Genomic DNA, 72,089 nt, shown 5'->3' with positions numbered 1-72,089 from the left:
AACGTAGGGCCTCTTCACCGTGTTTCCCAATCACACACAGTCCCAGCAAACCTCCCAGCCGCCCACCTTGGCTACATCTGTCCCCACGGCTCTGGCTGGTGCCCCGTTGCCACAGTTGGACCGTGTTCCTAAGGGAGGAAGCCATCTCGCTAACGCGGCTCCTGCACCGCTTCACTCTCCCCTGCACACCGGGCGGGTGGGGGGGGGGGTCTCTTCGGGACCCGGCCATCCTGTGCACCTGCAGCTGTTTCTCCCGGCGCACGGGGAGCAATCACTTCCCATCCACCACCACCTGTCTTGCCTTCCTGCATCCTAGCGTTGCATGTGTCGGCGCCTGCAGACCTTCCGTCCATCAGCTGAGTCTGAGAGGGCTTCCTCTCCCACTTGTCCCTAGTTTTCCTCTCATGAATGATCGACACGTCACTGAGGCTCACGCTGAAGTCTCAACCTCCAGTTCGCGGGCTCCGTGGCACCATTTTACAGACACACAGAATTGCTCCCTTTCTTTAAAACTTCCTTCCTCCCCCGTCCCACCGCCCGGGCCGCTGCTCACCAGTGTCTGTGTTGGTCTGTCCTCATCTTCTTCCCACCTCCCATCCACTTTCTGCCCGTCCTTCCTCTGGGGTGATCTCAGCCAGCCTCAGGCTTCTATCTACCAGCAGCCGGGGCCTTCGAGTCTTTATGCTCTGCCCCCAGCTCTTCATGTCTCCAGACGCCTGACTCCAATTGCGCACCACACAGGTGCTACCCTCCCCAGCCTCTGCTACCTCCCTGTAGGCATCTCCTCTTCCCCTCCCCTTGTTTACTGGGCTGCGGCCACACTGGCCCCCTCCCTGCTCCCTGAGCATGTCAGGCACACACACACATTCCTGCTTCAGGTCTTTGCGCTTGCTTTGCCTCTCTCTGTCCGGAATGTTCTCCCACATGCCCACATGACCTACTCCCTTATTTCTGTCTTATCTTTGCTCTGACGTCACCTGCTCAGTGGGGTCTCTGCTGGCTCTCTATCTAAAACGGAAAACTGCTCCTTCTCCGGCCCGAACACCCGATCCACCTTCCCTGCATTCTTTTTCTTTCCGGCCCTTGGCATCATCTGTTTTTCTTACTTGCTTGCTGTCTGTCGCCTGCTGCAGTCCCTGCCAGAATGTCGGCTCCATGGGATCAGAAGACCAAACCAGCTTTGTTTAGGGCTGTTTCCTTAGGGCCCTAGAACAGTGCCTAACTCCTACAAAGGCTCAAACACCATTCACTGAGTAAGTGTTGGGATTTTCTATTAGTTTGCTGGGCCTGCCATCTCAAAGTACCACAGACTGGGTGGCTTAAGCAACAGAAGTTGATTTATTTATTTTCTCACACTTTAGATCAAGGTGTGGGCAGGGCAGGTCTCCTCTCTCCGTGACTGGTGGACAACCTCCTTCCCACTGTCTTCACGTGGCCTTCCTTCTGTGTGTGTAGGTGCCCACTCTCTTCTTATAGGACACCAGTTATCAGATTAGGGTCCCTCCCCCCAAATGAGCTCATTCAACCTTCACTTTACCTTTCAAGATCTGGTAGCCAAGTACAGTCCCATGGGTAGTTAGGACTTCAACGTATGGATCTGGAGGGCAAATCCATTCCATAACAGGTTTCTGTCTGTAGTACCTAGTCACTACTCACATGAGTTTTTTTTTCTGTATGCCCTTGTCCCCATTATTTGCTCACCCAGTGCTAATCCCAGTTTGCCCTTAGTCCAAGTTGTAACTCTGTTTATTTACTTGTATAGGCTTGCATCTACCCTCTACCTCTATACTCCAAGTTTCTGGCTGGCACTGGAATTACATCCTTAGTGTGCACATCATAACCTCTAGGTGAGGTAAGTGTGATTACTCTCATTTCGAAAATCTACAGTCTGAGGCTCAAAAGAGAGTAGGTCATGTTTCTGAGACCACAGTACTAGTAAGTCCTGTCGTTTTGATAATTTCATTCTCATGGGCTCCAAAGCCCACTTTCTTTCATCTACCACACTGTCCCCAAGATGAATCGGGAAAAGCCATACTTCAGCCTCATACATTATAAGCAATGGTACCTGTAAAGCTGGTGTCGCATTTCAAGAAGTGGGATTAAGTACCCCTTTTTTTTGTTTTCTACTGCTGCAATTTCTCTTACCTTTAATGATTATCTAAATGTATTCTTCCCTTGGCAAAATTTAGCCACTAAGAATACTAAGAGAGTTTGTTTCCTTTGTAAGAGGTTAGAATTATACAATGAATTCATAATGTCAAGGCAAGAGCTGTTATTTTATCCTAAAATATAGAGTAAAAGGTCATTGCCTTTGTTATAAGAGTTTACCATGTGTTCTTGATAACATGCCTGAGCTGTATTGGTAAAAAACCATCAGAGACTTTGAAAGTTATTTATAGTTAGGAGAGTATCGTTCTCTCTTTGGGTGCAGCTGATGGTTTAAAATAGAACTTAGGATTTTTCACCATCGATTTTATATTTTAGGGTGAGCTTTGCTTTAAACAGTATGTTGTACCTGCATTCATGTGAGTTGCGCAATCATTAAATTGACAGGAAAGCAGCTGATAATAGTTGTCATTTGGACATGTAGATGGAAATACTATAGGTCATGGTGTGACGCCTTCCACCTGTTGAGCTCCGGTTTTATTTGGCATTTCCAAACCATTGTCCTGAGCTTATGGATGTTGGTCAAGTGGCCATGTGATGGTTGTTTTCAATTGGCATCAGGGGTGTAGAGATGGTTCTTAAGTTGTGTATGAGGAAGCTCTTGGTTCTCTGCTTCTATGTCTGTGTAGCTCCTAAAAATAGAAAACTAGAGCATCGTATTGAAATAAGTGTTGTTCAAAGTAAATGCACTTTGTGAATGAGCTAAAGGCTGAGATAATAATCGATACTTTTGGAGTCTGATATTACTTTGCGAATTTAAAATAGGTCTAGGGGCATCTGGGTGGCTCAGCTTGTTAAGCATCTGACTTAGGCTCAGGTCATGATTTCACTGCTCATGACTTCGAGCCCCATGTCAGAATTAATTTGAAGTCTCTTTTATTTGGGTATTCAGGATTAAGATAAGTAACCCGAGGCAAATGAATTAAAACCATTTTAGAACTGAGTTGGACTTAAAAAGCCAGATCCTGGAGTCATGATAAAGATAGTTTGAACATTCCATTTCATCAGTAAAAAAAAAAAAAAAAAAAAAAAATTACAGCTCCTGGATGACAATCATCATGTTGGAGGAGAGTTTCTGGGGTTCCCTCCACAAATGGTATGTGATTTTGAGTCAAGGATACAGCCTCACTGGCTGTACTTTCACTGAAATGATGGTTCAGATATCAACAATGTTGTCTGTTGGAACTGTCTTTTGCAAAATTGATATCCTTTCAGTTTTCGGCATGACTAATTTAAAGAGAAACAATGTTTCCCTCTTTCTGAACCATAATCACACTTGCATTTAGAGTTATCATTGAAAATAGTATTTCTAAAAATGGTTAATAAATTAGAAGTCAACATAAATTTGCTTGTGAAGTTATCAAATGGAAAACTGTTCTCAAAGCAGTTATTTTACGTTTTACAGGAAAACTAATCTTTTATGTCCTTACTGCATTTATGTTATATTCTATTCACTTTTGTTTCATGCTGTGTGTGTGTGTGTGTGTGTGTGTGTGTGTGTGTGTGCATGTGTGAAATGTTCAAAATTTGGTCATTTAAAAAGCTTCACTAATTTAGGCAAAGTCAGCCAGAAACAAATGCAATACATTATGCCCAAAGTAATCATGCAGATTTTCCATCATGCAAAATAGTTGGTTTACCTCAAATGACTTTTCTTTCCTCTTTTCTCTCCTTTTAACAAGCTAAGTCATAGGAGGATATTTTCTTTCTGCTAACCCTGAAGCAGGGCAAGAGCATATTTGTGTCAGAGCACCTGGTCCGTATTTATGAGACACTAGGGAAATTAAGAAAGCCACTTAGTTACAAAGCTTAGTGGGAACTCATGACTGGGAGATTTCAACAATGTTCTGTTGGGAAATCTTTTATTTACTTGGTTAGTTTTTTTTTAATTTTTACTTAATTTTTTTTTTAAATTTACATCCAAGTTAGTTAGCATAATGTGCAACAATGATTTCTTCAGGAGTAGATTTCCTAATGCCCCTTACCCATTTAGCACACCATCCCTCCCACAGTCCCTCCAGTAACCCTCTGTTTGTTTTCCACATTTAAGAGTTTCTTATGTTTTTGTCCCCCTCCCTGTTTTTTATTATTTTTGCTTCCCTTCCCTTATGTTCATCTGTTTTGTATCTTAAAGTCCTCATATGAGTGAAGTCCTATGATATTTGTCTTTCTCTGACTAATTTCCCTTAGCATAATACCTTCTAGTTCCATCCACATAGTTGCAAATGGCATGATTTCATTCTTTTTGATTGCTGAGTAATACTCCACTCTGTGTGTGTGTGTGTGTGTGTGTGTGTGTGTATGCATACATAAACACATACATACATACATACATACATACATACATACACACACATACCATATCTTATTTATCCATTCTTCCATCGATGGACATTTGGGCTTTTTCCATACTTTAGTTATTGTTGATAGTGCTGCTATAAACATTGGGGTGCACGTGCCCCTTCGAAACAGCATACCTGTATCCCTTGGATAAATACCTAGTACTGCACTTTCTGGGTTGTAGGGTAGTTCTCTTTTTAATTTTTTGAGGAACCTCCAAACTATTTTCCAGAGTGACTGCACCAGTTTGCATTCCCACCAGCAGTGCAAAAGAGTTCCTCTTTCTCCACACTGTCGCCAACATCTGTTGTTGCCTGAGTTGTTAATGTTAGCCATTCTGACAGGTGTAAGGGGTATCTCATTGTGGTTTTAATTTGTATTTCCCTGATGATGAGTGATGTTGAGCATTTTTTCATGTGTCGGTTGGCCATCTGGATGTCTTTCCTAGAGAAGTGTCTATTCAGGTTTTTGCCCATTTCTTCACTGGATTATTTGTTTTTTGGGTGTTGAGTTTGAGAAGTTCTTTGTAGATTTTGGATAGTAATCCTTTATCTAATATGTCGTTTGCAAATATCTTCTCCCATTCCATCGGTTGCCTTTTAGTTTTGCTGATTGTTTCCTTCGCTGTGCAGAAGCTTTTTATTTTGATGAGGTCCCAGTAGTTCATTTTTGCTTTTGTTTCCCTTGCCTCCGGAGACGTGTTGAGTAAGCGGTTGCTGAGGCCAACGTCAAAGAGGTTTTTGCCTGCTTTCTCCTTGAAGATTTTGATGGCTTCCTATCTTACATTTAGATCTTTCATCCATTTTGAGTGTCTTTTTTGTGTATGGTGTGAGCAAGTGGTCCGGGCTCATTCTTCTGCATGTCGCTGTCCAGTTTTCCCAGCACCACTTGCTGAGGAGACTGTCTTTATTCCATTGGATATTCTTTCCTGCTTTGTGAATGGTTAGTTGGCCATACTTTGTGGGTCCATTTTTGGGTTGTCTATTCTGTTCCATTGACCTGAGTGTCTGTTCTTGTGCCAGTACCTTACTGTCTTGATGATTACAGCTTTGTAATACAGCTTGAAGTCTGGGATTGTGATGCCTCCTGCTTTAGTTTTCTTTTTCAAGATTACTTTGGCTATTCGGGGTCTTTTTGGTTCCATACACATTGTAGGATTGTTTGTTCCAGCTCTGTGAAGAATGCTGGTGTTATTTTGATAGGTATTGCATTGAATATATAGACTGCTTTGGGTACTATTGACATTTTAACAATATTGGTTCTTCCTCTCCAGGAGCATGGAATATTTTTCTTTTTTGTGGGTGTCATCTTCAATTTCTTTCATAAGCTTTCCATAGTTTTCAGTGCATAGATTTTTCACCTCTGGTTAGATTTATTCCCAGGTATCTTATGGTTTTGGGGGTTTATGGTTATGGTTTTATGGTAAGTGGGATCAATTCTGTGATTCCTCTTTTTGTTGCTTCATTGTTGGTGTGTAGGAATGCAACTGATTTCTGTGCACTGATTTTATATCCTGCCACTTTGCTGAATTCATGGATCAGTTCTAGCAGTTTTTTAGTGCAATCTTTTGGGTTTTCCAGATAGGGTTTCATGCCATCTGTGAAGAATGAAAGTTTGACCTCCTCCTGGCCAATTTGGATGCCTTTTATTTTTTGTGTTGTCTGATTGCTAAGGCTAAGACTTCCAATACTATGTTGAATAACAATGGCGAGAGTGGACATCCCTGTCTTGTTCCTGACCTTAGGGGGAAATCTGTCAGTTTTTCCCCATTGAGGATGATATTAGCGTTGGGGCTTTCATATATAGCTTTTATGATCTCGAGGTATGATCCTTCTATCCCTACTTTCTTGAGGGTTTTTATCAAGAAAGGATGTTATATTTGTCAAATGCTTTTTCTGCATCTATTGAGAGGAACGTGTAGTTCTTTTCCTTTCTTTTATTGATGTGATGAATCACAACGATTGTTTTGTGGATATTGAACCAGCCCTGCATCCCAGGTATAAATCCCATTTGGTCGTGGTGAATAAGTTTTTCAATGTATTGTTGGATGTGGTTGGCTAATATCTTGTGGAAGATTTTTGTGTCCATGTTCATCAGGGAAATTGGTCTATACTTCTCCTCTTTAGTGGGGTCTCTGTTTGGTTATGGAATCAAGGTAATGCTGGCCTCATAGAAAGAGTTTGGAAGTTTTCCTTCCATTTCTATATTTTGGGAGACCTTCAAGAGAATAGGTGTTAAGTCTTCCTTAAATGTTTGGTAGAATTCCTCCTGGGAAGCCATTTGGCCCTGGGCTCTTGGTTTTTGGGAGATTTTTTATTACTAAATTGATTTTGTGACTGGTTATGGGTCTGTTCAAATTTTCTATTTCTTCCTGTTTCAGTCTTGGTAGTTTATAAATTTCTAGGCATTTGTCCATTTCATCCAGATTGCCTATTTTATAGGTGTATAATTGCTCATAATATTCTCTTATTATTGTTTTATTTTTGCTGTGTTGGTTGGTCTTTCATTCTTGATTTTATTTACTTGGGTCCTTTCCTTTTTCTTTTTGATCCAACTGGCTAGTGGTTTATCAATTTTGTTAATTATTTCAAAGAATTGCTTCTGGTTTCATTGATCTACTCTTTTTTTGTTTTTAGTTTGTGTGTGTGTGTGTGTGTGTGTGTGTGTGTGTATGTGTGTGTTTTGGATTCAATAGCATTGATTTTTGCTCTAATCTTTATCATTTCTTGTCTTCTGCTGGTTTGGGGTTTTCTTTGCTGTTCTTTTTCCAGCTCTTTAAGGTGTAAGGTTATGTTGTGTATCTGAGACCTTTTTCCTTCTTTAGGAAGACCTGCATCGCTATATATGTTTTCTCCTATGACTACTTTTGCTGCTTTGCAGAGGTTTTGGCTGTGGTGTTATCATTTTCATTGGCTTCCATGTACTTTTTCATTTCCTCTTTAACTTCTTGATTAGCCAATTCATTCTTTAGTAGGATGTTCTTTAGTCTCCGAGTACTTGTTATCTTTCCAATTTTTTTCTTGTGCTTGATTTTGAGTTTCATAGCGTTATGGTCTGAAAATATGCATGGTATAAACTCGATCTTTTTATACTTGTTGAGGGATGATTTGTGTCCCAGTGTGTGATCTATTCTGCAAAACATTCCATGTACACTTGAGAAGAAAGTATATTCTGCTGCTTTAGGATGAAATGTTCTGAATATATCTGTTGAATCCATTTGGTCCAGTGTGTCATTCAAAGCCATTGTTTCCTTGTTGATTTTCTGTTTCAATGATATTTCCATTGCTATAAGTAATCTGTTGAAATCTCCTACTATTATGATATTGTTATCGATGAGTTTCTGTATATTTGTGATTAAGTGATTTATATATTTGGGTGCTCTCACATTTGGAGCATAGAAGTTTACAATTGTTCAGCCTTCTTGGTGGATAGACCCCCTTCATTATGATATAATGCCTTTATTAATCTTTTGTTACAGTCTTTATTTTAAAGTCTAGATTTTCTGATATGAGTATGGCTACTCCAGCTTTCTTTTGGTGACCATTAGCATGTTAGATGATTCTCCATCCCCTTACTTTCAATCTGAAGGTGTCTTTAGGTCTAATGTGGGTCTCTTGTAATCAGCATATAGATGGATCTTGTTTTCTTTTCCATTCAATTACCCTACGTCTTTTGATTGGAGCATTTAGTCCATTGATGTTTAGAGTGAGTACTGAAAGATATGAGTTTATTGCCATTATGTTTCTTGTAGAGTTGGACTTTCTGGTGGTGTTTTCTGGTGCTTTCCAACTTTGTTGCTTTTGGTCTTTTTCTTTTTCTTTTATTTGTCTTTTCTCCCCTCAGAGAGTCCTCATGAAAATTTCTTGAGGGCTCGTTTAGTGTCACGAACTCCTTTAAGTTTTGTTTGGGAAACTTTTAATCTCTCCTTCTATTTTGAATGACAGCCGTGCTGGATAAGGAATTCTTGGCTACATACTTTTCTGATTCAGCACATTGAATGTATCTTGCCACTCCTTTCTGGCCTGCCAAATTTCTGTGGATAGGTCTGCTGCAAACCTGTTCCGCCTTCCCTTGTAGATTAAGGACTTTGTTTCCCTTGCTGCTTTCATGATTCTTTTCTTGCCTGAGTATTTTCTGAATTTGACTACGATATGCCTTGTTGATGGTCAGTTTCTGTTGAATCTCATGGGAGTCCTCTGTGCTTCCTGGATTTTGATGTCTGCGTCTTTCCCCAGGTTAGTTAAGTTATCTGCTATGATTTGCTCACAGAACCCTTCTACCTCTTTTCTCTCTCTTCATCTCCTGGGACCACCATGATTCTGATGTTGTTCCTTTTAATGAGTCACTGATTTCTCTAATTCTTAAATTGTGCTCTTTTGCCTTAATCTCCCTCTTTTTTTCTGCTTCAGTATTCTCCATAAGTTTGTCCTCTCTATCACTGATTTCCTGCTCTGCCTTATCCATCCTTGCCTCCGTGGCATCCATTTAAGATTGCAGCTCTGTTATAGCATTTTTTATTTCATCCTGACTAGCTTTGACTTCTTTTATCTCTGCAGAGAAGGATTCTAACCTATTTTCAACCCCAGCTAGTATTCTTATTATCGTGATTCTGAACTCTGGTTCAGACATCTTGCTTGTATCTGTGTTGATTATGTCCCTGACTGTCATTTGTTCCTGCTGTTTCTTTTGAGGTGAATTCCTGTTTCATCAATTTTAAGGAAGAAAAGGAATTACTAAGGTAAAAAAACTAAAACCAAAAAAAGGAAAACAACACACATATCAGATAAATGATGCCAGATCCTGGTGTGTTTTGGTCTGGCTATTGAAAGGAGCTTGATCAGATAAAAAGCAGGGAAAAAAGGAAAACGTTTGGAAATTTGAGAAAATGAATACAATGAAATAGAATAAAATGAAATGACGGAAGTAAAATAGAATTTGAAAAAATTACCAAAGAAGTACAAAATACGGCAAAAAAATAAAGAAAAATATCTTTAATAAAAATTGGCAATAGAAATAAAATTTTCTCTTTCTTTATTCAAGAAACAAAAAGAAATAAAAAAAGAAAACTGCATAGATGGACCCGCGAACAAACTGAAATACGATTGAAATTACATCGCTTTCCCCTAGAAGTCAAACTATGAAGCACTTTGTAGTCCACAAACTAAGCAGGCAGAGAGATTTGTGGTGTTCCTGAAGAGTGAGTTTGGTCCAGTTGGGCGGGGCTTAGTGTAACGGCTCTGTTCTCCACTAGATGGCACTGCTTAGCTTACTGGGGTTGAATGTTGTGGCGCTTGTAGGTGTGTATGCACATGCACGGGAATGGTGAAAATGGCATCACCCAGCTACGAAGTCTCTAGTATCGGACCTCTGTGCTCTCCCCGACCAGCAATCACACACCGATCTTTTGTCTCTGGTTTCTGTCCATTCCCTGCTTTACCACAGTCCATGACCAGGTGGTCAAGTTGCCAGGCGCCACCTCCCTCTTGAGTTTTACCTCAGATGTGGCTGTGTTTCCCGACCTCTCAATTCTGAGGGACTGTGGCTTTGACCTGCTCAGATCCTCTGGGGGAGGGTCTCACTAAGCGATGGCCGGGTGCCAGCCACACCCAGGACCATGCTGCTGCTGATGCCCAGAGACTGCAGCTGGGTGCCACAGAAAAAATTCACACAATTCTGTAGGAGCAGCATTTCGGGGATTATGGAAAATCACAACCCACATCTGGCATCAGACTTCACCCTCAATGACCCTGTTCCAGTACCAGTGACTGTGGTTGTTCACTGGGGTCTGCTGGGACCAGGCGGCCATACAGCCTCTACCAAATTTCCTTCCAGCAGTGGAACCGCTCCTCCTTGGGTGGCCCGAGGACCTCCGGGACCCCAGAGTGATTCACCCTTCCCACCAGAGCACCTCCAGGTATTGAGCTGTGGAGTTTCAGACTCTGCACTCCCCCTGTTTATAGAGTCTTAATGGAATTTAAACCCTCTCCTTTCTCCTTTCCCCCTGCGACTGTGTCCACTTTTCCACTTTTTCTCCAGCTGCTTTTGAGAGGGCTGCTTTTCCCATATTCCCTCCCCCCCCATCTCCGTCCTCTCTGCAAGCAAAAACGGCTCCCAGCCCTTTGCAGCTTCTCTCTTCCCCGTTCACCTCTCTGCGCTGTGTACCTGCTGAGTTCTGTGGTTCAGGTTGTGCAGATCGTTGTGTTAATCCTCAAATAAGGTTTCTAGGTATACAGGATGGTTTAGTGTTGATCTGGCTGTATTTCATGGATTCGAGACACACACAAAAAACTTCCATGCTGTTCAGCCATCTTGGAACATCGCCTACTAGGTTAGTTTTATAGAGCAAACGGTATGTATGTATATATATGTATATATATATTTGTATATATGCACACATACACACACATATTGGTTATAAGAAGGAGTTTTAGATACCACAAAGCCCATATCTCCACTAAAAACATTTAGCCCATTATGTTTTTGTTGACCAGAATATTCTCTCTGGCACACCCCATTAAATTATGCCATTGCCCTGCCTGACAAGCAAGATTAGCTTCCTTTTATCTTGTAGGTTGGAGTGTAAAATCCTTAATCTGGTTTTTATACTGTTTACCAAACCCTCCAACTCTTCACCCTCGCCTCTTCCATCTCCACCTTTTCCAGCTGCTTGGTCTCATTGAAATTCCTAAGTGCTAATATTAAACAGGTGTTGGTGCCACCCTGCCATCCAACTGTTTTTCTCTGGTCCACTCACCTACATGACTGCTCCATAGCTTTTCTTCACTCCTCCAATCTCTAACACATCAGTCTTTTTTAAAAAAATTTTTAGTGTTTATTCATTATTTTTGAGAGAGAAAGAGAGAGAGAGACAGAGAGAGATAGAGAAAGCAGGAGAGGTGGCAGAGAGAGAGCAAGACACTGAATTTGAAGCAGGCTCCAGGCTCTGAGCTGTCAGCACAGAGCCCAACACAGGACTCAGACCCATGGACTGTGAGATCATGACCTGAGCTGAAGTTGGATGGTTAACAGACTGAGCCACCCAGGCGCCCCTCTAATCCATCAGTCTTGATCATTCATCTCAGCTGATTCCTTTGTTCTCTATTCCACCGAAAAAGCAGAATTAGTTATGAGATATATCTTGCTGCTCCTAGAGAGGAATTGTTCATGCTCCTGCCCAAGGACAGCCCCTCCAGCCTTACATTAGATCCCATTAGATTCACTACATTCAATTCCTTCCCCCTTACTTAGAATGTTGGCAACTCTCACCTCCTTGGCATGTCAATTTCCCACTCTTGAGTGCATCATCCCCCAAAGCATATAAGCATGTTATTGCTTTTCCCCTAAGAAAAATATTCCTCTCCTGATCCCATTGGTCATTGATAGATACCATTTTATGTTTCTGTTCCCCATTTCTGCCAAAACTGGAGATACCTGCATTTTTTCCAGTTTCTCTCATCCATGACCTCTAGAAGATTGTTTTTTCAAGGTCACCAAAGACCTCCATATTGCTAAGTCCCTTGGGCAATACTAGACTTCTTTCTTCATTCTTAGTCTTCATCTTACTTGACCTATCAATAATATTTAGATCCATGCAGATGTTCACTGTTAGGGACTGAATGTTTATGTCCTACCCTAAATATATGTTAAAACTCTACTCCCCTGTATGATGATGTTAGGAGGTGGGACGTTCGGGAAGTAGTTTTAGATTCAGTCATGAGGATGATGTCCTTAGGGATGGGATTAGTGCCCTTGTAATGAGTCATGAGCGAGCCTGCCTCCTTTCTCTGCTTCTGCCACATGAGAATACAAAAAGAAACCTGCACCCCAGAAGAGAGCTGTCACCAGAACCTGACCATGATGCTCCTTGATCTTGGACTTCTAGACTCCAGAACTTTGAGAAATACATTTGTATTGTGTATAAGCCACCCATGTGTGATATTCTATTATATTAATCAGAACTAACTAAAACACTCTCCTTGGTACAACTTCACTACTTGGCTTGCAATATACCACACCGGTCAAGTCTCTTCTTCCTCAGTGTTTTCTTTGCTGGTTCCTGTTGTGTCCCCAAACCCTAAATATTGGAGGCTCCACGTCTCCATCCTTACATCTCTTCTTTTCGCTGTTATCACTCTCCTAAATACCTTTTCCCCTGATAATCCTCAAATTTAAATCACCAGCCCAGACCTCCCCCTGGACTCCCATCTCCTATTTCTCCACTTGATGCCCTTGCTTGTATGTCTAACAAATGTCTCTGACACATTATATTCAAAACCAAAATTGTGATCCTCTTACAACCTTCTCATTCCATAGTCCTCTTCCCATAGTAAATATAAATCCAGGGTGTCTGGGTGGCTCAGTCCTTTAGGCGTCTGACTTCAGCTCAGGTCATGATCTCATGTTCAAAGATTGAATACCTTCGTATCTTTATATGAACTCTTTTCTCCAGAATGGCCTGAATGTTGCTTGTTTTGCAATTTTTAATCTTTTTGTAATACAGCACCCTGTCAGAGAGATTTTCCTCCCTTATGAAAACAGCTTCTAGTCGCTGTTACTAAAATAAGAATAATAATCATAAGCTGTTATACTATACTTACTCTGATCTAAATGCTTTATCTATTTTATAGGCGCCATAACAACCCCATGAGGTAGGAGCTATTGTAACATCTATTTTACAGATGAGTTGACACAGGACATTTAAATTTACACAGGTAGTACGTGGGGGAGCCAGGATATTTTAACCTCAAGGAATGTGGCTCTAAAGGCTGTGCTTTCAACCACTGTGTTATGCTGCTTACAGATAGAAGTTGTGTTTAGGAGGTCTGCAGAGAAGGTGAATAGAGACTTTCATTTGACTTCTGGAAGCCAGCCAGTTCCTCTTAGTGATGGCATCTGAGTGTTCTCAGAAAGGATTGGATAAATTTGCATAAAGGAGACTGTGCATATTGCAGGAAGAAAGGTTGAGTTATGATTTCATTTCTGGTGCATTACGGTGTGGGAGAAGGTGACAACTCTTATTGTCATGGTGAGACATGGATCAGAAATTGTTCTGACTTGTAGCAAGAAGCAAAGAGAGTGCTCTGCTTCTATGATGTGGCAAACCCTGGAACTAGTCCTAACCCAGCCAGCTAGCTCTCCTGTAAGCAACTGGGCAGGTGAACTGAAAACCTGACTCAGGGAAGCCTTGAAAACTGGGCCCATTAGGGCAAGACATCATCTCAACTGAACCCTATAGCCATCCTCATAGGGCCTTTGGGCAAAGTCTCCTCTGCAGGAGCACAGCACCCTACAGTCTTCTGTTCAGTTCTTGCCATTAGTCCTAAAAAAGTTTCCTCTCACAGCCTGAACTCCATAATGACTAACCCTTGAGGTGACAGGCACTCTGTAATCACCTGACTTGACCTCACCACTCTGAGGCTGCCTTATGCCTTAGGAATATGCATAGGTGAGGGAATGGCAGAGCATCGATCCTCAGAGTCCTGGACCCTTCTCTGAGCATAATGCTGGGGAGTGTGTTCTTCCATCCTCAGAATCTTTATGGCTGTGAATAGATGCTGCCTTACTCCTTGAGAGAACTTCTGAACCCCCACTACCATGCTTCCAACACAGCCTGCCGATGCCAGGTTTTAAATGTCCACTTAGCAAACTGGGTTAGGGAAAAACTGAAACCCACTTCTGTTTTGATGTATGAAAGAGAAGAGAATTTGGGAGATTCTGAATGAGTGAATGTTCTGTTACAGTACCTGATGGTTGGTAACTCCAAGCATAGCAGAGGTAGCGTCCCATTAATTACACTCAAACCTTAAAGAAAGATGACCAGGTGTACTTCCAAATCCCTCACAAATATTATCTAATTGACTTCCTTCAGGCTAAAAGGCAAACGGCTGTTTCAACATTTCCTTGCCTTGATCATAATGCTGTTAGTCATTAGTTGATATCTCTGTGTCTCCCCACTAGCCAATAAATTCCTCAAGGGTAAGAACCATCTCTATGGATCTACTTACCCTTAAACTTAGTTGTGCCTGACATGATAAGACTCTTACTATATCCTTGATAATTGACTGGGCTAATGAATGAGTCATGAGTGGACAAAGAATTTCTCTTTTCAGATTATGTTATTGCTACAGGGTATACATTTTGTTTTAACAAAAACTGTATCGAGAGACGGTGTCATATCGAAGGAGGGATTTATGGCAGATATTTTGGCGCAATTGTTCTTTGCAAACATTATGCTTCAGAAGATGTTTCCTTTATACAAAGTTGGTATCTAATATACATATGTGAAAACAACTGAACTGAACTTATGGAACAGTAGGAAAAGCAGATCTGGTCATAGTCCCATTTTTGCCACTGACCTTGAACAAGGAGGTTGACTTCTTAAGTCCCTTCTGGCTCTTTTGTTCTACAGCTTTGTGAATTGATACGTGGAAGTAAACTATGCATTTGTTTCCTAGTAAAATTAGTGAAAAGGCTGATAAAAACACCCAGCCCCCCTCAAAGCAAAGCCTACTTCTCTGATAAGAAAAGAATGTAAGGACTTCTCTCTCTTAGGCTCCATTGGGTATGGATTATTTTGCATTTGTGTCACTAATCTCAGAAAAAGCTATGATTTGAACATTTGTCTCATGATAGATATAAATAGAAACCCATATACTTTCTGGTGTTCAAATGGATGTAATTCTAACACCTTCAGAAAACCTCATAGATTGTTGGAAAAGCTCCATGAGAACAACAGTGAAATTGTAACATAACCTACTCTTGGATTTGGAAGGCTTTATAGCTCCATTGCTAAGAGAATAGAATAATATCTTGGTAAACTGGCATCTCTGAGGATCACTAATTGTTAATTAACCTCTACATTGTTATCAGTTTACTGAAAATATCACGATAGTATTGCTTTGATTGATCAGAAAAATTCTACCACATATGTCCAATAGGTACCTGCATATAAGTTCCTACCACAAAATCTTATATTGATTCACTTACTGATATTGATGACCGCACAATGACGTATATGTATATTTTCTGCAGTTCCGTTGTTACGTTTGAACAGATTCAAGCCCAAAGCCCTGTGCCCTGAAGCAAATTGAATGCTGCTAGTGCAAAGGGAAGAGGACAGGTGTGATGTAATCAGAAGGGCTTAGAGTCTTAATCAGATAAACCAGTGAATGTTTGGGTTATCTCTCACGTTGAAGTAATTTTCAAAGCAAAAATGTGCTTTGCAATAATAAGATTTGGGGTTAGAAAGTCATGTATATTTGGGCTATTAGTTTTGCATCAGAGAAGAAAATCTCCAGGTTTAAGAATTGTCAGGAAAGAAGGGAAAATAACCCCAGCCCCCAGGAGTAGAATCTGGGACTGTGACAATAAACCAGGGGTAGAGAAGCCATGGTCAAACATCAGGAAACATATGGGAACCTTGCAAACGTTGTACCTGCTCAGAAACTCAGATCCAATAGGGCTGGTTTGGCATGGGCTTTAGGAATCTGAGTTTTTAACAAGCACTCTACCAAATAGAAAATTCCTGACAAGTGAGGAGTAATTCCCATGTAAAACATCAGTCATTTGTGTAAAGACTTATTTTTCCCAAGAGAATAAACAGATTTTTTTTTTTTATTGTGTTCAATGCCTCAGACTTTAAGGGTATTACGTATGTAGGCATAGTGACGTCAGGATAACTTAAAGAAGTTATACCTTGTTGTCAGCTCAAATAGAATTTTTAATTTTTTTAATGTTTATTTATTTTTGAGAGACAGAGCATAAGCAGGGGAGGGGCAGAGAGAGAGAGGGAGACACAGAATCTTTAGCAGACTCCAGGCTCTGAGCTGTCAGTACAGAGCCCTACGCAGGGTTTGGTCCACGAACTGCGAGATCATGACCCAAGCCCAAGTCGGATGCCTAACCGACCGAGCCACCCAGGCGCTCCTCAAATAGAATTTTTAAAGCATGCTGGAGAAGTTTGAGCCAAATTTCCCACATCAATTTTTTTCCAGTTTGAATTTCTATTGGAGAAGCAAAGTTTATTTATTCATTTCCCATTTATAATCTAATTACGTCAAGCTGTATTTTAGTCACAAAAGGTGTCAAGATGAATAAAATAGTCCCTGTCCTCACAGAGCTTATAATCTGTTAGTGGGTGACAGGCGTATAGGTAAATAAATGTAATAAAATGTGGTTAGTGTTATTACTGAACCTATTCCATAGTATGGTTGGAACAGAAAAACTGAGTCAACTCTCACAGGATCAGAAAAGGGTCCCAGAAAGGAAGGAGATGCTTGACCTGATTTTTTTTCTTGCTTTATTGAGATATAATTGACAAATAACATTATGTGAGTTCAAGTTGTACAATGTGATGATTTGGTACACATATATATTGTGAAATAATTACCATAGTAAGTTTGGTCAACACAATCAAGACCTCACATTGTTACCTGTTTGTGTATGTGGGATGAGGGGTGGTAAAAATACTCTTGGAGCAATTCTCGTATTGTTAACCATTGTCACCATGCTGCACAATCCCCAGGACTTCCTCATCTTCTACTTGAAGGTTTGTGCACTTTGACCACCATCTTTCCATCCCTAGCCCTTGGCAATCACCAATTTGCTCTTGGTTTCTATGAGTGAATTTGACATTTTTAGATTCGTAAGTAAGTGGTATTATACAAGATTTGTCTTTCTCTGACTTATTTCACGTAGCATAATGCTCTCAAGTTCCATCCATGTTGTCACATATGGAAGGATTTCTTTTGTTATGGCTGATAATATTTCAATATGTATATGATTATTCATATGACGTATCCATATGATATGTCATATATATATTGAAATACTATCATATGATACTATGATATCATATATATCATATGATATCATATGACATATCATATGTATGTATATAAATCACACACACACACACACATCTTCTTTATCCATTCATCTGTCAGTGGATACTTTGGTTGTTTCCATGTCTTGGCTATTTTGAATATGGCTGCAATGAACATGTAGGGGCGGATATCCCTTGGCGGTAGTGGCTTTGTTTCCCAAGAGAATAAACAGATTTGGTTTTACATCCAGAGTGGGTTTCCTGGATCATATGGTAGTTCTATTTTCTTTAAATTAGTTAGTTAGTTAGTTAGTTAGTTAGTTAGTTAGTTAGTTAGTTAGTTTATGCAATCTCTACACCCAGCGTGGAACTCAAACTCATGACCCTGAGATGAAGAGTTGGATGCTCCACCGACTGAGTCAGCCAAGTGCCCTAGTAGTTCTAATTTCAATATTTGGAGGATCCTCCATACTGTTTGCCATCGTGGGCATACTAATTTATATTCTTACCAGCAGTGCACAAAGGTTCCCTTTTCTGTACATTCTCACCAACACTTGTTATCTCTTGCCTTTTTTATGATAAGAATCCTAACAGCTGTGAGACAATATCTCATTATGATTTTGATTTGCACTTTCCTGATGTTAGTGACGTGGAGCCCCTTCATGTATCTGTACGCCATTGTGTGTCTTTGGGAAAATCTTTGGCAAAATCTTTGGGAAAATGTCTATTTAAGTTATTTGCCCATTTTTAAATTGGATTATTTATGGGTTCTGCTATTGAGTGATATGAGTTCTTTAAATATTTTGGATATTAACCCCTTATCGGATATATGATTTGCAAATATTTTCTCTCGTTCTGTAGGTTCACATTTGATTTTGTTCATGATTTCCCTTGCTGTGAGATGCTTCTGAGTTTCATGTAGTTCCACTTGTTTATTTATTTTTTATTGCTTGTGCTTTTGGTGTCACATCCAAAAAATGTTGTCAAGACCAATATTTAGGGGATTTTCCTGTTCGTTTTCTTCTTGGAGTTTTACAGTTTTGTGTACATTTAAGTATGTTGAGTTAATTTTTGTGACTAGTATAAAATACGAGTTTAATTTCATTCTTCTGCATGTAGCTACCCAGTTTTTCCAGCACCATTTATGGAAGAGACTGTCCTTTACCCATTGTATAGTCTTGCCTTCTATGTTATAAATTAATTGACCACATATGCATGGGTTTATTTTTGGGCTCTTCATTCTGTTGGCCTATGTATCTTTTTTTTATGCCAGTACCATAATATTTTATTGCTGTAACTTTGCGATACAATTTCAATCCAGAAATATGATGCCTCTACCCTTATATACTTCCTCAGATTGCTTTGGCTATCTGGAATCTTTTGTGGTTCCATACAAATTTTAGGGTTGGTTTTTTTTTGTACTTCTGTGAAAATGCCATTGGAATCTATAGATAGAGACTGCATGGCCCTATAGATGATTTTAGGTTATATGGACATTTCAATGATATTAATTCTTCTGATCCATGAACATAGGATATCTGTTCATCTGTTTCTGTTTTAATTTTCATCAAAGTTTTATAATTTTCCGTGTACAGCCCACTGTCTCCAGAAATGTGGGTGCTACTGGGCCCTATAGAATATGTAGATCCTTCAAATGCCCCCACTCTTCTTCGTGTTGTGGCCTCTGTGGCCTCTAGAGGAAATGGGGGAAATTCCCTCTGATGCCTAATATACAGACAGGTCTAGTTGGAGAAACCCACGCAGAGGAACTCAAGTTGCTATTCAACCCAATACTGACACCATCTGGATGGAAACGGGAACAAGCCAAGCAGCCACTGGGCTGAACTCAGAGGGGTTTCACTGATGATCACTCATGAGTTCTAGCCATTAATCCTTTGCACTGACAGGTGGGCTGTTCTAAAGAGATTAGCCTCGAATTTAGACACTGGGAAGCCAAAGGGCAGATGATCATAACTAAGCCCTGTGGTATCAGGATATGGCATCAGGACATCTGGCTCACCTGCAAGAGCCTGAGGTGATCCTCCCTGTTTTCCATGTCCTGGCTCAGAAAGCACTGGTTGGTAGAAAGGAAAAATGGAATGTTAAAGCAGCAGATTAAATTATTAACAGGGAAAACGACCTTGTCCCGGTGGACTAATGTGCCGTCACAGGCTTTAATGCATTTGAATGATCAAACATATGCCCCATATGTCAGACTGGGGACCCCTGCTAAGGCACCCAACACCATAAAGGTATAGAAGTCTAGGGAGACCGCTATGGCCCCAACTCTCACTGTGGATTCATATGCTATGCTGCTGAGAACACCAAAAGGTGTTGTCTACTGGAATTTGCCATGGGATGCCCCCTAGGATAAGTGAGTTACTTTGTACCCCTGGGTGAGAGGGATCTGCTCGATCTCTACTGGGATCCTGTTGTTCTGCTGAAAGTCAGACCTATGGAAATGCACTATACCTGGAATGGAGCACACCCCATCGAAAGAGGGAAGGACATGGGGGTCCTAGTGTGGCATATTCTGCCCCAGTCTATCTCCTCATGCCTGACAGTGCTGCTTCCCCCTGCCTACGTGTATGGCATGCACAATCAGGTGAAGCTCCTAAAGCTGCCGGTCTCCCTCTCCTTCAAGGCCATAAGACACTGACACACCCCTGACAATCACGAGGCTGATCCCTACCCTGGGTATAAGCCCTAGCAACCGACTGTGCAGTACATACAGCAGATTAAGTGCGGTTACTGTGGAGCCTTGGAATGGATGGATTGGCTATTGCCAGGATTTGCCCTTAAAATACAGTGACTTGGCAAATGTAGTAACGGCATGTGCTATGTTTGTTTGTTTGCTTGTTTGTTTGTTTGTTTCTTTCTTTTTTGGTGGAGGCTTTGGGTTTTCTCTATGTACTAAGATCATGTTATTTGCAAATGGGTGATTTTACATATTCCTTCCTGATTTGGAAGCTTTTTATTTCTGTTTCTTGCCTGACTGGTGTGGTAGGACTTCCAAGACTACGTTGAATAGAAGTGGAGAGAGTGGACACCCTTGTCACCCTTGTCTTGCTCTGGATCTTACAGCAAAAGCTTTCAGCTTTGACTACTGAATGTGATATTTGCTGCGGGCTTGCCATATATGGCCTTAATTATGTTGAAGTAAATTCCTTTTATACCAAATTTATTGAGAGTCTTGTATTTTAAGTTCTTGTGTATCTAAGTCCTCCAAATCCCCGGGTAAGGGCTGAAATGGGGCCTGAGTAAGAAAACACTGGCATCAGCAGCCATGGTGACCTTGTGTTGTGCTTTTATCCTGTGAATGAACTGGCACTAAGTGCTGTCCCTCCAGAATTCTTCCCAAGCCCCATCAGAAAAGATTCCAGGGCTAGATTCTCCCTCCTGGTTCCAAGGGCCCTGGGTGACTCCTTATGCCCGTTCAATAACTAGGACACAGAGGTCATGGGGGACACTCCTGTGGCCCCAGGTGCCCATCCCTGCCTGGCTTGCCCATGCCCTGCTGGAGGGTGATGCTGGGGCAAGAGACAGTGAGGTGGCTGGGGCAGGGGGCAAGGGCCGAGGGCAGCCCAGCATGGTGATTCTCCTTGCTTGCAAGACCATGGCTCACTGCTCCATCCACCATCCCAGGGATCTGCTGCCCCTGCTGCCTCTGGATGCTGTTGCTGCTGCTTCCCGGCCCCAGCCTGTACCAGCACAGGTGAGTGAGGGATCTGCCCTTTGGGGACTCACGAGGCCTGCAGAACTCCTCCAACTCTTTCCCAGGGTGTCCAATCCTTCCTTCCTTCCATGGGAGCCTGCTTCAGATTCTGTGTCTCCCTCTCTCTGTCCCTCCCCCACTCATTCTCTGTCTCAAAACTAAATAAACATTAAAAAATTTAAAAGTAAGTGTGCTTCTTTCTCTGCCTTGCTTTTTTTTTTTTTTCCAACGTTTATTTTTATTTTTGGGACAGAGAGAGACAGAGCATGAACGGGGGAGGGGCAGAAAGAGAGAGACACAGAATCGGAAACAGGCTCCAGGCTCTGAGCCATCAGCCCAGAGCCTGACGCGGGGCTCGAACTCACGGACCACGAGATCATGAGATCATGACCTGGCTGAAGTCGGACGCTTAACCGACTGCGCCACCCAGGCGCCCCTCTGCCTTGCTTTTTAAAACCAATTGTATCTTCCTTGAAGTTCATTTGATATATATACACACACTGTATGTATTAGATATAATATGTGTATATTATGTATATGATCAATATAAATTTACTTCTACGTTTAATATTTGTGTTATTTATATAAATACATTCATATAATAAATATACTTACATATTTACATATTTTAATAAATAAAGGACAGCATATTTATTATATATTTTTATAAAATACATTTAGATGTGTAATAATATGAATAATGATTTATTATAATTTATACCATGTTTAGAATATAAACATATTTATTTACTAAATATGTAAGTAAGACAGGAATGCCTAAACTGAGTTCTCTATTTTATTTTATTGATTTATTTTGAGAGAGAGGTGGGGGGAGGGCAGAGAGAGAGGGAAAGAGAATCCCAAGCAGTCTGTGAGCTGTCAGCTCAGCCCCTACACAGGTCTCGATCCCCGAATGGCAAGATTACAACATGAGCTGATATCAAGAGTCAGATGCTCAACTGACTGAGCCACCTAGGCACCCCTAGAACTTTTTTTCACTGCTCATTCTTTTCAACTGCTGTATAGTATTCCAGTATGGAAGTACTGTGAGTTATTTAGCCAGTACCTCACCGATGGAGAGATCTCTCTGGGAGACTATCAGTTCTCTCACCGATGGAGGTGGTTTTCAGTCCTTTGCTATTACAGACAATGCTATAATGAACACTTTTCTATATCTTTGAGTACGTATGCAATGACACCTTTCTCTCTTCTCCCCGCCCCTGCCTTCCCCTGACCTCTCCTCCTCCTCTCCATCTGGCCAACTCATGGCATCAGGAAGGAGAGACACAAAATGTCACATTTGGTGGTGATGGGACGAAGGCCTGAAGACAGAAAGTGGACACACAATATCCAGGTCAGAATTATAAGAGGAATCAACTTGCGTTAATTTGGGCAAAAACGGGAGGAAGTTAGGAGGACTTTATTGGAAGATCCAGGAGTAGCACACAGAACCCCCAAATCTCAGGATCCAGAAAGCCATCAACCAGGTAGTTAAGTTTCTTTTTGTTTGTTTCTGCTTCTCTCTTGAGTCAGATCCATTTTCCCTTTCTTTTCCTAGCACTGTTTAATCCTGTCTGTGCATGGAGGCCAATGGGATTCCCAACAGGACTCGGTATAGACAGTCTCAGCTCAGACTGGTTGGCTTTTTCTTGGTCCCAGAAGGGTGATGAGGACCAGATTTGCTGGCAACATGATCTGCATAAGATGCAAATATGAATGGTTGTGTCTGTCTTTGTTTTACATTGTTGGACAAGGTACCATCATTATAAGAAGCAGTCTTGAGCCCCTTAGCAAGGCGTTGGTACACTTTAAGCTGACCCCCTACTTGACCTTTATTTCCAGTCTTTTCTCCTCAAAAGCTCCAAGTTCTGGCCATGCCAAGCATCAAATCAGTTTCTGTATACACCAAGAGTACATGCTTCGGCCAGGACAGTGTAGGTTGGATTTCAGCCTCAGCTCACCCATCGTTTGGGTAGCTGTACAAGCAGCAACAGGAAATCAGAGTCAGAAGTGATTTGGAGAAATAGAAATCCCTTGATCGTGGCGTGGGTGGTGATGAAGGTTAATGCTGGGTTTCCCTGTATATGGGGATGGTGCTCTAACTATTTTACTCAAATTACAAAGGACATGATGGTGTTGGCAATACAGGATTTGGAAGAAGGCATCCAATGGATAGCACCTGGTCTTCACAGGCACCTTGCCTGTTCCTTTAGACTTCTCTAGTTTGTCTCAATTCCGGATAGGTGGCTAAGCAGGTTATGTCCTCTGCAGGTACCATCGACCATCAGAGTTGGTGCAGCTGATGTTGCTGATGGAGTGGACGTCTCTTATCAGAGGCGGGCCGTCACCAAGTCCCGTTGATTCCACTACATATTGCCAGGACCCTGGAATATTGTCTTTCTACTTTTCTCCTGGGATAAAGCAAATAAATGACTGTCTTCTGCCACCAGCACTGGTTCCCCTGATGTGCTCTCCACAGAGCAGGTGGGGTTATCGTGCAAAAATGCAGATCTTGGTCAGGTCACTCCTGCTTCAATGGCTTTCTGGTGCTCTCACGCTTAAATTCACTGCCCTCCTCCCCTCCCTCTCCTCCCTCGCAAATCCTGTTGGATCTGGACCTTGCTACCCTTCAGCCTGAACTTCCACTTTTGGCCCTGTCTTCCAGTCTTTTTGCCTAGCTCACTAATGCGTGATCCTTATCTGGAACTTAGTGTAGGCACAACTGCTTGTATTAGTTTCCTCTTGTTGTCACAAATCACTAATTCAGTATTTTAAAGCAAGACAACTTTATTCTCTTATACTTGCAGAGGCCAGAGGTTCAAATTGAGCCTTAACAGCCTAAAATCAAGGTGTCGGCAGGCTGATTCCTTCCGGGGGTTCCAAGAGATAATTCTCTTCCTTGCCTTTCCCAGCTTTTTAGCTTGTGGGGCTTGTGGACCCTTCCTCCACCTTCAGAGCACATCACTCCAATCTCTGCTTCTGTCATCCCATCTCCCTTTTCTCTTCCCTGGTCAAATCTCCCTCCATCTACCTGTTAGAAGAACACTCATGATTACAGATAGGGCCCCCTTGGATAATCCAGAGCAATTTCTCTGTCTCCAGATCCTTAACTTAATCACATGTACAAAGTCCTTTCTGCCAGGTACTAGGTTTGAGGTTCCAGGGATTAGGACTTGGATATCTTTGGGGGCCATTATTTAGCCCACCACCCTGCCTTCCTGAATCCAAGGATGTAGTAAATACATTAGACCCGCCCCTGGTTCCCTTAGGATGCCATACTTCCCAGTTATATGCATGACAATCATCCATGGAGGAAAGGACTGGTTATACACTCACCAGCTCTCTTTCCTGCTCTGAGCATGTAGGAACACTACATTTCCCAGAGTCCTTTGTGCTTAAGTTGGGACCGTGTGACCGAGTTCAGCCAATGGAATATGGTGGGAATGATGTATGCCACTTCCCAGGTATGGCCATAAACTACCTCACTCCATCCTTCTGCTCTTTCCTCTATGGCTCCATATGGCCGCTGCATGGCTCCCACATGGCTCAAAGTAAAGGATTTTGTGATGGTGGAACTACATGATGGGAGAGACCTGAATTCCTAAATCACCATTTACTGGGTTAAGCCACTGAGATTTTGTGGTTATGCAGTACAGCACATGACCTGCCCTGACGAATAAATTAAGTCTTTTTTGCTTCTTTCCTTTACCAAACTAGGGGCTCTCTTATTTCCTGTTGTATCTGCCACCAGAGTGCCAGCAGAGTGCTTGGCACGATGTGAGCATTCAGTAAAGGCTTGTTAAGTGAATGAAAGACAACTGGATTCAGGATGAGGACATGGGGGGAGGGGCAGGCAAAATTAGGGAGGAGTGTCATCGTCACCATGAGAGATGATGAGGGCTGAAGTGAAACAGGAGGAACGGGGATGACAGGAAGGAAGGATCTGATGTTTGTTCAGGAGGGAGAATTGACAGAACTTGGTGACTGACAGGATACGGAAGTTGAAACAAAGGGAGGCACCAAGGACCTCCCGGTTTACTGGTTTGGACACATGGCTGGCTGTTTGGGTACCAAACTTTCCAATGTACAGGGGTTGTTCTGATTATGGAGGTGAAAGTACAACTTGTGTAACTTTATGTGACTGTTGCTTCTTTGCAGACAGTACAAACGTGTGTATAAGTTTGTCCTGGAATACTGTCGGTGAGGCAGTCTTGGTGATAGGGGGATTTTCATTCTACCGTGGTTGGTAGTAATGCCATTTGAACTGTTTGGTAGGTTGAAGCTATCCTCTAAATGTTTGTGTCCTCTCAGGGGTGCCTGGGTGGCTCAGTCGGTTAAGCCTCGGACTTCAGCTCAGGTCATGATCTCACGGTCTGTGAGTTCAAGCGAGTCTGTGAGTTCAAGCCCTGCGTCGGGCTCTGTGCTCACAGCTCAGAGCCTGGAGCCTGCTTCAGATTCTGTGTCTCCCTCTCTCTCTGCCCCTCCTCTGCTCATGCTCTGTCTCTCTCTGTCTCAAAAATAAAGAAAAATATTTAAAAAAATCTTGTTAAATAAACGTTCGTGTTCTCTAAAAGTTCCCATCAGGAAATCCTAAAGACCAATGTGATGATATTAGAAGGAAGGACCTGTGGGAGATGGCTAGGTCATTTGGGTGGTGTCATCATGAATGGAATCACCCTTCTTATAAAAGAGCCCCCACAGAGCTCCATCACCCCTTCCGCCATGTGAGGACACAGTGAAAAGGTGCCAGCTATGAACCAGGAAGAGGCTGTCACCAGAATGTGTCCATGCTTGTGTCTTGATCTTGCCAGCTTCCAGAATTGTGAGAAATAGATTTCTACTATTTACAAACCACCCAGTATATCACATATTATTACAGCAGCCTAAATGGACTAAGACGGTCGATGCACATACATAAAAAAAAAAAAAATAGCTACAGTGATTCACACATTCTGTATGCATGTCCCTTTTCCTTTCTTTTCTTTCCTTTCTTTCTTTTCTTTCTTCTTTCTTTCTTTCTTTCTTTCTTTCTTTCTTTCTTTCTTTCTTTCTTTCTTTCTCTCTCTCTCTCTCTCTCTCTCTCTCTCTCTCTCTCTCTCTTTCTTTCTTGTTTATTTTCAGAGAGAGAGAGAAAGCGAGAGAGCAAGTAGTCAACAGAGAGAGGGAGAGACAGAATCCCAAGCAGGCTCCCCGCTGTCAGCACAGAGCCTGACACAGGGCTCGAACTCACAAACTGTGAGATCATACCCCAAGCTGACATCAAAAGTCGGATGCTTAACCCACTGAGCCACCCAGGCACCACACGCATGTCCCTTTGCAATGCAACCTTGCCACTCTTCCATATTCTCCTTGAATATAAACTGCCTTTGTATCTTGTTTTGTGCCAACAGAATGTGGCACAGTGATGACGTGCCTGTGCTGACCCTGGGTCTCAGTAAGTCTCATGTGCTTTATTTTAGTGACTAGGAACCCTGCCCAGGCGTCATGTGAAAAAGCCTTGGCTAGCCTAATGGCTTATGAGAAATCTCATGGGACAGAGAAGGCTGTCCCAGACCCACCAGCACCCTGGTGACCTGGCAGTTTAGCAGCAAATGCATGAGTGAGTCCAACCAAGACCAGAGGAACCATCCAGTTGAGGCCAACCTAAGTTGCCAATCTACGGAACTGTTAGTTAAATAAGCAGTTATTATTTTAAGCCACTAAATGTTGGGATGATTTGTTACATGGAAAAAACTCTCTGATACAATCTGTATTTATAGGCATTTGTTGGAGCAGAGAGACATGGGTCCGGGGAGTTGTGTACTTTGCATGCAGCTGTACCTAATTCCTGGGGATATACCTCATCATTTTAGCCAATGTAGCTAGCTGGAAAATGCATGACCCTAAAACCTATTTTGGTTTCACAGCACAGTTGGAGGGACTTAAATTATTCAGAGAATTGCCTCAAACTACCACTTTTCTTGTGAACAAACCCTACTGTGAGGTTCTTACATTAGTCATCCCAGACTCTGGGATTCGTCTATAGTAAGATGACCAAAAATTAGGCACGATAAGTTTACCATTTTACCCTGGTAAGAAATATTTACACACACACACACGACTAACATAGTTTGTGTGATTGTTACACAAATAGAGTATACAACCTTTAAAAGAGCTGCTTATAGAATATCTATTTCATCAACCATAATTTTTCTCAACTTTCTATGGACCAGTGGAAACTTAACTATGGAAAACTTCAGTATTGTTCTTGGGACTGACATTTGACAACTACCTGGGATTTTTTTTTAGTTTATTTATTTATTTTGGTGGGGGGGGGTCAGAAAGATAGGGAAAGAGAGAATCCCAAGCAGGCTCCACACTGTCAGCTCAGAGCCCCACGTGGGGCTTGATCTCAGGAATTATGAGATCATACCCTGAGCCGAGATCAGGAGTTGGAGACGTAACCGACTGAATCACCCAGGCACCACGAGAACTATTTTTAAAGAGAATCTACCAAAATTCTTCCTGCTGTGGGGTGCCTGGGTGGCTCCGTTGGTTAAACTTGATCTCAGCTCAGGTCTTGATCTCAGGGTTGTGAGTTCAAGACCAGCATTGGACTCCACACTAGGCATAAAGCCTACTTAAAAAATACTTCTTCTTGCTACATTGCTGAGAATGCTTACATACATGTAAGCTAGGACTGATTTGATGTCAACACTTTAAGAGACGCCTTTGCCTGTGTAGGCAAAGTGAAACATCGCCCTGTAAGTTCCCAAATGCTTGACTTCTCATTTTGCCAGAGTTGCATCCCCTACATAGAGGACTGGCTGCAGAATTGGTGAGGCCCCGTGTTCAGAAATCATTTAAGAGTTTCACGACAATGGCAGAGCAGCAGGCGAAGCATGGGACCCTCCTGAACATGGGTTGCCGTAAGGCTGTCCAGACTGCATGCCCAGGAAGCTTGCCCTGCCTCTATATTCTATCTTGTCCTGGAGATCTGAGATCCTGGAGAGCAAGGATGTTGTCTCAGCCTTCTGTCTCCCCAGGACTCAGCCCAGTGCCTGCCACCTGCTAAGGTCCTTCAGGTTTCCTGTCGTAAGAATGACTGTTTACTAAGCACTGCCAAAGTTCCATTTCACTGTGCTAAGCGCTCTATGCAAGATATGGAGTGTTTGTAAGATTCCTGGGGAAAGCACCATTGTTTTTTTTAAAGTATGTATGTATGTATGTATGTATTTATTTATTTATTTATTCATTCATCTATTTATTTATTGAGAGAGACAGAGAGAGCAAGCAAGCGCATGGGGGAGGGGCAGAGGGAGAGAATGAATTCCAAGCAGGCTCCTTGGTGTCAGCGTGGAGCCCAACATAGGGCTTGAACTCACCAACCATGAGATCATGATCTGAGCTAAAATCAAGAGTCAGAGAGGCTTAACCGAAAGAGTCACCCAGGTGTCCCGGGAAAGACCCATTCATATCCACATCTTATAGGTGGGGAAACCGAGGCTTAGAGAGGTTAAGCGAGTCATTTGAGGTCATAAACCTCATACAGAAAGAACTAGGATTTAAACATGGGGCGGTTCTCAATTGTTTGCAATGTCTGCTCATCACCTGTGTTTGGTTGTGGCAACTGGGAGGTGCTACTGGCATCTAGTGGGTAGAGTCCAGAGATGCCGCTGAACCTTCTACGATGCACAGGACAGCCCCCCACATCAGCTCCCCCCATCACAGAATGATCCACTCCAAAATGTCAATAGCATTGGGGCACCTGGGTGGCTCAGCCAGTTAAGCTACTGACTTTGGCTCAGGTCATGTTCTCACGGTCCACGAGTTTGAGCCACTCATCTGGGTCAGGGCTGACAGCTCAGAGGCTGGAGTCTGCTTCAGATTCCGTGTCTTCCTCTCTCTCTCTCTCTCTCTCTCTCTCTCTCTCTCTCTCTCTCTGTCCCTGCTCTGCTCACACTCTGTCTCGCACTCAAATACATAAACATTAAAAAAAAATAAAATGTCGATAGCATTGAAACGGAGAAACCCTGTCCTCATACCAAAACCCACGTTTCCTAAACACAAGACACTTCATCTTATTTTCTGCATTTTTACTTTATTAATAAATACTATAATGTATTTATTATTCTTCTTAAATGGACTTTAAATTGATGTGCACCTTAAATGTTTTTCTCCTGAAGCCAAGTGTTTGATGTGTCATTAATTTTTTCTGACACATATTAACATAAATATAAAATTATTTACAAAACATGTTTGGGTACCACCAAAAATCACCTCACCTACTACTTGTAGTCTGGGGGAACCAAAATTTAGACCCACTTCACTTCTCTTGTAGTTTCCTTTCTCTTTTCAGAACAAGAGAATAAAATGTATCAAACCAGCGTGTTGCCCCAGCACGGCAAGGTGCTGGCCACCTTTTGGCTTCTGTTGGAGAAAGTCATCGAGGGGACATGACCTTCAGTTGACCCCTGAGCTGGCAGTGGGCAATCGGAGGCTCATCACCCCCTCCCCTGTCCTTGCAATGTATATTCCAAACACTGTTCTGGCACGAGGAGTCTGCTTCAAGGATGCAGCCTTGAGAGAGCAAAGTGCTGCTGAGACCATCTGGACGATATACTACTGACCCCTATTGCGGGTTGTGTGTAATATAAACTTGTAAGATTCTGGCAGGCAGGTGGAGAGATCCACTTGCCTTGCAGGGCCCAGGGCAGGCCTTGTAAGTTCCCTTGCTTATTACCCCCACCATCCACCCATCTGGAGACGTCTGCCTCCTCCTTTGGTCTCTCCTTGCCCTCTGTATTTGGGAGTCCAGTTTTGATCTCCCCCAGCCCCCAGGCAGCTCTTAAGGTTTCCAACCAACAGCTTGTGTGCCATCTCCTTTCTTTTTTCGCAAGGCTAACAGTTGCTAAGAAACCTTTTTGAAACCCTAACAGTCACCCGATGAGGACTATTAAGAATCAATGCCTTCCGGTGAGGACCACAACACAGAGAGTCTAATTTGTGGAGTTGCATATAGACTGACGTGGGCTCCGAGTCCTGGTGAGTAAACCTCCTTTGTAACATCGCTCCTTCCCCTTAATACCTGGGGAGTATGGTTGCAGGTTCCTGGCAAATTGTGCTGCAGACTAACATAATTAAGCCTAGAGCCAACGAGATTCTTCCTTAGATACTAAAAGTGCCTGTGTTGTAAATAATAATGTCATCATCTATTTCATAGAAAGCACTTTCCTGAAGAGCTGCATGTTAATTTCAGCACATTTGCAGGAATTCATTTGGGTAGTGGTGGGGGTGGTCTTTGATGATGATTTTTCATCTTCTATGAACTTGACAGGTGTCTCAATTAGGAAGTGAATAACCACCACCATCCCTTCACACACACACACACACACACACACACACACCGCACCCCTCCCCACCGGGAACCCTTACAGAAATGCTTTCTCAACCACATGTTCTAAATGGGGACATGTTGTCAATAATCACACTTCTATTAGGAGGCAGTGACTCTATTTACTGAGTTGACATACCCAGAGGAAAGTGGCTTTCTTCCTTTAGAGAGGAAAACGAACCTGATTCCCCCCCTTCTTGTACATATTTTTCAAAGGCTTGGGAAACGGGTGTGGGCAACGTTCCAGGCGGGAACAGCAAGGGAATTTGGTTTGGCTGACGTTCACAGGGATAGCAGGTTTAAAGTTTGGGATCTGGCAAATAAGCCACAAAGGGTCCTTCTATCAGGCTGGCTTCTTTCCCAAGCAGGCTCCCTGCACTCTCCTTGTGACAATCAGGGGGCAGTCTCTGTTAAGTAAAGCCTGGAATAGCAGCCAGAGTGAATCTCCCCTGAGGACTGGACTCAAATATTCTGGTGACAGGCAATATTTCACAGAGATTGGAGACACTTTTCTGTCTAGATTTTGTCTCTTTTCACGAAGGTGTTTTTTTCTGTTTGTTTGTTTTGTTCTGTCTCTCTTGTTTAAAATCAAATTTAAATGTGTCTGAACAACCCCAACTCTTGCGGGAAGGTGTCTGTGACCTATCCTCCTACCAGGCCCTTGTCCTAGGCTCCCAGCCCTGATGCTTGCTGGGAGGTGCCTCGGTGGGGTCCAGTGGGGGTGGGCAGGCAGGAAAGCAGAGGTTAGGGGTCTGGCATTCTGCACCCAGCCCTGGCTTTCCCACTTGCTGACCATGTAACCTTGGGACAAAGACCTTAACCTCTCTGAGCCTCAGCCTCTTGGACCTAGGCAGGCCTGCTGGAAGGGTCCTTTCCAATTCTGATTTAGTGCCTAGAAATATCGCGATCCCTCTGTGTGGTCCTGACAGCAGAAACTCCATTGTTTGTCCCTGTTGTATGCATTTCTTTCCTCCCTTCGTTTCACACCAAAGGTCTTGCATACGAGTTTAGGAAGTTCTTCAAAACAGCCTGTAAATAGTTTTTGGGTGTTTCTCATGCTTCTTGCTGCTGTAGGTGCTGGGAGATGCTGCAGGAGTGAAGGCCCCTTTCTGCCCTGGAGTTTACCGTTCAATGTGCGGAGATAGGCACAAACCAAATACATAATGTAATGTCAGATGGACAGGGAGTCTGGAGGCCTATTTTAGGCAGGCACTATCTGCAGTGGTTACCACACAGACCCTGGAGTCACATTTCTTGGGTCAAAAGCCAACTGTGTAGCATCCCTTGCTGCGGTACTGTGGGCATCTGGTTTAATCGCTTTGGGCCTCAGTCCCTCCCTCTGTTGTGTGGGCCTCGTAGTATCACCTAGAGATAGAGTTACAGGAGATCAGTCACTCCAGTGGTTTAGCAACTATTCCCAGATTGTCTGCGAGATGCTACATATGCTTTCTTTGAGCATCTGTGAAGAGATGACTTTAGAAAAGACAAGCTTAGTGGGTATATCGTAGGCATCAGATGTCAGCCATCATTAGTTCTCACACACCAATGCTTGTGTTTGTAGAGGCTCACACAGTGGTGGTGGGTGTGGGTCGACCCACATGCCACACTGCCGTATTTTGGGAACCTCGTTCCGATGGCTCTGACGCATTTAGACTAAACAATCTCACACCTTGTCCAGGTGGGTTTGGGACATAATACAGCCCGCGATTCAGTGAGTCTCCGAGGGCTGGCATACTCCTGGATATGCTGGGTCAGTGTCGGCCTGGTTCATTTTTTGCTGGAACAGGGTCATTCTATGCTAGTCTTTCAGAAGACAGGAGGTGACATTCTTCCAAGAGAAGGCACAGTGAGCCAAACTCCCTGTCATTTTGAGAAAACTTGCAAAGGAGTTCAGTAACCACCTCCCCACCATGCTTTTTCGGTCAAAGAGAACCCACTATGTCATTTTATTGGTGGCCCAACTTTTGGGTGCTTTGAAAATGCCCGGAGAAGCCCCTGACTGAAGCCCAGTGGAGGGGAGGGTGGTGGAGACAACATTTCCCTGCCAACCCTCCAGGTGACTGCAAGGTGTATACTTAGTTAATGCAATGAAAAAAAAAAAACAAAAAACAAAAAACAAAACCAAACACACACAGGGGCGTGTGGAGATCTAAATTCAGTGTAGCAGCTTTGGTGCAAATCCTGTTTTGGGGGCTATTGGAGTCAAACTCAAGCAGAGGAAAGAAGTGGGATGAATGAGAGAGGGCCAACTGATTCCAGCTGGAATCAGCTGAGTGGAGAGTGCAGATTTGGAAATGCTGAAGGGCAAGGACCAGAGGCTGGAAGCCCAGGAAGCAAGGCCAGACTGCACCACATCCGGTGAGGATGTCTGGGGGGCTCCGTGAGCAAGGGGCCAACCGACTCCTGAGACCCACGCGCGAGCTCCAGATGCGGGAGGGTGGCTGGGGCTAGGTGTCCAGGCCTTGCGCTGCACTGGATCTGGGCGTGCTGTGTGCCCTCCTGTAGAACGCAGGGAAGGCCCCCGCGAGGTCTTAGAAGGACACAAGTGGCAGGTCCTGGGGCCTGGGAGAGTCCCAAGGAAATACCTTCAGGAACTTGGGATGTGCCCCTGCCTGGGCCTGGTCTGCTGCCTCTTCCTACCCCCTGGGCTTCTTTGACTTCAGTTCCTCCCAGGGCCCTCTCCCGGGGGTCCTTACCCTGGGGCCAGTGGCTTGCCACCGCGCCTTCGCAGCTCAGTCTTGGTCCTAGGCAAGTCCCAGGGAGTAGAACCACCCCGGACGCGCGCCTGGCTAGAGGGCTCAGTCGGGGAAGGGAAGGGCGAGACGGCCCGGGCACCCTGGAGGGGCGATCCTGATCAGACTGTGTCTCAGTTTGCCTTGGAGTGGAAGCCACTTAGTCTGTCCCTACCTAGCCCCTGTGAATCCCCCCTTCCCTGGAGGGCAGATTCGAACCGCAGCTCCTGCGCACTCACGCCTGAAAAAGCCAGGGGCTGAGCCGCCTCTTCGCCCGGAACAGGTCTGAGCCGCGCCTCGCTCGCAGAGAGGGCGCGAGAGGTCCCGCAGCCATCCTCCACCTGCTGGAAAACCCGAGCGGTGCCTTCAGCCCCAGAGGCTGCCTACGCTCCCTCCTCCCCGCCCGCTAGCCTAGCTCAGCTCTGCACCCCCGCCCCTCAACTCGCTCCCGCCAGCCCTGCCGACTCACCTCTTCCCCGCCCCCGCCTCTCGGGAGCTCGCGACCTTTCCACCCCTCGTTCCCTCCTCCCCCCTCCGCCTTTCCTCCTGCCCTCTCTTCATACCAAAAGCGTTGCTTGGCTCTCTCCTGGGGACTTAGCAAGCTGGAGAGCTGAGAGGGATCCTGAGAGCGGGCGCAGGGCGGCTAGTCCGGAGCCGCCGGCCTAGGCGAGGCACGGACCGACCCACTCTCCGCTGCTCTCCGGCCTCCGCCTCTCCCTGTAGGGGGCCGGACGTGCACCCAGCGCTTGCCCCCACTCGTCCTCCCCCAGCCCGGCCAGGCGCGCTCCTCCCCGCCTGGCCCCTCCCCTTAGGCGCGCTGCACGCAGCGCCCGGGAGGCGAACGCGGGCTGAGCCCAGCGCGGGGGCCGCCCACCACCGCCTCTCCCTGTCTGTGCGGCTGGCGGCGGCTCGCAGCCCTGGGCAACAACCTCGGCAGCTTCAGCCGCGCCTGGAGAGGCAGGCGGCCGGCCGAGCCCAGGCTGGGAGACAGGATTCGTAGCGTCCTCCGGCTGCTCCTCGGCAGCTTCCTCACCGAGCTGTGCGCCCGCGTGTGCCGGGCGCAGGAGCGAGCGGGGCACGGGCAGCTGGCTCAGCTGGGCTGCGTGGTAGTGCTGGCGCGGGGAGGGGGGCGTGCAGCCGCTCTGGGGGCCGCCTCGGAAGAGGCCAGCGAGGGCGCGGGGGTCTGGGACGCCTCCCCTACCCGAGCGACCACGCCGAACTTCTGCCGCGGCTACTTCGGTATCAGGGACCAGTGGGACCAGCCATTCAATTGTTCCTCGGGCGACTTCATCTTCTGCTGAGGGACTTGTGACTTGCGGTTCTGCGGCACATTTTAAGAAGCGGCGACTGAACCAGAGCACCTGCACCAACTCGGACATTCCGCTCTGGCTCAACACCCGCAAGCCCCCCGGGCGCAAGGACGGCCCCCTGCACCACCCCACGAAGGACGAGACCAACCGGATCCTTTACATCATGTGCGGGGTGCTGGCCGTCACGCTTGTAGGCATCTTCACCAAGCTGGGGCTGGAGAAAGCGCACCGGCGGCAAAGGAAGCCAAGTCCAGGTAGGCTGCCTCCCCTCCACCCAACTCCGTCGCCTCCCCTCCAGGCGCCGCTCTCCCTCCTCTTCCCTCTCCACCTTTCCTTGGGCAATGGCGCTCCCCCCACCCCCCCCCTTCCCCCATCTCCGCTGGCGGAGATCGCCTGGGCAGCCAATTTCGGCTCCAGGCGCGGAGAAGGGGCGCTGGGCTCTGCACAGGTGTGGACTTGAGCGCGTGTGTGTATGTAGGGGGTGGTCTCTGCACCACCCCTCACCGTGTCGCTGCCCTTTCCCACCTAGGATTCAAGCGGATCTGAGACACACACAGCCCGGGAGCTCAGGGCCCCGGAGTCTTGGGTTTTGGCGAAGGGTCTACCTCTCGGATTCCAGATGCCAGCTTCTAGGTAAAGAGTGCAGGCGGCCCGAAAAGGAAGGGCGGCACGTGTGAGGGAGGGAAGTAGTGTGTGCCGCCTGCAACTCGTAAGGGTCGCCAAAAAGAAGCGAGGGAGGTGGAGAGAGGGGAGGGCGAGAACAAAAGCCTTGCCTGGAGCGGCCTCTTCTCTCTCTCCCTGAGCTGTTAGGTTCCTGAAATTGGGACCTTGGTGGCCTCCCAGCCACCAGGACCCCTGCCCGCTTTCCGCTGTCGCCATTTCTCCCTGCTGGGGGCCAGGGCCTCCGCCCCGAGCTGCGCCCCTTGCAGGCGTTGGCGAGGACTCCAAGGGCGGGAGCCGCCCTCCTGCCCCACTGATTCCTCAACTTTCCCTCAACTTTCATTATGCAAGTCCTAGTGATGGCGAGTTGCAGCAGATGGGAGAAGGCATTTGGGGATTAATGGAGCGATTTTCTTTTTGCCTTTTAAAAAGTGTCTAAATTGATTCGCACAACCCAGTAACTTTGGAGGCAGAGAGCGCAGCCACCGGGAAGCGGCCCCCAGAAGCGATGCAGGTCAGGGTTGGCAGGAGGTCTGGGCGGGCGGGGTTGGAGAGAGACTGGTGGTCTTGGAACAGCTGGATGGCTGGGCGCTAGCTAGCTTGATATTGCGGAGTGTGGGCAACGGGGTTGCCACGTGTCCCCCCACACCCCTACACACAGACACACACCCTCCCCACACCTCCGGCGGGGGCCCATGTGTGCTCGTGTGGATGCAGAACTCGGTGCGCCTGCCCTAAAAACCTGAACAAAGCGACCCACCCAACATAGGCGAAGGAACATTACCACCTCACTAGTAATTATTTTCTGTTTATACGCAGAGTATCCGATGATTTTTCCCCCCAGAGGGGAGGGATTTGGGGCAAGAGGTGAGGAAATTCCTCTTGGTTTGGGTCAGCAGGGAGGTGTGGGTGGATGTTGGGGTCTTGAAGCACAGAAGTTAGCTTGGAGAGGATTCAGGAAACTCTGACCAACTGAGAGAGTAACACGCTGGCCCCGCCCACCTCCTGCATCCCCAAGATGCCCTGTCCCCAGCCCCACAGGCAGGAGTTTCACTTCCCCACAGTCCCTGCCAGTCCCTGTAGGTTCCTGGGGTCTGTGTTAAGGTGAAGAAAGAATATGGAGGCAGGACTGAGGCAGGCGATGGGTGTCGCCTTGGTAGGGAGAGAGTCCCCCGGGGATAGATAGGCTGCCTTGCAGTTTCGTATTAACTCCTCTGCTGAAGTATCCACTGAGCCTTTCCCTTGCAAACCAGCGCTTCCAGGAGCCCCTCCTGGGTGTTTGGGTGGGGGGTGAAGGAGGGTAGGAAAGGCAGGAGAAGGGGAGGTGGGAAGGTGGGAGCTGAGCTAAGGGTGGGCGGCTCCCTTTGGCCTGCAGAGGGGGAAGGTGATGTGTGATCTTCAGGCTCTGTGTGATCTGGGTATTCCTGTTGAGACAGAGCTCCACCGCAGACCTGAGGGCTCAGGAGGGAATCTTATTCCTGTCTTGCCACCTTGCAGCTCTGTCTGGAGAAAGAATCCCCCCGGCTTAGTTGGTTGCAGCCACTTCTTCAGGGACCACCAAAGCGCTGGTAGGGTGTTGAATATCGGGGCATCCACACCTCTGAAAGAGCCTGGACACAAGTCTCTCCGGGTACACAGTTTGGAAATTCCAGAATGCCATGGAAGTACATTCTCTTGAGGAGAAAGGATGGTTGATTTTTATTGGCAGTTTCCCAGGTGTGGTTTTCAACCCCAGCTGCTGTTTAGGACCACCTGGAGTGCTTTAAAAAACAAAACAAAACAACCCTTTTGCTAGGGGCCCGCCCTAGGCAATTTAGATCACCATCTCTAGGGTTGCTGAGTCTGTGTACTTCTGTAAAGCTCTCTAGGCTTTCCAGTGTGTGGCCAGTTACTATTACTGAAAAGGAAAGAACATTTGCCAGGCACTGCCATGGAGGGGTGTGTGTGTGTGTACTTGAGTGCATGTGTGTGTAAACACTCCTTTAGTGTGTATGACCACCTTAGGAGACAGGTGCTATCAGTTCCCACTTATAGATGACAAAATCATGGCTCCGGTTGGGTGGCTTCTCCAAGGTCACCCAGTTAGTTATAAAACTGCAGTCCCCAGCCCCCTGATTTCAAGTGTGTTTTCAGTTTGAGTGAGCATTGGGTGGGGGTGGGCAGCTTCCTAGAATGCATATTCTTGTGTTCTGTCCAGAAAGGGAAAGATTCCGGGTCAGCAAAGGTCTGGGATGAGCCCCAGAAATCCGCATGTAGCAGCCTCCCTGAATGGCTCCTCAAAAGTGGCCTACATGTTTAAGGAAGACTGTCCTTGAGTTTGGGACTGTTTTACAGTCTTGGCGATGGATGCATTAAATCCAATGCCACTCTCTTATTTGCATTTGGTTGTGTGTTTTCTGCACATATTTCTGCTTTGTGTATTTGTGTATTTGTGTATTTGTAGTGCTGGGGGCTGCCCCCAGGACCGTCGAAATGCATGGTGCCCTGTGTATGCAATTAACCATTTCAAGTCCCAGCCACAGGTCAGGGGGTACCTGGGTGGCATACACCCAGCTACCTGAGAGCTTCCGGGTGAAATTACCATCTCGGCCACAGCCTCTTAATTTATTTTGTCTTGGGCTGGCTGTGCGGGTCACTGAGATGAAGTGTTCATTCTCATTTCATCGGAAAGCAGCCCCACGTCACGAACTGCTCCTCGTGACCTGTGCACTTGAGGCATCCTAGAAGAGACCTCCGTGATGTTGGTTTTCAGACCCAGAATCCTGGGCATGTCGGCTGCTCCCTTCTGGGCCGACTGGGACCTGAAAACAGGAGAAAGTCTCTAATTCCAGGAGCTGCGGGGGTCTTGCCCAAGATATAGGAAGAACTTCAGAGACCCTCATTCACCAGCCACAGTAGCGTTACATCCTGTCATATGTATCGGAACAAGTGACTGCAAACAGTGGCCGGCTGTGGTTACCCAACCATGCAGACATGTTTTGTTTGGTCTGCAAGGTATTGCTATTTATGTATTCTTTCTCAAAAAAATTTTTTTAATGTTTATTTCTTTTTGAGAGAGAGAGAGAGAGAGACAGAGCATGAGCAGGGCAGGGGCAGAGAGAGAGAGAGAGAGAGAGGGAGACACAGAATCTGAAACAGGCTCCAAGCTCTGAGCTGTCAGCACAGAGCCCAACACAGGGCTCAAACCCGGGAACGGAGAGATCATGACCTAGGCTGAAGTCAGAGGCCCAACCAACTGAGCCACCCAGGCACCACTATTTATGTATTCTTATTTTTAAGTGTCTCTCTCTCTCTCTCTCTCTTTTTTAACTGTGAAACATTTTACACATACAAAAGACAAAACTTGAAAGAAGGATAAAAATGTCTTTAGGGTTTTTCACTCCTGGTACGACTGCCATTGGGGCCGGCCCATTCTCGGTTGTGGGGGGCTGTTCTGTGCATCGTAGGGTGTCTGGCAGCCTGCTTCGACTCCCCCCACTAGGTGCCAGTAGCACCCCCCCCCTACAACCCAGCTGTGACAGTTAAAAAAAAAATGTCCTCAGTCATAGCCACATGTCATCTGGGGGTAGAATCACCCCCAGTTGAGAGTTACTAATCTAGGCCACGCAATTATGAGTATCTTGTCATATCTGCTTTAGCACCCACTCTGTATTTTCATTTGCCCTCTCCCTTTCTCCCTAAGTACTTCAGCGTGGATCGCCTGAGAACAAGGACATTCTCCCACACAACACAATCCCAGGATCGCACTCAAGAAGCAGGACAGAAACTCTAATTCCATCAAATAGCCAATCACGGTAACATTCTCCTGGTCAAGCCAGAAATGTCCTCTGGAGCTTGGGCTTCCAAACTCGGATCCAGTCAAGGCTCACTGCATCTGGGCTGTAAAATTTCTTCAGTGTCTGTCATGTATTGTGTTTGAAACCCAACTTAGAACCAAGGAGATTTCACATAGAAATCCCAATTTCTGACTTCTCTTGAGAAATTGGTAGAACCGACCACACCAGACGTGCATTTTCCCAAGGAAGCTGTTGGTTGCCTCCCGGGGGTGACTTCCCTCTTTAGGAAGCTCTCAGGTTCTCCTCCGTCTCCACCCCCGCCCAGTTCCCTTAGTGCTGATCGGCCCCAAAAGCGTGGGCCTTTCGGTCTGTGCGTGCCTTCAACTGATTAGACGAGGCCCACCCGAGTGATGGAAGGCCATCTACTCAGTCTGTTGAATGTCAGTGTTCATCTCATCCAAACACCCATTCTCAGACGCATCCAGAATGACCTTTGACCAAATATTTGGGCACCCTGTGGCCCAGTCAAGCGGGCACTTAATAGTTACCATTATAGTTATTTTAGGAACTTACTACTCAGAGGGTGTCCTGTGGAGCAGCCTCATTTTCATGACCTGGGAGCTTGAGCGGAAGAATCTTATGCCCGCCTCAGACTTACTGAAATAGAATCTGCATTTTATCAAGGCGCCTAGGTAGCATGAATGCACATCATTTGAGAAGCACGCAAACTATGTGCCCCAAAGAGATGGCAAATCCTTGGGAATTTTTTGGTTTACAGCACATAGTTGGCGATTTCCATGGTCTTATTTATGAAGCTTTATGGACACGTATTTTCAGATGTTTTTTCGTATGTACCCTAATCCGTACACATTTGTTGTACTAGTAAGTATGTGCGTGTACCAGTGAACAGTTATTAGGTACATTATAAAGCATACATAAATACAAATTTTAAACTGAGCTGAAGGTGCAGTAAATATTATTTTAAAATTTGTAAGGGCAATGACGTCATGCAATCATTAGCTACCATCAAAGCATGATACATGTTGAGGAAGAAACTTACCATTAATAAACAGTCCATATTTTGAATATTTTACAGGAGAGTTTTGATTATTCTTGGCTGACTTTGCTTTGATCTGAATGGAACATCATTGTTTGTAACCTTGTGACAAGCTAGCTGTTGAAGAGAAGGGGAGAGTCAACGCAATTGTTTTCTTGTGCTTCCTCTCTCAGTGTTTTCTTCAGCCTGCGGTTGTGTTATGGGGTGGGGAGGGGTGGTTTAAGCCATGTGCCTGCTTAGTGATGGTTAGCCTCGCTATCCCTAGATAATGTGTCTGCGTATCTCCTCTCGGGGGGCACATAGCTGTAATATGGGCAGCATACCCCAATGATGGTGCCGGTGCCAGTCACCGTGCTTGGTCGGAGCTTCCCGATTCTCACTGTCTGACGTGGGCATGTCAAGTGAGGGTGCCAGCATCCATACACATATTGCGTCGATTCCTCACTTTAACGACTAAAGACCATACACAGGAGTTCTCAGATTTCCTGTCCTTATGCCGAATCCTTTTATGTGGTGCGTAGAGTGAGTGGACTCTTCTTTGATGACTGATTTTCCCGGATATGGAGGAGGCCTCTTAAGAACTCTCATCTCAGTTGCATGTCCTGGGAAGGGCTGCCTTGGGGAAAAGCATCCTTGGCTTTTGGGCTGGGTTTTCAGGAATTTCAGCACTCCGGGGAAGCCCAGGGGATTTGCAGAGAGTAGCGCTGACCAAGTTCATGGTAGCTGTCCTGATAACCTACTTTGTGAACCTCTTGAAAGCCTGAATAACATGGAATTCTGGGGGGGGGGCTCGTTAGAGAAAGTGGTGAAAGCTGTGGCTTCTTGCTCAAGAAAAATGCACAAACAAAATTTCCACTCAACTCCCGAGGGGTCCAGGGACCCCCTGAAACTCATGATGAAGAACCTATTTAGAAGTGAAAAAGGCAAATCAGGTTTGGAGGGGCTTTCTTTACCTCAAACATTCCCTTTCCTGCAGCCTCCTTGAGTTTCAGACTGCTTACAGCACAGAGTGAGGAAGGAGGCTGAACTCTGATTTCAGAGACACTCAGGTTTGTGCCTCAGTTCCTGCAGTGATGCGCCGGGTGACCTTGAACAGTTTTTTAGCTCCATAAAACGGGTAGAATAATCCTCAGGGACCTGTGCAACACTCCCATGAAGCAAACCCTACACACACTGGGCACACAGAAAACACACATACACAGTTGTGGTCAGAAACACCCAAAGTGTCAGCAAATTCACACATACAACCAATACACTCACAGACATGAAACACAGATACGCACAGATACTCCCACAGGGACACATGTACCCGACAGATACGGGTAATACAGTCACAGACACAGAGATTTGCACAGCAGATATACGCTCATTCAGAGACACAGATACAGATACACATGCATACAGATAAACACAAGAGGAAAATGATGAGGGAGCATAAAGCAAGCTGCCAGGCCTCAAACCCCAGCCCCCACCCCCAGGTGGGATATGTGTAATAGCCCTTGGGCACTCCTGGCTGCCCAAGAACAAAGCAAAAGGAAAAAAAAATCCCAAATGGTTAACTGATAGAGATCATAGTCCTGCAGGGCTTGTCTCCATCTATTTACAAATATCTTAGTAAATCATGAGAAAAAGGCCATCGTAATCTCCAGAAACCTCTGGACTTGGTTTCCTAGAGCCCCAGCATCATCCCTCCATAGTGATGTAGGAAACTAAGGCAGAAAGAAATGGCAGGTAGAACTAAATTTCCTTATAACCTGCAGCCCATTGGCTTGAGGCCAGCAGAGTGAAACATCTCTCCCTCTGTCTTACTGCTAATGCTTTGCTAGAGGGCAAACAACCCTAGTTTGACAATAGCTAGGCAGCCAGTATCCTGGGAGTATTCTTTTTTTTTTTTTTTTTTCTTTTTTTTTCTTGGGAATCTTCTTTAGCGTATGAAAGTCTCATTGGAAGCTTCCCCTGGACTTGACCTGGTCCCAGCTCCATAGTATATAACTAGTCTCTCCTCATGGTGCCTGGGCCGCTCTTCAGCCAGGGCCACTGGTCCTGTCCCCATGCTTTAATGAAATCACCTTTTTTGCACCAAAGATGACTTCAAGAATTCTTTCTCCATGAACCCACTGTCACCCCAAAACCTCATCGGAAAACATGAAAACAACCAAATAACAGGAAATTTATGTCCACAGTCAATATACCCACAGACACAGAACTCCGACTCACAGGTGCATGTTGCAGATTACACACACACACACACACACACACTCCAGGACAGCTCTGGCACTCTAATGGAGGCCACTACAAGAAGAAGGGGTGCACAGACCCTGATATGACCTGTCCCATCTAAGTTGTCATGGAAGGGGGCGTTTTCCTGGTTCCAACCCTGTGCTGGGCATGTGCCCCATGTCAGTGCCTTACTGAGGGTTGTGCCCAGGCCTGGATTCCAGAGAGTGGCCAGGGTAGGGTGGCCACAGGGACAGGGACACAGGGTAGAGACAGGGTACACTTAGATGGGGGTGTTGCATGGGGCCAGGTCAAGTGAGGGAGACAGGCGAGTCTCTCCAGGATCCTTGGGGTGTGTCAAAGTGGGCTGTGCCTTCTCCCACCACAATAATAGCACTAATGGCATCATCAGGACTAGTATATGACAGCATTATCGTGACCACAGAGATGAATGACCGGCAGCCTGAGGTGCAGGAGCCGGGCTGTGACCTTGCCCTCTGGTTTGGCCTCAGCTTCTGTACAGGCTGACCTGGACAAAGCTGGGCTATGGGGCCAAGAATCTTTGTGGCCCCTGCTCTCTCTGGAGTCTCCACGCCCCAGCTTCCCACTCTCCCAACATCCCCTCCCAGACCCAAGTCAGCAGGGAGCCTTTTCTCAGCCTGGGTCCAGCCTTCCCTTGAGGGCTCTGAGCCTGATTCCTCATCCGTGCAAGGGATTACAGATGGTACTGCTACTGGGTCCCGAGAGGTGATGTCCGCAAAGGCAAAGGCTTGGCACAGGTCTGAAATTGGAGGGAACGGTGGTTTTCGCCTTTGTTGCCTTTAACAGCTGTGCAACTTTTAAGGCACCAGACTGGGAAGACACATGCCCCAGGGAGGTGATGGTGCTGATATCCACTAGTGCTCAGCACGTGGCTTCCTCTTGTCCTCAGCACAGTTCTGGACACAGGCATGGACACTCCCATTTTACTGAAGGCATCCAGTCCAGGGTCACACAGCTGGTAAGCAGCACACTGGATCTCAAACTCTAGGTTCCTGGCCCTGCCCCCAGGGGCCACGAAGGGCTCCCCAGATGGGAGGCTGACATTGGCTTTGGGGACACTTCCTCACCTCCATGAATGATCTCACTTGTTCAAGGCCCCCCAGACTCCGTCCACTGCCTCTTCTTTCCCCGGTGCCTGCTCCAGTTATAATCAGGGTGACCCTGGCCACCCTTCTTGAAATTCCCTAGGCCCCCTTATTGTCAGGGCCTCTCTCCCATTCACTTTTGGGCCAGTCAGACTCCACCCCCTCTGTTGCTGGCCTCTCCTTGTATAACCAGGACAGCCCAACCCTGGGGCTCTTGAGGCAGGCAGCAGGATCTAAAGGGAATGTAACGCTCTTGGTTTTTCATTCCTGTTTTGTTTTGGTTTTGGTTGTTTTGTATGGTTTCTTTATATTTAGGCTGGAGCCCTTGCTTTGCTATTTTAGCAGTGCCAGAGTGGTTCCTGTTACAATAAATTTATGTAAAAATAAAAGTGAGGGGATTTAGAGCAATGATTTTCAGTTGGGGCATCATTGAGTCAATCATGCAGAGAAACTATTTAGGAAGCTCAGCTCAGGACAGAGCCCGGGAGAGATGATTACAGTAGGTTTGCCTAGTCACCTGGGTCCCTGGCCCCTGCCCACCTGCTTGGCCTTCCCCGGCCAGCACACCTGGTGTTGCCAACAATCTGGGTGTTGTCCCGGGTCCCCCAGGAGAGAAGCTGATGAACTATTTCTCTTAAAATGCTCTCATTCCTGGAGATTGCAGGAGATCCCTTGTGAGTCAGCTGGATCCAACCCCCCGCCCCCCCCCCCCCCCGCATCCCCTGTAAGGTTCATAATGTACAGCCCATGCCAATAGGTAGGAGGGTCACACAGATAAGTGACAGATCTACCACTGTTTGTGGTGTTAAAATGTCCAGGTCAATTAGAGATGATTTGGGGACCAGACAGTCTTCTCACACCAACATTCCAGGATATTCTAGGCCAGGAGACATTCTGGATTACAATTTTATTTTGCTCCTATCATTCAGTTCAAATATAGCTCTTTTGCTTTGGGATTTCTTGACTCATATTCTACTTCTAGAGGAACTTCTCAATTTTTAAACGTACGGGAATTTCTGGTTTCCTCTTTATTAGTGATTTCTAGCACATTCTATCACCGAAACATGCTTTGTGTGATTTCCTTCCTCTGAAATCATTTCATTCCTCTGAAATTTCCCTTATGGCCGTAATAAATAGGGTGAATGTTTGTAACCGTATCCTCTGTGCCTGAAGTGAATGTGTCCTCTACAGTGTTATGTCCATGTGGACACATACATGGATCTAGCTGTGGGATTCAGATGGTTTGCTATCAAGATGTCTACCTTATGGATGTTCTATCTGTTTTGACTGAGAGAGGGTTAAACCTTCCTGTCTGCGTGTGCATTTGATTGTTCTTGCAGCTGTGTCCTCCTTTGCTTTCTCTGTTGTTCAGCTATTGCCCATGGCAGATGGGAGTTCAGAAAGGAAGGAGAGAGCACTCAGAAGTGACAGAGAGCTGGGTTGGGAGGGCCCAGAAACCGGAAGGTCGGCCAACTTTCCAGAGAGGACCTGTCGTTGGGATGGCACGTGGTGGTGCACCAGGCGGGAAGTGGCTTTTTAAAAATGAGGTCACAAGGGGTGTCCGTATTGCTCTACCAGGGGTGAGGGCAGCTGATTGGTCGAGAGAGAGTATCAAGGCTCTGGGTTGCTAAGGCAACACCTAGACAGGTGAGGGCTTGGAAGAAGAAGGATCTTCCTCTGCTCCACCTGCTCCTGAGAGTCCACTTAACCTGCTGTTTATGTCCTGCTTATCTAGTGATTTACTGACCTGCTGACCTACTAACCTGTCTGAACCCTCCCCCCACCCCTCTTGTACTTGATCTGATCCTGGTCCTGTCCCTGACCCCCTTCTTCTCCTGACACACCCCTTCCCTAACCCACCCCCTTTTTATACTCCTCTCCCATTCCCCAATTACCACCCCTCCCCCCTTTCCCATCCCTCCCCACTCCTCCCTTGCACACCTACACCCCATCCTCCGTCTCCACCTCCCGCCTGGAACCCTAGAGTCCCCTTAAAGGACCAGGACAGGAAGATGCAGAGGCTGTTTTTCTGGCTCCTTGTGCTTGGGTGTCCTGGTTACCCAAACACAAATGTGAGTAAACATGGGACATCGGTGGATTCTTCCTTCCTATTTGGTTCTTTCACACTGTGGTTAAACAACAGTTTCTCTATGGGGCTTTTGATGGGAACTTCAGAAGAACTTCATTTCTTCCTGAAGACTGACGACCACAGGGCAGGTTTCTCCACCAGCCTGAAGTGGTTGTGGCCACAGCTGTCCGCATCAAGTTCTGGGTCCTGTCTGTGCTGCTTGGTCCAAAAAGAGCAGTGGTGACAGGATGTAAACCTGATCATAGTAGGTTTATAGTGTCAAGAAGGAAGGATTTGTGAAGATACTAAAAGCTATTGAGCTGATTGACTTAAATAGGTGTTTCTATGATGTGTGAATTATTTCATTAAAGTTGTTTTTAAAAATGTCAAGAACTCTTATTTAATAGGAACTATGGATATTAGACCGGCTCCTGGAAGCCCTGTTAAGATCCTGCTTCAAGCTTTGTAAGCTTAGGGTCCGTCTTATATGTAGTTCGTTTTCCTATCAGCACATTGTTCATATTTGTGAAGTTTGGTAGCCCTGGGAACAGAGGTAACTGGAGCATTGGTGTTGGTACAGAGTGTTAAAAAGTGAAATGTCTTTGGGCTCTGTGCTTCCTGGTTTGTTGACTTCTAGCAACTTCTGAGTCAGCCCTTTGCCTCGGGTCTTGGAGGCTGTCCCCGGGACTCTGTGTCCAGCTGTGTTGACGGGAGCCTCATAAGCCCAGCAGAAACTAAGTGGCTGCATCTCGCTTGGACATTTATGATAGGAAAATCACGAGGGGCGACACGATCCGGAAGTGAATGAATTGTTGTCCTTATTTTAGCTATGTGCAGAGTGTTGATTTACTCAAAGCAAGGAGGGTTCTGAATGTCCTTAGGATTGTCCAAATACAATGAAACACCTGGTTCCCAGTGTGACTATTTCACTCTATCATTGAAAAGCAAAACTTGTACCCCTAGGAGAGTGAGAGAGGCAGACAGACAGACGGACAGACAGAGAACACCATAGAGATAAGTAGATTTCTTTAGATTGGCATGTACCAGATCCTTAGAGCGGGGTCTGGAAAGTCCCAGTCGTCAGGAATAACCCTTGCACTGAGGCAGAATCATTCCACACGAATGCCTCCCATCTAAATAGAATCGATTCTGTTTCTTTTGAGACTATGAAGGAGGAAAATTCTTGATCGTCTTTATGAGAAATTTCCCCCTGTACCTAGGCTGCCTCTCACAGATTGGTTCAGCTCTCTCCCTACCTCATCTCTGAATTCTTCCATCAACTAACTTGTCTTGCATTTCCCACCTCCACCTACTCATGGCCGTTGACCGTGAGAACCTAGTGTTCCTGGCCTCATTGGGTCTAATCTAGTTCAGCGTCACCTACCGATATCAGCTGCCAGACAGCTGCCAGAGGCACCAAGAGTGCCCACAGCCGAAGATGTTTTACCTTCGTGACAAGATGGCCTCTGTCTTTGGTGCATTTGAGCCCCATGACCAACCATTGTGCTGACAGCTACTGCTTTCTTTCAGACAGTGGCTAGTCAAAGACGGTGAGTGTGTATTTCCCACCATTACACATTTTTGTGATCTCATCTCTGAGAGCTGAAGATGAAAATGTTATAGATTTCAGAGGCTACTTTCTAGCAGGTTTCTTTGCACACAATTAAGCTTGGTATGTGAATTAGTATGAATTGCATTGCGAGTGTTTTGCTCCTAAAATGCTTCTAAGTCCAGTTTTTGTAGAATGAGATGTGTACTATTGTTTTGGTTTACCGTACCCAGGAATTTTGTATTATTTGAGAGATCCATTTTCAGAGTTGCTATTGATTGATTTTGGCACAATACCATGAAATAGAAACATGAATTCCTTTCATTGGGCTATTTGAAGATGCGTGTTCAGGTAACTTAAAATCCCACAGATATTATCAAAATATACATGATCACCTGATTATGCAAATCTTTATGTACCTCAGAAATCTGACATTTTGAGCTGTGATTCAGAATCAAAGTGAACATTGAAAGAAAACATCAAAAAGTGAACCATAATGTGTAATTTATTTTCTTGGAAAAATAATCCCATATTATTATAATAGCAGTTGCCCGTCTCTCTCAGATATACCCATATCTGTCAACATCTTTCTCTAGAACAATCTCATTTGTATCTCTAGTACATTTTGTGTTTTTATTTCCTTCTGTTCTTCCATGAATTTGGGGCACAGTTTGGAGATATTCCAAAGGATTTTATCCAGGTACTTCGTGAATGTACACCAGAAGTCATTGACTTCGTACCTACTATAAATTTGCATTTTCTTAATTTTTCTATTTTACATTGGCTTACAAATTCTTACTATTAAAACACAGTTGTAGTATGTTTGTCAGCAAAATGAAATTTCTCAGTGTTGCCTTTTACATCTTTCCTACAGCTTCAGGGTCGTGTAATTTGTATAGGGTAACAACACCTTTTTAAAGAATACAGTTCGTTGATATTTGACATATGTAAGCAGCAATGAAACCATGACCACAAGATAGCAAACACAGTCATCACCCCCACAAGTTTGTTCCTGCTCTTTTGTAAGCCATCTGTCCTCTTGATCCTGTGTGAGGAGACATTTGTGAGGTGTGCTTATAACCTCCTGGAGGCTGGTAAAGGGTTTATAAAGATGATTCTTTGCGACAGATAGATTGTAAACATCTTTAAGATTCCCCATCATCTCTGATATTATTTCAGCCTGTCCATATTTTGCCTGACCATTTCCCTCCTGGCTCTGATGTGTTTGAAATTCTTTGGAAACATTATTACTGCCTCTATGGGAACTTGTGCTTGTCTAATTTACCCCTGGAGAACTGTTTTTGTTGTGAGTATACTGAAGTATACTTCTAGATAGACTTGTAATCATGAGTCAGCAGAAAATTTTAAAGTCACTGGACCTGTTATATGCACTCAGTATTACAGATATCCCTCTAATATATTCAATTTTCATTATCATTTAGATCAAAATACGTTAAAATTTCTGTAGAAATGTCTTCTTTGCCCTATATGGACTTTTTTTTTAAAATTCAACTGTAATTAACATACAGTGTAATATCAGTTTACTCGCAAGCACACGGCACCTGCTAATCACCATGGTGTGTGGTGATCAGCAGGGCAGCTGTCAGTCCCCAGGAAGTGGCTGATTCCTGATTGCAAGACATGGATGAGGGGTCAGCAGTGTCTCTGGTAGAACAGCGAGGAAACCCTGCATTAATCCACATGTTGTGGACTTTTCCCACCTACTCGCTATCTCACAGCACCAATCCAGGTGGGCACTGAGGAAGACTAACGGTGGTAGTTTTGGAGTGAGTCTTATGAGGTCCCATATTCCTCCCAGTGTATTGAGACAGAGCACAAGTGAGGGAGGGGGAGACAGAGAGGGAGACCCAGAATCCAAAGCAGGCTCCAGGCTCTGATCTGTCAGCGCAGAACCGAATGAGAGGCTCAAACTCACGACCCATGAGATCGTGACCTGAGCCGAAGTCAGACGCTTAACCGACTGAGCCACCTGGGTGCCCCTCCTCCCACTGTTTCCTTAGTGACACACGGGTAGGACAGAGTTCAGTGACATGATACTGTTCCTCCCTAACCTCCAAGGAGGATTTGGTTGTAAGCATCTGGCTCTTTCCGGGTCCTCAAAGCCCATGCATTCTGCCACAGAGCCCCTGACGCCTGCAGGGCCCTTCTTCCTCCCAGGTTGCGGAGGCAACCAGCCCTCCAGCAACATTGGGGTCATGGCTGGGCCACCAAGGGGTCAAGGCCTGGCTGTCCACACGCTTCCCAGGAGTGGCTTGGAACAGCAATGCTGCAGTAAAGGTCAGCATGAGCAGCTTCTGTAAACAGGATTCTCATCCACTTCAATCAGGGCCTGCGCTAAAACATGACAGGAGAGAGGGGGACACAGGACACGTGGTGCCCTGCTTCCTGGACAGGGCTGCACAGAGCAGAAAGCTGAGGGCCTGTGGAGAGGCAGAGAAAGAGACAGGCAAGGAGAGAGGCACTGAGTCAGCGATGGGAGAATTGGGCATGTCTGAGAGAGTGAGAGGAAGAAACAGAGGGAGACAGGAATAGAGAGAAGTGGAGACAAAGAGGAGGCAAGGAGGAGAGGATGGAGCTGGTCACGGTGTGTGGAGAGGTTGATGGGCCCATGCAGGCGGGGGCTCTGTGAACACTAAGAAGTGTTGGGGGCAGAAAGGGTAGGAAACCTGGGCATGACAGTTCCATGAGTACAAGGCTCCAACCTCACTGCGGCAAGCTCTGTAGAGGCCATTGCCGCTGGAAAGATGGGTCCCCCCCTCATTTTGCCTGGCATGTTGGGACCCAGTCTCAGGATCGGTCATGGAGAGAGATGGCTTGAGGCAGAGTGTGCAGCTCATCAGCAGGTGAGCAGAGTGTGCCCCATGGGGAGGAAACTATGATCTGTCTCCCCGCCCTCCCCCAGTCCCTGCTCCATTCCCCCTGCTTAAGCATGACCTTCCTTATGTTCCAAAACCGGGAGTCAGGCATTGTGCTGCCCCCAGAGCCGGCAGCCTGGAACTTGCAATGATGGATTGTTGCACTCAACCAAAAGTATTTTAGAATAAGGTCTGTATTCTCCTTCTGGAACTAGTTATGTGCAACATGATGGTGCATTGCTATTCTTACATCTACTGCCGATCTCTGGATTCTGGATGTTAAGTGAGGAGTTTAAAATGCCACAGCCTTCTCTTACATGAAAGAAGAAACCTATGTCTTCACCCAGCCTTCCTCTGATTGTGAAGACATGGCAATTATTATTTGAAGGCTCAATTGTCTACCTATGAGTGTTAGGGAAATTATTTCATCCATCTACATCCTTAAGGCACTTTTCATTGAAAATATTACCCATATACAGGCAGGAAACTTATAACAGATGTGTAGCTCCCTCTAGATGTGCATTCTGACCTTGTCACATTTGTGCCCTCACAGACATTATTGACAACTTGAAAAATAAGCTCTCAACACCAAGATGGTGACAGAGAATGTGGTATAAATGGAATTTCACATGTTCTCAATTAGAAATAATTTTTAATAGTGAAGGAGAAATTAAAAATATTCTCATTTTGAATTGAATATAATAGATGCATTATGTTGTATTAGTTTCAGGAATATATCATAGTGATTCCGTGTGTATACATTATGCTCTCCAAAGCATGCAACACTTTCTTACAGGATTGACTGTATTCTATGGGCTGTGCCTTATATCCCAATGACTTATTCATTCCATAGCTGGAAGCCTGTATCTCTTTCTCAGAGGTGTCAACTTTTTTATTTAACCCAAGTATTATGGTGCTAAACACCATAACCTGTAGGTCAGCAGGTGTCAATTTGCAGTCTGTATTTCTGCGAATGCTGCTTAAAGCATTACACATGATATCACTACGTCAATAAATTCGGTTTCATTCTTCACTCAGTAAAAAGGAGAAGGAAAAGGTTTCTTTGTGTCCCAAGCAAGCCCTTCGCTAAGACCCTTCTGGATCAGGAGAACAGGCTTCACTGGACCAGCTGCACTCTCGGTACTTCCAGCTGAGCAGCCATGGCCTTGAGCATTGCAGGAATTCCCACGGCGGCCGGCAGACGGCGCGCACGCACCACGCCCAGGGAGGGGCCGGGCCTCTGCGTGGGCAGTGGTGGCCTGAGAAGGCGCCCACTAGGCTTTTCTGATCCAGGGCGCCTCCGGGCTGGGAAGGCTTCCTTGCTTCTGAGGACCCAGTGCCTCTGAGTGTGGGCAAAGAGCCAGAGCTGCGTTTCCAGCAGGTTCCGCCCCAGGGCCTGGGGGAGACCCTGGAGGGTTCGCAGCCCCTTGGCGTGTCCTAGGTGGTGGGGCTGCGTCCCGAGGCGCGGGAGGCAGGGCCTGGGCGGCTTCCCCGGAAGCGCGGGTGGTCGGTTGGCGGCACAGTCCCTCGCTTTTTCTGGGCTGTTCCGTGGTTTGTTCCTCATTTCCCCTGCCGGTATTTCCCTGGAGGATCCGTGGATTCAGGGGGTCCCGTGAGGCCACGTCAGAGAGGCTGGGCTTGGTTTGTTCCGGGTCAGGCTTGTTTCGGGGGAGAAATCCTGACACAAATTCGGAGGAACAGGAGCCGCATTCAGTTGGGAAGTGAAGACGCCAAATGTTGACTCTCAGGACCTTCTAGAAGAAGGAGCTGGGACCCAGCTCATTTTCATAATTTGAAAATATTAGCCAAGGTGCTTACAGTAAAGTCGTAACAGATGTGTAGCTCCCTGTTAGTTGCATGCGACCTTGTCACATATGTCCATCAAAGATATTATTAGTGACTTTTCAGAGAAGCTCTCAACATCCAGATGGTGATGTTAGAGAATGTGGGATAAATGGAATTTCACAGAGTCTAAATTAGGCATGATGTTAAAAAAATTTTTAATGTTTATTTTTTCTTTTTTTCAGAGAGCGGGAGCTGGGGAGGGGGTAGAGAGAGGGAGACACCGAATCTGAGGCAGACTCCAGGCTCTGAGCTGTCAGTGCAGAGTCTAAGGTGGGGTCAAACTCATGGACTGTAAGATCATGATCGGAGTCGAGGTCGGACGCTTAACTGACTAAGCCACCCAGGCACCCCAGGAATGATTTTTTTAATGGCAAAGAAGGAGAAATTAAAAATAGTGTAAAGGATGTCGATTATTTATTGAAATATTGTTCACACATTTGTTGTATTAGTTTTAGGCATAAAGTGTAGTCATTCCATATATCTATAAATTATGTTGTACTTAACCACAAGTGCGGCTATCATGTGAAAGCATGCAACATTATTATTACAAGATTGACTCTATTCCATTGGCTGTACCTTGTAGCCCTAGGACTTATTCATTCCAGAGCTGGAAGCTGGTATCTCTCTCTCAAAGGTGTCAATTCTTTATCTAACCTAAGCATTTTGGTGGTAAACACAATTACCTCTTGTTCAGCATGTGTAAATAGGTGGGCTCTTTTTCTGTGAACATTGCTGAAAGTGTTACAGATGATGTCATTGCATAAATAAATGTGGTTTCATGCTGCACTCACAAGAAAGGAGAAGGAAAAGATTTCTTAGTGTCCCAGGCCCTGTCACTCAGACCCCTCCCAATGTGGAGAACAGGCTTATTTGCGCAGAACACCTTCAGTCCCTCAGCTGAGGGCCTGAACATTGGCCTTCAACATTGCAGGAATTCCCATGGTGGCCAGCAGGTAGAGCTCCAGCACCACAAACCAGGAGGGGCCGGTTCCTCTGGGTGTGCAGTGATGGCCGGCAGAGGGCGCCCCATTGGCTTTTCTGACCCAGGGCACCTCAGAGCAGGAAGGGCTTCTGTCGCCCCCAGAGGACTCAGGGCCTCTGCCCTTGCCTGAGGACAGAGAGCAGAGCTGCGTTTCCAGCAGGTTCTGCCACCCGCCCCAGGGGAGACCTTGGGAGCCTTGCAGCAACTTGGTGTCTCCTGAGTTGCCAGAGAGAAGCTGCCTTGTTGCACTGAGTGTTGAGGAGAGGGCCCTGGGTGGCTTCCCTGGGCACTGGCCAGTCGGTCAGCAGCACAGGCCCTTGCATCTTGTGGGCTGTTCCCATGTTTCATTACTCACTTTCCCAGACAGTATTTGAAGATGTATTTTGCTAAAGGACCCGTGGATCGAGGGGTCTCACGACATCACATCATGGATACCGTGGATGGTTTGTTCCAGATTCAGGCTTGTTTCCGGGGAGAAAGCCTAACAGAAACTCAGAAGACCAGGAGCTGCATTCAGTTACGGTGTGAATACATGAAATATTCGTCTCAGGACCTTCTAGAAGAATGAGCTGGGACCCACTTTCCGAGTCCTGCTGGAACCAAAGACCGAGGTAAGGGCACAAACTGTCCCCCACATCATACATGCTTTTATAAATTTTCACGGTTATTTTTCCAACCTAGTGAAGTGATTGAAAACTACAGAAAACCTGGTAGGTAGGTGTCATCAACCTTATGTTATATTTTAGTTTAAATTCCAGGTGGTAAAGTAGAGCGTAATATTAGTTTCAGGTATAAATATAGAGCAACACTTCCACTTTCACTGGGTGCTCATCCCAGGTGCATGTCTTAATACCCATCACCTGTTTCACCCATCCCCCACCCCACTGTGGAACCCCTAAGTTTGTTTTCTAGTTAAGAGTCTGTTTGTTTGTCTCTGTCTCCTCCCCCTCCTGCCCCCTTTGTTTTCTTTCATTTCCACGTGTTAGTGAAATCACCCGGTATTTGTCTTTCTCTGACAGGCTTATTTCACCCAGCCTAACATTCTCTCGCTTCATCCACCTCGTGGCAAATGAAAAGATTTCATGTTTTTGGGGCGAAATAATGTTTCATTCCATATACTACTTCTCAATTTATTCATCAGTTGATGGAAACTTGGGCAGTTTCCATAATTTGGCTGTTGTAGAAAATGCTGCTGTCAACATCAGGGTGCATGTATCCCTTTGAAGGATTATTTTTGTATTCTCTATGTAAATACCTCGTAATGAAATTGCTGGATTGTAAGGTAGTTCTATTTTGAATTTTTTGAGGAATCTCCATGATGTTTTCCAGAGTGGCTGCACCAGTTTGCATTCCTACCAACGGTGCAAGAGGTTTCCTCTTTCCCCACATCCTTGGCAACACATGTGGTTTCGTCATTCATTGATTTTAGTCATTCTGACAGATGTGAGTTATTTCATTGTACTTTTGAACTGTATTTCCCGGAAGATCAGTATTGTTGAGCATCTTTTCATGTGTCTCTTAGCTATCTGTATGTCTTCTTTGGGAAAATATCTATTTGTGTCCTCTGCCCATTTTTAATTGGAATTCTCATTCTTTGGGTGTGTATAATTATATATTTTGGACACAAGCCCTTTATCAGATGTCATTTGCAATTATGATCATGCTGTAGGTTGTGTTTTAGTTTTGTTGATTATTTCCTTGGTGACAGAAGCTTTTTATTTTTATGAAGTCCCATTCTTTTTGCTTGTGTTTCCCTTACCTCAGGAGATATATCAACAAAGGCGTGTGTACAGCCATTGTCAAAGAAGATACTGCCTGTGTTATCCTCTGGGATTTTTATGGTTTTAGGTTTCACACGTAGGTCTTTATCCATGTTGGATTTATTTTTGTGTATGTTCTAAGAAAGTGGTCTGTTGTTGTTTTGTTTTGTGTTCAAGTTGCAGTCTAGTTTTTCCAAAACCATATGTTGAGGAGACGGTTTTTTTTTTTAAGTGTATTTATTTCTTTTTGAGAGAGAGAGAGAGAGCATGCAGAAGAGGGGCAGAGAGAAATGGACAGAGAGAATCCCACACAGGCTCTACACTGTCAGTGCAGAGCCTGACACGGATTTCAAACTGATGAATGCTGAGATCATGACCTGAGCTGAATCCACAATTAGATGCTTCCGTGACTGAGCCACTCATGTGCCTCAAGACTATCTTTTTTTTCTATTGGATATTCTTTCCTGCTTTGTTGAGGATTACTTGACCATATAGATGTGAGTTCATCTCTGGGTTTCCATTCTATTGATTTATGTGTCTGTGTGTGTTTTCTTTTTCTTTCTTTCTTTTTTTTTTTTTTTGCCAGTACCATACTGTTCTGCTCACTACAGCTTTGTAATATAACCTCAAGTCTGGAATTGTGAGGTCTCCAGCTTTGCTTTTCTTGTTCAAGTTTTATTTGGCTGTCTGGGGTCTTTTGTCGTTCCATACAAATTTGGGGATTACTTGTTCTAGTTCTGTGACAAATGTTTTGTTAGGGTGATAGGGATTGCATTACATGTGTAGATTGTTTTGAGGAGTGTAGACATTTTAACAATATTTGTTCTTCTCATCCATGAACATGAAATGTATTCTCATTTCTTTGTGTCCTCTTCCATTTCTTTCATCAGTGTTTCATAGCTTTTAGAGTATAGGCCTTTCACCTCTTTGGTTGGGTTTATTCCTGGTATGTTGTGGTATTTGGTGCACCTGTCAATGGGATTGACTCCTTACTTTCTCTTTCTGTTAATCCATGATTCATCTATAGAAACGCAATAGATTTCTGTACATGGATTTCTGTATATTGTGACTTGTGAAACTCATGTATCACTTCCAGCAATTTTTATGGGGGTCTTTCATGTTTTTTATAGAGAGCATCATGTCAGTTACAAATAGCGAGCGTTCCACTTCTTCCTTGCCAATTAGGTGCCTCTTATTTCTTTTTGTTGCCTGATTGCTGTGGCTAGGATTTCCAATACTATGTGGAGTAGCAGTGGTGTGAGGGGTCATCCCTGCGTTGTTCCTGACCTTCGAGGAAAAGCTTTCAGTTTTTGCCCATTGAGGATGAGATTAGCTGTGGGTTTTTCACAGGTGGGCTTTACTATGTGCAGGTAGGTTGAGTCTCAATCTATTTTGCTGAGGGTTTTTATCATGAATGGATGTGACATTTTGTCAAATGTTTTTCCCGCATCTGTGGAAAGCATCATATTGTTCTTCTCCTTTCTTCTATTACTGTGGTGCATCATGTTGATTGATCTGTGAATGTGGAACCACCCTTGCAGTCCAGGAGTATATCCCACTTGATTATGGTCAATGATTCTATTAATGTATTGCTGACTTTAGTTTGAATGTATTTTCATGAGAATTTCTGCATACACACTCATCAGGCTATTGGTCTGCAGTTTTATTTAAAAAAAATTCTAAATATATTTTTAAATGTTTATTCATTTACTTAGAGTACATATAGGTGAGGGAGGGCAGAGGGATGGGAGAGAGAGAGAATCCTGAGCATGCTCCATACTGTTAGTGCAGGGTCCAATGTGGGACTCGAACCCAGGAACTGCAAGATAATGACCTAATCTGAAGGTAAGAGTTGGACAGTCAACCAACCGAGTCACCCAGGGGCCCCTGCAGTTTTCTGCTTTAGGGGAGTCTTTATCTGGTTTTGGTATCAGGGTAATGATGGCCTGATGACATGAATTGGTAAGTTTTCCTTCTTTTTTATTTTTTGTAATAATTCGAGGAGAATAGATATCCCCTCTTCTTTAAATGTTTGGTAGAATTCATCAGTGAAGCCAGCTGGCCCTGAACTCTTCTTGTGTTGGGGGAGGTATTTTTTTTATTACTGATTCAGTTTCTTTCTGGTTTCAGATTTTATATATCTTCCTGTTTCAGTTTTGGTAGTTTATGTGTTTCGAGGAATTTATCCATATTTCTCAGAGTGTCCAATTTGTTGCCTATCGTTTTCCCTAATATTATCTTCTAACTGTATTTCTGTGTTGTGGACTGTTATTTCTCCTCTCTTATTTGTGATTTTATTTGAGTCCTTTCTCTCTTCTTTGTGAAAAGTCTGCCTAGGAGGTTTTCAAGGTGATTACTGTTTTTAAAGAACCAGCCCCTGGTTTCACTGATTTGGTCTAGTGTTTTTCTGGTTTCTATTATCACTTATTTCTGCCTTAATCTTTATTATTTCCTTGTTTCTGCTGTCTTTAGGCTTGCATTGTCCTTTTTCTCATTCCTTTGGTTGTTTAGTTTCGATTGTTTGAGATTTTTCTTGCTCTGTCAGGTAGGCTTGTATTGCTATATATACTTCCATCTTAGACTGCTTTTGCCTCATTCCAAAGGTTTTTACCAGTGCATCTTCATTTTCATTTTCATTTGTTTCAGTGTATTTTCTCATTGATTTCCTGGGTGACCCATTCGTTTAGTAGCATGTTGTTTAGCCACCCTTTATTTGTGGCCTTTATTCTTTCTTTCTTTCTTTCTTTCTTTCTTTCTTTCTTTCTGTCTGTCTGTCTTTCTTTCTGTCTGTCTGTCTTTCTGTCTTTCTTTCTGGATGACTTCAAGTTTCCTAGTTTTGTGGTCAGAAAAGATGCTTGGTCTAATCTCTGTCTGGGTATCTGTTGAGGCCTGATTTGTGACCTAGAATGTGATCGATTCTGGAGAATGTCCCATGTGCACTTGAAAAGAATGTGTATTCTGCCATTTTAGTATGGAGTGTTCTGAATATATCTGTTAAACCCATCTGGTCCAGTGTATCATTCAAAGCCATTGTTTCCTTGTTGATTTTCTGCTCAGAGGTTCTGTCTGTTGATGTGAGTGATATGTTAAAGTCCTCTACTCTCCTTGCATTATTATAAATGAGTTTCTTTACATTTGTTGTTAATTGTTTTGTCTATTCAGTGATTGTATGTTGGGTGCATAAAAATTTACAATCGTTGGATCTTCTTGTTTGGTTTCCCCTTTATTATGAGATTGTGTCCGTCTTCATCTCTTGTTACAGCTTTATTTTTTTTAATTTAAGCTTTAGTTGACGTACAGTGCATGATTGGTTTCGGGAGTAGAACTTAGTGATTCATCAGTTACATACAATGCCCAGTGCTCATCACAACAAGTGCCCTCCTTAATACCCATCCCCCACCCATCTTCCTCCATCAACCCTCAGTTTTTGCTCTATCATTAAGAGACTCATATGGTTTGTACCACTCTTCTCTTTTACTGCCCCTTCCCATGTTTTCATCTGTTTTGTTTCTTAAATTCCACATGAGTGAAATCATATATTTGTCTTTCTCTGTTTGACGTATTTCACTTAGCACAATACATTCTGGCTCTATTCACATCATTGCAATTGGCAACATTTCATTCTTTTGATGGCTGAGTAATATCCCATTTTATGTATGTATGCATTACATATACGTATGTATATACGTATATATGTATGTATGTGTATACATATATATACACACACACACACACCTACCCCACACCTCCTTTATACCTTCATCGGTTGATGGACATTTGGGCTTTCTCCATAGTTTGGCTATTGTTGATAATGCTGGTATAAATATTGGGTGCATGCAATTTCACTATTAGGTATTTATCCAAAGGGTACAAAAATACAGTCTTGGTTTTAGAGTTTATTTTGCCTGATAGAAGTATTGCTACTGGCTTTCTTTTGACGTCATTGGCATGAGAAATATTTCTTCATTCCCTCCCTTTAAGTCTGCAGATGAGTTTAGGTCCAAATAAGGCTTTGTAGGCAGCATCTAGATAGGTCTTGTTGTGTGTTTGTTTGCTTGCTTGCTTGCTTGCTTTTTCTTCTCTTGTCTATTCTGACACGCTACCCAATGTCTTTTGATTGGAGCATTTAGTCCATTTACATTCAGGGTAATTATTGATAGATATATATTTAGTGCCATTTTATTAGTTGTTTTGCCATTGTTCCTTGATGTTTTCTCTGATCCTTTGTTGTCTGTATGACTTTTGGTCTTTCATTTCCACTCAAAGAGTCTGATTTAAATATTCTTTTCTTTTGACTGGTATTACATTTTTTTATTTATTTTTAATATGTATTTATTTATTTTTAAATTTAAGCCCAAGTTAGTTATCTTATAGTGGCATCCAGTTTCAGGAGTAGAATTTAGTGACCCATCAAGTACAAAAAATACCCAGTCCTCATCCCAAGTGCCCCCCCTCATGCCCATCACCCATTTAGCCCATTCCCCTATTCACTAGCCCTCCAGGAACCCTGCATTCGTTCTCTATATTTAAGAGTCTCTTATCGTTTGACTCCCTCTTTGTGTGTGTCTTATTTCTGCTTTCCTCTCACTATGTTTATCAGTTTTATTTCTTAAATTCCACAGACGAGAGATATCATATGATGTGTGTCTTTCTCTGACATATTTTGCTTAGCATAATAGAGTCCGGTTCCATCCATGTTGTTGCGAATAGCAAGATTTCATTCTTTTTGATCGCCGAGTAATATTCCATTGTATCAGTATACCACATCTTCTTCATCCATTCATCAGTCAGTGGTCATTTGGGCTCTTTGCATAATTTAGCTTTTTTTGGTAATGCTTCTGTAAACATTGGAGTGCATGTACCACTTTGAGTCAGCGTTTGTGTATCCCTTGGATAAATACCTAGTAGTGCAATTGCTGGGTCATTGTGGAGTTCTGTTTTTAGTTTTTGTGATAAATCTCCATACTATTGTCCAGAGTGGCTACACCAGTTTGCATTCCCACCAGCATTGCAAAAGGGTTCCCTTTCTCTGCATCCTTGCCAGCATGTGTTGTTGCCTGAGGTGTTAATTTTAGCCATTCTGATAGGTGTGAGGGGATATCTCCTTGTGGTTTTGATTTGTATTTCCGTGATGACGAGTGAGGTTGAGCAACTTTTCATGTGTGACCAATCTGGATGTCTTCTTTGTTAAAGTGTCTCTTCATGTCTTTTGCCCATGTCTTCATTGGATTATTTGGTTTTTGGGTGTTGAGTTTGATAATTCTTTATAGATTTTGGATATTAACCCTTTATGTGATATGTCACTTGCAAATATCTCCTCCCATTCCATTCAGCTGCCTTTTAGTTTTGCTGATTGTGTCCTCTGCTGTGCAGAAGCTTTTTATCTTGAGGTCCCAATAGTTCATTTTTGTTTTTGTTTCCCTTGCTTTTGGGGACATGACAAGCAAGAAGTTGCTGTGGCCAGGATCAAAGAGGTAGGTTGCCTGTTTTCTCTTCTAGGATTTGGATGGTTTCCTGTCTTACATTTAGGTCTTTCATCCATTTTGAGGTTGTGTGTGTATGGTTTCAGAACATGGTCCAGGTTCATTCTTCTCAGTGTCCAGTTTTCCCAGTACCATTTGCTGAAGAGACTCTTTTTGTCCATTGGATATTCTTCCCTGCTTTGTCACAGATGAGTCGGCCATATGTTTGAGGGTCCACTTCTGGGTTCCCTATTCTGTTCCATTGATCTCTGTGTCTGTTTTTGTGCCCGTACCATACTGTCTTGATGATTACAGAATTGTAATACACGATAAAGTCCAGAATTGTGATGGCTCCCACTTTGGTCTTCTTCTTCAAGATTACTTTGGCTATTCAGGGTCTTTTGTGGTTCCATACAAATTTTAGGATTGCTTGTTCTAGCTTCGAGAAGAATGCTGGTGCAATTTTGATTGGGATTGCATTGAATGTGTCGATAGCTTTGGGTAGTATTGACATTTTATCAGTATTTGTTCTTCCAATCCATGAGCATGGAATGTTTTTCCATTTTTTTCCATTTTCTTTTTCTGTCTTCAATTTCTTTCATAGATGTTCTGTTGTTTTTTCTTTTAATTTTGTTAATGTTTATTTTTGAGAGAGAGAGCGAGAGAGAGAGAGCGCGCATGAGCAGGGGAGGGGTAGAGAGAAGAGGGAGACACAGAATCTGAAACAGGCTCCAGGCTCCAAGCTGTTCGCACAGAACCCAGTGTGGGGCTTGAACCCACAAACTGGGGAATAATGACCTGAGGTGACGTCGGTGCTTAACCGACTGAGCCACCCAGGCACCCCTCTATTCTTTTCAGTGTACTGGTCTTTTACCTCTTTGGTTAGGTTGATCCCTAGGTATTTTATGGTTTTCAGTGCAATTGTAAATGAGATCAATTCCTTGATTTCTCTTTCTGTTGCTTCATTATTGGCATATAGAAATGCAATCAAATTCTGTATATTGATTTTATATACTGAGGCTTTCCTGAATTCCTGTATGAGTCCTAGAAGTTTCTTGGTGGAGTCTTGTGGATTTTCCACGGAGAGTATCACGTCTGCGAGGAGGGAAAGTTTGACCCCTCCTTGCCAATTTGGACACCTTGTATTCTTTTTGTTGTCTGATTGCTGAGGCTAGGACTTCCAACAGTATGTTGAATAACAGTGGCCCGAGTGGACATCCCTGTCGTGTTCCTAACATTAGGGGTAAAGCTCCCAGCTTTTCCCCATTGAAGATGATATTGGCTGTGGGACTTTCGTATCTGGACTTTATGCTGTTGAGGCACGATCCTTCTATCCCTCCTTTCATGAGGGTTTTCTTTTCCCATCAAGAGAGGATTCTGTATTTGGTCAAATGCTTTTTCTGCATCTGTTGAGAGGATCATGTGGTCCTTATCCTTTCTTTTATCGATGTGATGTATCCCATCAGTTGATTAGCAGACATTGAATCCGTTGTGCATCCCAGGAATAAATCCCACCTCATTGTGGGGATTAATTCTTTTTCTGTGTTGTTGGATCCAGTGTGCTAATTTTTGTTGAGAATTTTTGCATCCAGGTTCATCAGGGAAATTGGTCTGTCGTTTTCCTTTTTAGTGGGGTCTTTGTGCAGTTTGGACTCCAGGCCATGCTGGCCTCATAGAATGAGTTTGGAAGTGTTCCTTCCATTTCTCTGGCCATGACCTTATCTTGTTCTTTCATTTGGGATGCATTCCTCTTGTCTTGGCATTTTGGCTGAGTATTTGCCTTCTCTGTGTTCCAAAAGCTCCTTAGGTTACCTGCCTGTGAGATAAATGGCTTTATGAAGAGGATGTCATCTAGTGTCCAGGGCCTGGCACATCAGGGAGTGTCTGCGGTGTGTGTTGCGTGCACTGTTTTGTGTTCTGGCTGCACTATCCTTCAGGCCAGTTGTATGGGCAATGTATGGTCCTTGGCCAGAACGTGGTGCGTTTTATCTAGGTCTGCTCTGATCTGCTTGTTAAATGAGACTTGGAACGACTGCCACGAGAAGTGAAGCCCTGCACAACTGTCTGGTCAAGAGAGGTGGTGTGGTCAGGGGCTTCTGCTGGTCTTCTGGAGAAGGGGCCAGCTCCTCTGGGACCGAGGCAAGCTTGACCTAGAAGGCCAGTCTCGCCAGAGCACAGGAAGGTGGGGCTTGGTGTAAGCAGGTTAGGCAGACAGTGTGGGAATTGCCTTATTTCCAGCAGGTGGCTCTGTGTTTATGCTGGGGAGCAGAGGAGGGAAATGGCGTCACGCAGCTCCTCTGTCCCAGCTCCTTTGTCCCCTCTTCTGACCACTGCCTCTCAGGGATGCTCCGCAAGATGAGTATATAATCTGCCCACTGTGTGCACCAGGCATTGTACAGATAACTGTTTCCATGCCATATGCCTGCAAGTAGTTTGCTGCCTTCTCTCCAGGAGTAGGCCAGTGCCCTTAGGGGTGTGTCCCAGCCAAGACTGCTAACCTTTGAAAGCCCGTATTCTTGGGGTGCTTGGATAGCTTGGTTAAGTGTCTGACTCTTGATAGTGGCTCAGATCATAAACTCGTTGTCATGGGATTCTCTCTCTCCCTCTCTCCCTGTCCCTCCCTTGCATGTGCTCTCTGTTTCTCTCAAAATAAATAAACTTAAATTAAAAATTAAAAAAATAGTGGCATGGAATACCTTATTTAGGCAAGATTGTCTCCCTGAGGGGGATGGCAGTGGTCTATCAGTAAAATTTCTAGCACTGACTAGGCAATTATGTCGACTGGTTAAAGGTTACATTCCTGCAGGGATGAAACTAGGTTTGGTGATGTGGGGCCTATGATTTTTCTTAACATTCCAAACCCAAATTTTTACACATTCATTTTTTATTAGAAATATAGCCCTAAATAATATTTAGCCACCTACTGCCAGCCCGATTTTCATATCCTGGGAAACTATGACCATCTCCTAATCATAGATGAAGATCAACTCTGTGGCTCTAAGATCTTTGTGGGTCTAAGTTACTTTGATACGTTACTAAGATCTTTGTGAGTCTAAGTTACTGCTGGACTTTTGAAATCTTTGACCCAGGGACCCCCAGCCAGGTTGCTGAGCCACCACGTAGGCACAGAAGCACCCTTTCCAAGTCACCTCTTCCTAAAGTGTCGTCTTTCCCTCTTGTGCTTCTGGGTCTTATCCTTTGGCAAGTCACATATCCTCATGCAAACCTGTCAAAGTGGCCCAGAGAAAGTTGCTTGCCTGTGACTGCCACTTCACAGTCACATCTTTTCCTTCTGAAACCCCTTGAACTCCCTATCTTTCTTCCAGTCTTTGAATATCTCTGATTTGGAAATATTTGATTCTGTTGTATTCTTGCTAAAAATATGCATGAAAATGTTAAAGCAAGGATTCTTTAGAATAAGTGAGCCAGTCACAATGATTCATCTGGCCGTTTGTACACTTTTTTTTTTGAAAATGTTCAAGCATGATGTGAAGTACATCCTGTAAAATCTGAGTATCATTTATTATCTAGGATAACCACCTTTATGGAAAGCCACTCAATGACATGATCATTCAAGATCAGAAAAACACTTAATTTACATACCACATGATACAGTGGTGTATATATATATATATATATATGTTATCTTAAAATATGTAAAGTAGATGTTTCTATGAATTGTACATCATTGTGCATTTGGTTTTCTGTAACATGAATGCTATTATTTAAATTAAACAATAGTAAGAACAACAAGAATAGGTAAATGTCAATCACTAGTAACTTATACTAGAACCAGTTTTATAATATTATGTGTTGAAAAAATAAAACCATGATTACTAATAATCTTTTCATTTATGATGGGTTTCTAGTTACCAAAAAAATTGGGAAGATAGTACTGAGTCTCCACATACATCAGACTGTTTTCTGACTCTTGATGGCCTATGAGTTGGTACATTATCACAATCAATATCCCGAAGAGATATGGTAGTATTAACTAAAATTTATATGTTTACTCAGATTTCTTCGGTTTTAACCTCTTCTGTTCCAGACTCATCCCAGCTGGCACATTACATTCAGTCATCCTGTCTCCTTAGGCTCCACCTGGTCGTGACGATTTTTAGATTTTCCATATTTTTCATAATCTGCAAAGTTTTGAGGGTACGTCTGTAGAATGTATTTTGTAGAATGATCCTTGGGTGGGATACGTCTAACGTTTGTTCATACGCTTAGGCCAGAGTTAACGTGTTTTGGAGCAGAAGATCCAGAGGCATCATGCCATCCTTAATTATCACTTCACCTAAAGGATGTTTACTCTGAAGATTGGGGTCTTTTGTGGTTCCATACACATTTTAGGACTGTTCGAGTTCTGTGAAAAATGCTGTTGGTATTTTGATGGAGATTGCATTAATTGTGTCAATTGCTTTGGGAAGTATAGACATTTTCACAATATTTGTACTTCCAGTCCATGAGCATGGAATGTCCTTCCATTTCTTTGTGTCATCTTGAATTTCCTTCATCACTGTTTTATAGTTTTCAGAGTATAGGTCACTCACCACTTTGGTTAGATTTATTCATAGACGTCTTATTATTTGGTGTGCACTGTAAATGGGACTGTTTTCTTAATTTCTCTTTCTACTGCTTCATGATTGTTGTCTAGAAATGCAACAGGTTTCTGTACAATGATTTTGTATCCTCTGACATTGCTGAATTCAGTGATCAGTTCTGGCAGTTATTCGGTGGACTCTTTAGGGTTTTCTATACATAGTGTCATGTAATCTGCAAAGTGTGAAAGTTTCACTTCTTCCAGATTTGGATTTGTTTTGTTTTGTTTTGTTTTGTTTTGTTTTGTTTTGTTTTGTTTTGTGTGATTGCTGTGGCTTGGAGTTCCAGTACTACATTTATGAAAAGTGGTGAGAGTAAACATCTTTGTCTTCTTCCTGACCTTAGAGGAGAAGCTCTCAGGTTTTCCCCACTAAGGATGATGTTAACTGCGGGGGTTTCACAGATAACTTTTATTACATTGAGGTATGTTCCCTGTAAACCTACTTGAGGGGGTTATAATCATGAATGGATGTTATACTTTGTCAAATGCTTTTTTCTCCATGTATTGATATGACCGTATGTGTGGGGGTTTTTTTGAAATGTTTATTCATTTTTGAAAGAGACAGAATGTGAGTGGGGTAGGGGCAGAGAGAGAGGGAAACACAGAATTTGAATCAGGCTCCAGGCTCTGAGCTTTCAGCAGAGAGCCCAACACAGGGCTTGAATCATAAACCATATGGTCATGACTTGAGCCAATGTCGGATGCTTCAAGGAATGAGCCACCCAGGAGCCCCGATCATATGGTTCTTATCCTTTCTCCCAGTTATGTAATGCATCACAGTGATTGATTTGTGAACATGGAACCACCTTGCAGCTTGGGAACAAATCCACTTAATTGTGGTGAATTATTTTCTTAAGGTATTTTTGAATTTGCTTGGTAGTATTTGATTCAGAATTTTTGCATCCATGCTCATCAAGGATATTGGTGTGGAGTTCTCTTTTTTAGTGGGCTCTTGTTCTGGTTTTGGTATCAGGGTAATGCTGGCCTCATAGAATGAATTTGGAAGTTTTCCATCATTTTTTATATTTTGGACTAGCTTAAGAAGATGAGGTCTTAACCCTGTTTTAACTGTTTGGTAGAGTTCACCTGTGAAGTCATCTGGTCCTAGACTTTTGATTGTTGAGAGTTTTTTGATTTCTGACTCAATTTGCTTGCTGGCTGTTGTTCTGTTCATGTTTTCTATTTCTGTTTCAGTTTATGTAACTTATATGTTTCTAGGAATTTATCTATTTCTTGTAAATTGTCCAAAGTTTTGACTTACAAGTTTTCATAATATTATCTTATGGTTGTTTGTATTTCTGAGGTGTTGGTTATTTCTCCTCTCTCATTTGTCATTTTATTTGAGTCCATTCTGTTTTTTTCCCTCTGATACAAGCATTGCTACCCCAGCTTTCTTTTGACATTCATTTGCATGATGTTTCTCGACATCCTCTCGTTTTCATTCTGTAGGTGTCTTGAGGTCTAAAATGGGTCACTTGTAGACAGCATATAAATCTGTTTTGTTTTTTCATCCATTTTTACACCCTATGTCTTTTTATTGGAGCATTCATTCCATTTACATTCAAAGTAATTATTGATTTGTATGTATGTATTGCCATTTTATTACCTGTTTTGTTGTGGTTTTTCATGATTTTCTCGATCCTTTCTTGTTTTCCTGATTTACTTTAGTGATATATTTTCTTTCTACTTATTCTCTGAATATTTATGGGTGGTTTTTGATATATGGTGACCATTAAGTTTTTACATAATTTCTTTGCTTTTAGCCGTTTGTATTCAGTTGATGGTCATTTACCTTTGAACCCATTACTTTCTCCTCCCTACTGTGTTTTGGTACGTTATTATATTTTATATCCATTTTTGTGAGTTCCTCGACTGATTTTTTACAGAAATATTCATTTTCACTGGATTTGTGTTTTCTACCTCCCTTTTGGTCTCTCTGTTCCACTCAGAGTCCCTCTTAGTATTTCTTGCTGGGCTGATTTAGTGGTACAAACTCTTTTAGTTTTTGTTGGGGAGATTCCATGTCTCCTTCTGTTCTGAATGATAGCCTTTCAGGATAGTGTATTCTTGGCTGCTGATTTTTCCATTCAGCACTTTGAATATGTCATGTCACTTCCCTCTGGCTTGCCAAGATTCTGTTGACAAATATGTAGCTGTCCTTTGGTGGCTGGGGGCTATGCACCAGGGCAATCAGGGGCTCAAGGCTGTGCACAGAGTGCATCAGTGGCTGGAGACATGTGGCTCGGTGAGACCTATGAGGGTAGCCAGGGGTGCATAGCTGGGTGCAGTGCAGATGTGCACAGTGTGCAACGGCAGCTTTGCCTGCAGCTGGCCACACAGGGTGCCCATGCGGTTTGCACAAAGTTTGCCAAGGCCAGCAGGCTTGGAGTGGGTGAGCCCCCCAGAGAATGCTTGGGACTGGCACACAGCTAGCACGTTAGGTAGCGAGTGTCCTTGCAGGTCCACTCCCTGGTAGGTGCCTCTGTGCTTAATCTGGGGGGAGGGGGGGAGAAAAATGGTGACTGTGAACTCCCTCATTATTGGAAAAGTCCCCCAACCACTCAGAAGTCAGCATGAGCAGATCTGTCTCCTGTTGCCTTGGCATTGTGTACAATGCCATGTTTACATTGCCTCTCTACACAGGCAGGGACCTGGCTCGCACTCATCCTCTTGGATCACCCAGTGCTGGGTCAGCTGACCTCCAAAGCTCCAGGATCCAAACTCAAGGGAATTCAGCCCCTCTGGGTTTTAAAGCCAACTGTTTTGGGGATTAGTCTTGTTTGTGTGAGCTCCCTGGTGTGAGGGCTCACTTTCTCTGCCCTCTCTGCAGGCAGCCACCCTCCACCTTTCTGACCTTCCTAACCTTTCAGATACAGCTTCTATTTAGTGGTGGAGTTTGTTCTGCCACTCTCTGGATCTCTCTGTGGTTTACGGACTTGGCTGTGGATGTTATGTAGTTGAAAACATGGGACAGGGTGAGCTCAGGGTCCTCCTACTCTGCTATTACTAATTTTTTTTAAATGCCTTCATCTTTTGGCTTTTTGAGACATGGTCAGACAGACTCCTATCACCCATGCACTTCAGGATTAGAAAGGAGCTTTCCCACATTTTCTCCTAGCATTTTATGTTTTGAAACTCTACATATAACAAATAGCCTCAAGTTAAAGGGTATAATTTGATGCGACTTGATGTCCTGGGTACAGCACCATGAAGTCATATGGTTTCTCTCTAAACCTTAAGTCATGATCCTTTTGTGTCTAATGCCAATGTTGTTTTTGAAGTAAGGACTACATTTTTTTTTAACATTTGCAGATATTGCCCAGGTGTCTGAATGCCTGCACTGGGGTACCTCCTTTTCTGATGGACTGGATTCCCGTAAGTACTGCAGTCGATCTACCTTTGGACTTTATCCTGTGTTGTATCTTTCAGTCTGTTCACTTAATTTTGTTGCAGTACTTTAATGTTGAGGGATTCATAATTGGATTGATTTTCACTACATGGTATGAGCTGCCGTTCCAATTATGACAGAAAGCACGGGCTTCCCGTGGTAGGTACTCACGAGCAAGGCTGATATCCTGGGCACTTGAGCTGAGAATGTCACTCTGTCTTTTTGCCAGCCTTCTTCCCTACCCTTACGGCAAGAATCTCCTTTTGTTCACACAGAAATGTAGGTGAAGTCAGCAGAGAAAGGTCCCTTCTCTTCTCTTCCCTTTGTCTCTCAAACTCCCTGTCGCTACCTTCTGCCCGTCCCTTTCTCTGACTCAATCCCCCAGGTCCACTGCTCCAATCCAGCCATGATCAGGGCGTCCTCCAGCTGCTGGCTTCTGCTCTGGCCATCCCTCAGTGAGGAAACTGCAGGGGGATTATGTAGTTCACGGGTCTGATCAAGAAATCTCTGCTCCTCAGAGCCCTCCCACACATGGTGCTGTCTGGGGAGACCTGGCATCCCGGGCGAGGGTCTGACTTCATGTTGGTCTCCTCACTCCTCTCCCATAGTCACTGCTGGTCCCTCATCCTTCCCCATCATTAGAACTCCGCCATTTCCTAGGGGCAGATACCTGTCTATCTGACTCCGAGGCACCAGGGAGTCAGTGAATATTTCTAAAATAAATGAACATAAACACCCTATAAATCTAGACACAGGAAGTTCCCACCACCCTGGAAAACTCCCTCAGGCTCTCTTGCACAAAGGGTGATGTTGCTACTATCCTCTGTCGCCGCCATTTCTGCCAGCTTGTTCCCTGTGTGTACAGGAACCCCACTGTGTGCACTCAATGGGGAGTGAGAGTGGATGGTCCTAGAAGCAGACGCTGACACAGAATGGTGAAAGGTGTATTAGGGGACAGTAGGAAGGACAAAGTGGAGGGGACAGGATGGGCAGGGAAAGCATTCAGGCAGATCTGACACCTTCTTAAAATAGATACATAATCACTGTCGTCTGTCACCGTGCACAGTCCTCTTGAAATTTCAAAATAGTTGTCCTATAAGGCAAAGAGATTTAGTGTTATTTCCGTCTTATCTTATGTTTTCCTACATGCATTCTGTCTTCTGTAGTTTGTCTGTGGCCTCAGATGAACACTTTAGTGTGTGGCTGCATCTGTGAGTCTATACGTAATGGAAAATGATTGTCTTCAGATCTAGATCTGTGAATGTGCACATTCTCATAATGATCTTTTCTTTCTTTGTCTGGTAGGCCCCGAATTTTAATAGAAAAATGAGGGACCTTGTCTTATTGTTTAAAACAGCGATTCCCAATCCCTGGGCTGAGGTGTTCACAGTCTTAGTTTAACGAACTCCCATGACCATCTTTTTTTGATGATCATTGTGTGGAGATATCTTAATTGCAACTGTGAGAAGGGTGAGTGGACACTTCCCAGAGATGTTGCAGAGGCTTTACGTATTTAATGTCTTCTTTTTATAATGTTCTTGGAAACAAATATTAACCTTGTTTTCACCGATACCACAGCTGAGGCTCTGTGTAGGTCCCACTGAGAACTGGTATTAGGGCTGAGCCAGCAGGAACACAGGCAAAGCCTCAGGATATTGTGAGAGAAGTCTGAGGAGATGATTCCACATTGAGGAGGTCCAGAAAGAATGAGGCAAGGTAGGAGACTTCCAAGTGGAGTGTGGTGTCATCCTCCTTGATGTATTCCAGGAACACACTGGAAAAGGTCCTCACCCGTAAGCACGCTTAGCTTCTCAAGTTACCACAAAGACATGCCTGTGTAAAACGGGGAAGCCCGTAGACTCGGGGTAAAGGTTTTGCATTTGGAAACAAAAACAAAAGAGCAGACATACCACATGAGACACAAACCAGAGACAATGGCAGGAGAGTGTGTTGTACAGAAAGATGTGGCTGTCCGTAAGGACTCAGAACTGAAAATGGCCACAGCATTTACCTTGTGCTTCTTGGCAGTTTTGGCAGAGCCAGGGTTCATGTCACTCTTGGGAGTGTCGCCTGCTTCTGGATCTGCAAAAAGCCCTAGAAGGGATGGAGGTTTATTCTGATTTGAGTCGACTGTTTGGTGATCAAAACCAAAAAAAACCCTGCCCTCATTCTTCTGACAACTTAAACTCTTTGCCCCAGTCAGATCCCAAATCACGTGCAGAGGGTATCCCACCTGCCTCAGGTGATCCCCAAGAAGAACTTGAAGAACCATCCCTTATAACTTGATGAAGACGCCTAAAAGCCCCGATTCAGATGTGTTCATCACTCACCAAACAACGAGGGATGGCTGGGGGTGCAACTAGATGGACACACGTTCGGCTGTGCCTCATGCCTCACGGGGCCCAGCACATGGCATGTGTACAGGGCATGTCTGCTGAAGCGCTATGCCTGCTTTTCTGCATACAGCCCCAATCCTTCTCCACGAGAGACACCTGTACCAACACATGGTGGGGGGAATGACAAAGATGAGATCATGAGAAACTTGAGGAATGTGGTAATGGCAGCAGACACATTGCCCTTGCATCACAATGGTCTGTGGTACAGCCTCTGCACCTTGGCCAAAGAGCTAACAGCAACAAAAATAAGATGGGTGTGTTTTACAAGTCAACTTCTAGTGCTCAGATCATCTTACCAAGTGTTGCAGGTGGAGGGGTTCAGGGCCGCCAAGGTTCAGGAGGTGGACGTGCCTAATGGTCCATGGGGGTGGGGCACCTCTAGGGTAGGGCATGCAGAATCGTCCAGTTAACGGAGGAGGTCCCCATGGATCCACACTGTCCTGCAGAACAGAAGTGACAGCTACGTGCCTATGCCAGACAAGAGAACCAATACCCAAAGCAGCTGTAACCCAGAGAAGAACGTGTCAGCACCTGTCACCTTCTCTGCCACCAGGATCCAAGAGAGTAGCATCAGTACCTGAAAACTCTGTCCCTGCCACTGGATACCACCTACAGCTTGGGGTGGTAGATGCAAGAGGAGGAACTGCTGTCACCACACATCACTGCCCATGTCTGCGGAAGTAAAATGGCAAGGGTCCCGTCCTAGAGGGTTAACAGAAGTAATTACGTAGTAATGAAGCAGCATTCTCCAGACAGGCAGGCATCTATGTCCCAGTTCACCCTGCATCCCTCCTCTGCAGTGACTCCTGATGCTCTGTTTTTGGTATATTAGGAACACAACAAATTGAGTGCAAATAAATGGCTCTTATTCTGCTCGTGGAATCACAGCCACTCCTGGGGAAAAGTTCTGCAGCCGGACCCTCACTTTGCCTCCTCTGCTCCTCTCCCTGAGAAAGGAGTCTTCCCTCTTGAAGTGTTGTCAAAGGCCTCTGAGACCTCTGGGGAGTGGAGGATGCCTGGAGGAAGTCTTCTGTGAGGAACAAGTGACTTGTGGTGAATGTCTCCAAAGCTCAGATGTGTTCATCTTAATTCATAGGGAATTCTGACTTGAAGCATACTACAGGACACAGAGTAATTAAGTCCTACAGAAAGAAAAAAGGTAAAAATTCACATAACAGCTTTAAAGCAAGTGTTTTGGTATAAAACTCCTGGGATGTGTCATGAGACTGTATCAGCTCTAACAGTGACTGGGGACACAACCAGAAACTGCTCATATGAACACAATCGAAGGACACAATGTTCAGGTTATTTTTACCTAAGGTATAGCTGGAAGGCTTCCAGACAACTCATTTACCAACAAAGACGGGAAGGTGATGAGTGATGATAATGACTTTGTCTAAGACCACTCTAAATTGCACAGGGCACAGGGACGCCTGGGTGGCTCAGTCGGTTGAGGGACCGACTTCAGCTCAGGTCATGATCTCACGGTTTGTGAGTTCAAGCCCCGCGTCGGGCTCTGTGCTGATACGTTAGAGCCTGGAGCCTGCTTCTGATTCTCTGTCTCCTTCTCTCTCTGCCCCTTCCCCACTCATGCTCTGTCTCTCTCTGTCTCAGAAATAAATAAATATTAAAAAATAATTTTAAATTGCACAGGGCACAAAATAAAAAGTTGGAGTAATGATGGGGTTTCGCATTTTTCAGTTTTAAACAATGTGGTAGACTTTCTAGCAGGTTAATCTCCTAGCCAGAATCAAGAAAGGAAAACACAGCAGCCACACTGTTCCCACAGAGTTGAGGTCTGGAAGGGGTGACCCAGGCCAGGAGACTTCTGTTTGGAATGTGGGATCATCCTCCTCTTGTTATT

At 44.5% G+C, this 72,089-nt stretch overlaps 2 long non-coding RNA genes and 1 pseudogene across 4 annotated transcripts; 2 read left to right on the top strand and 1 right to left on the bottom strand.

The window, feature by feature from the left end:
- The first annotated feature begins 34,024 nt into the window (after window positions 1-34,024).
- Window positions 34,025-35,716, top strand: LOC113598143 (protein shisa-9-like; annotated as a pseudogene).
- Window positions 35,717-52,666: 16,950 nt separating this feature from the next.
- Window positions 52,667-69,727, top strand: LOC128313761 (uncharacterized). Its single transcript, XR_008294812.1, has 2 exons — window positions 52,667-53,227; window positions 67,754-69,727. It is a non-coding gene; the product is annotated as an uncharacterized LOC128313761 (long non-coding RNA).
- Window positions 68,756-72,083, bottom strand: LOC128313760 (uncharacterized). 3 transcript variants are annotated; one of them, XR_008294811.1, is made up of 5 exons: window positions 70,757-72,083; window positions 70,522-70,665; window positions 70,160-70,321; window positions 69,841-69,923; window positions 68,756-68,922 (listed from the first exon to the last, which is right to left on the bottom strand). It is a non-coding gene; the product is annotated as an uncharacterized LOC128313760 (long non-coding RNA). The 3 variants fall into 3 exon arrangements; XR_008294810.1 differs by having other exon boundaries at window positions 70,522-70,693; window positions 70,803-72,083; XR_008294809.1 differs by having other exon boundaries at window positions 70,803-72,081.
- Between the last annotated feature and the right edge of the window lie 6 nt (window positions 72,084-72,089).

The sequence above is a fragment of the Acinonyx jubatus genome, unplaced genomic scaffold (assembly GCF_027475565.1).
Source record: "Acinonyx jubatus isolate Ajub_Pintada_27869175 unplaced genomic scaffold, VMU_Ajub_asm_v1.0 scaffold_25, whole genome shotgun sequence".
Taxonomy (NCBI): domain Eukaryota; kingdom Metazoa; phylum Chordata; class Mammalia; order Carnivora; family Felidae; genus Acinonyx; species Acinonyx jubatus.
The sequence above is the reverse complement of the archived record's forward strand: the minus strand, read 5'-3'. Positions and strand labels throughout refer to the sequence as shown.